This window comes from Hyla sarda, chromosome 4 (genome assembly GCF_029499605.1).
Source record: "Hyla sarda isolate aHylSar1 chromosome 4, aHylSar1.hap1, whole genome shotgun sequence".
NCBI classification, from domain to species: Eukaryota; Metazoa; Chordata; class Amphibia; order Anura; family Hylidae; genus Hyla; species Hyla sarda.
Genome location: NC_079192.1, coordinates 95,512,891 through 95,579,624, shown reverse-complemented (window position 1 = coordinate 95,579,624; position 66,734 = coordinate 95,512,891). Strand labels below are relative to the sequence as shown.

Sequence of the window (66,734 nt, the reverse complement as noted above, 5' to 3'; positions counted from 1 at the left end):
TTGCCCATAGCAACCAATCAGATCTCTTTTTTCATTTTTCAGAGGCGTTTTTAAAAAAATGAAAGAAGCGATCTGATTGGTTTTGATAATGGTTTTTATTTGGCTTCAGCAGGACCACCACATGTGCTTCCAGTGCCTGCCCAGGAAACGGGAAATACTATTGAAACCAGGGGCGGACTGACAGGTCGGGCACTTGGGCACTGCCTGAGGGCCTGTGTCTGCGGGGAGCCCACTGCTGCCAAGACTTTATTTTTTTTATAAAGTTTAAATTTAGCCCTTCCAGCAACACCTCCCAACACTGGCTCCTCCTCTGTACTGATGCACGGCTCCACTAATGTTCTGCAGACTAGCAGAACATCTTTAGAGGGGTGGGATTTAGTCTCTGACCCCATATGGGAGAAGTAGGGACTTATAAAGCAGTTTATTACAGTCCAGGAGAACCTATTATAATACTATCCAAAACAAAAGGGGATAGCCCTATAATAAAACCTAATACATAAATCCGAAAATTATTACACCAAAATTAGATTATTAAAATATCTGTCTATTGAAAATATTAAAACAAGAACATAGTATAAAATACATAATACATGGATGTGGCTGAAAGGTATACCAATAAAGGAAAGTAAACACTGTGAGATAGTCAGTATGGTGAATGTGCTAATATATGTAGGTGAGCTGTAAGTAATGCACACTCACATTAGGGCTATGCATGTAGAGGAGAGAGAGGACAGGGAAATATATACACACTGGCCCCAATGTAAACCCCAAAGAAGAAAACAAAAATAACAGAAGCAATATACATGCATGACCCAGAGAGCAGAGTAGAGATACACCATATAGACCACTTCACAGACCCGACACGTGTTTAGCTGACCGCTTGGATAAAGCCTTGGGGTTTACATTGGGGCCAGTGTGTACAGTGCCTTGCAAAAGTATTCACCCCCCTTGAATTTTTTCGTATTTTGGTACATTGTAGCCTTAAAGGGGTACTCCGCCCTCAGACATCTTATCCCCTAAGATGTCTGATCACAGGGATCCCACTGCTGGAAACCCCCACGATCTCTCCTGCAGAACCCCCTGTCATCTGCTGCACAGATCGAAGTTCACTCCGTGCCTGGTCATGGGAGATACAGGGGCTGGAGTATCGTTACATCACGGCCCCGCCCCCTCAACACGCCCCGCCCCTCAATACAAGTCTATGGGAAGGGGCGTGGTGCCCGCTATACCCCCTCCCATAGATGGGGCGAGACGTCAAGAGGGGGCATCATGACGTCACGATACTCCAGCCCCTGTATCACCCGTCATCAGGCTGCAGATGACATAGGGTGCTGCAGGAGAGATCACGGGGGTTCCCAGCAGCGGGACCCCCCCACCGATCAGACATATTATCCCCTATCCTTTGGAATTTTTCTGTGGATCCATACAATTAAATGGGCACTCTAATTAACCCCTTAAGGACCAATGCAAATAAACCTGTACGCCCCTGAAAGACCAGGCCTGTTTTTTCAAATCGGGGATGTCTGTCTTTATTAGAGAATAACTCTGGTAACGTTTTGCCAATCACGATAATTTTTTTGTCACAAGTTGTCCTTCATGTAAATAGTAAAAGTAAGCCGATATCATTTGTAGTTTTTTTTTACAATGCAAAAAATCATGAAATTTTTACAAAAAATTATGATTTTTTGCTATTTTAACACTAATTGGTTGCATATATTTATACTTAGTGACCAAATAGTTCATGAAACTTATACTTTCAGATGTCTACTTTATTTTGACGTCGTTTTTTAGTTTTTAATTAACATTTTAAATTAGTTAGAACCCTAACAATTTAACTTGAAATTTTGAAAATTTTGAAAATTTGAAAAGTAAATTTTTTTTATGTGCTATGCAAGGTTTGCAGAAATTAAAAGGTAGTAGAACATAGGAACACCCCCCCAAATGACCCCATTTTAAAAACTAGACCCCTCAAGGTATTCGCTAGGGGGTACAGTGAGTATTTTAACACCATAGTTTTTTGGCAGGAATTATTACAAAGTCAGTGTTAAAAATTCGAAAATTGCAATTTTTCACAAATGCATCATTTGGGGGGCATATTTTTTGTACATCACTTCTGATATTGAAATAAATGCACCCTATATTTTATTTAGCTGCTTGTCCCATGTTCGGAAATACCCCCGCTTTGGCCATATATGGTTCCTTGGCCGCGTGGTAGGACTCAGAAGGAGAGGAGCGCCACTTGGCTTTCAGGGCAGAACAGTACCCCCACCACCACAAGTGACCCCATTTATATACCGCACCCTTACAAGTTATTGGCTGGTCGGCTGGCAGTATAACGCGTCTGTCTGTGACAGTTAAGGCTCCTGATGGATATATCCGCCATGTTGTGGGAATAAGCACCCGCTCATGGCGAATATATCCATCACTGCTGCGGCTGGGTAGCTCAGTGTGTCCGCTCATGACTGCTGGCGGAAAATCCGCCGCTATGAGTGGACGCACAAAGCTACCCAGCCGCAGCAGCGAGCTCATTACCGTGACTGCTGCATAATGTGTAGGATCACGTGGCGGACATCCGCAGCATATTACATGCTGCGGATGTCCGCCAATGCGATCCTACACATTATGCTTTTTATTAGATTCATTTAATAAATGTATATTTAATATATATTTTTTTTTACACTTTTATTACATTTTTATTTATTTTTACACTTTTATTTTATTTATTTATTTTTACACTTTTTAATGCTTTGGAATACTTAGTATTCCAAAGCATTGTAGTTATATGCTGCCTGCCAGTTTTCACTAGCAGGCAGCATATTTCACTGGCAGGCAATACCCAGGGCAGACCTGGGGGTCTTTGTAGGACCCCCGGCAGCCCAGGTATGCAGCAGCACCCCGCGATTGCGATGCGGGGTGCTGCAGGAGAGACAGAGGGAGCCCCCTCCCTCTGTCAGAACTCCTTACAGCGCGCGATCACTTCTGACGACAACTGTAGGGGTTAAACTGTCGGGAGTGAAGTGAACTTCACTCCCGGCAGTGCGGCCACACACAGCACCCCGCGATCGCGCTGCGGGGTGCTGCAGAGGAGACAGAGGGAGCCCCCTCCCTCTGTCAGAACTCCTTACAGCGCGCGGTCACTTCTGACCGCGGCTGTAAGGGCTAAACTGCCGGGAGTGAAGTGAACTTCACTCCCGGCAGTGCGGCGGGCCCCGGCCAGCCGCGGCCACACACAGCACCCCGCGATCGCGATGCGGGGTGCTGCAGGAGTGACAGAGGGAGCTCCCTCCCTCTGTCATAACACTTACAGCCCGCGGTCACTTCCGACCGCGGCTGTAAGGGTTAAAACTGCCGGGACCGAAGTTTACTTCGGTCCTGGCAGTGCAGCAGGGTCCCGGCTGTGTGATACAGCCGAGTCCCTGCCGCGATCTCGTGGGTGCACTGGGCAGCACCCACGAGAAGAATGGACGAGTATAGACGTCCAGGTGCGGGAACGGCCGCCAACCTGGACGTCTATATTCGTCCTTGGTCGTTATCGGGTTAAAACAAATTTTTGCTATTGCACTCCTTATGGTAAATAAAAAATATTTCTAATATACTTTGTTTTAATTTTTTTTTAGTTTTCTATGTTTTATTTGTGCTTAAAAAAGCTCAAGAGCACATTTTCCCCCATCTTATACACAGACTTTGGACCGAAGTCCAAACACAGGAAGTGCAGCCTGGAGTGCTGAGGGGGGTGTATCTAACCAACAGCATATGGCAGTTAAGTGTGAGAGGAGCTATGATTGGATGAGGCTGGACACACACCCCCTCAGCACTCCAGGCTGCACTCCCTGTGTTTGGACTTCGGTCCAAGGTCTGTGTATAAGATGGGGGAAATGTGCTCTTGAGCTTTTATAAGCACAAATAAAACATAGAAAACTTCATTTTTTCTAAACAAAGTATATTAGAAATATTTTTTATTTACCATAAGGAGTGCAATAATCAGTTTTAATGAGAGTTACCCTTTAAAATGATACCCATGTTATATGCTTTTCTATAATTGTACCGCTTTAAAAAAAATCTTAAACTATTTTAACAAAATTAGTATGATTAAAATTCCCCTATTTTGACCACCTATAACTTTCTCATTTTTTCATATATATGGTATATGTGGCGGTATGGGGGCTAATCTTTTGCGCCATGATCTGTAGTTTTTAATGGTACCACCACTTTTGCTTATATTTACTTTTTAATCACTTTTTTTATTTTTATTTTTTGAATAAAATGTGATGAAAAAAGCTGCAATTTTGGACTTTTTTACGTCTATGCCATTTACCGTTTATTGTATTTTGCCAAACTACATCCTTGAGCGTTAATGTCATTCTGTCATAAAAAAAATTGTTGATATCTGAGGAAATAGTCGGACTCAGATGTGAATTGTATTGATTGGCTCTGTCTACAATTCACCAGGTCATAATTTTGATATTTTTTATAATTTTCCAAATTTGAACTTTTTCAGGGTGGACATAGATGACAGGAGGGTGGACATGGGTGATGGGGGGCGGGGGTGTAGAGGGGGGTGGACATGGGAGGTGGACAAGGGGGACATGGATGACAGGATGGTGGACATAAGTGACAGGGGGATGGTGGACATGGGTGACGGGGGGGTGGACATGGGTGACAGGAATGGACAGGGGGTGGACAAGTCGACATGGATGACAGGAGGGTGGACATGGGTGACAGGGATGGACAGGGAGGTGGACATGAGTGATGGGGAGGTGGACATGAGTGATGGGGGGGTGGACATGGGTGACGGGGGGAAGTGGACATGGATGACAGGGATGGGCAGGGAGGTGGACAAGGCGGACATGGATGACAGAAGGGTGGACATGAGTGACAGGGGGGGGGAGGGTGGACAGGGTTGAGAAGGGGTAACAGAGGGGTGGAAAGGGAATAGTACCATAAGAAAGCCGGCATGGGAATCCGGCGCAGCTTGCAGTTCCACGGCACAGGAATCCGGTGCCAGCATCTTATAGTTGTAGCAGGGCACCATTTTCGTCTCACTGCGCCGCAAAGGGAACGCTGGGGACACTGTGCGTGCAGTGCACACACAGGCTTTCCTTCCCCCTTGTGGCAACGTAAGTCATAGGCGCGCAGGAAGGGGTGGTACATTTAAAAGAAAATGAAAAATTTGCGGCAAAATCCTGCAGCACCCCGGGCAGTGCTGGGGCACCCCGGGTTGGGAATCATTGCTATAAAGGAACAGACTTTCAACAGCAGAGTAGAGACAGCAGGACACTTAAACAGTAAAAACAGTGTTGCTCTTAGTAACTAAATGACAACCCCCCTCCCCCGACACACTCCCTATGAAGTAGCTAATCCCGAGAGATAACCAGTATAAAATATAAAATAATATAAATAATATAAAATAACATTTTCTGCTCAGTCTCAGTCAGATTCACAGACAGACAAGCTGTGACATCATCTGAAGCTATACAGGGGAGAACTTCCTCCCTCTGTTACACGGCCCAGAGCAGTTAAGTGTGAGATGAGCTATGATTAGCTAAAGCTGCACCCCCCCCCCCCCTTGGCACTCAGAAGAGCATTTCCTGATTTTGGACTTCCACCAGGCCAGCAGGAGTCTAAAGTCTGTGAAAGAGTTGGGGAGAAATGTGCTCTGGACAAGTAGGGAGACACCTAGTGGCAGCTTTTTTTAAACATAAATAAAACATAGAAAACATCATCTTATTGAAACAAATTTTTTATTTACCATAAGGAGTGCAATAGCAAAAATTAGTTTTAATGACAGTGCCCATTTAACATAGCGCTTCTCTGCTCCAACCATCTCTTGCCACCCTCTGGGTATAAATGCCCTATAGGCCAAGCTAAAGATATAACTTATTACAATTCCCATATATAAAACACCGGTCAGCTGTCACCCCTTTGAGCTCGATGGTGCACAGGGTTTCCTTTTAGATCGGTGAGGTTTTAGGGGGTGAGACCAGTCAGGGAAAGACACTGAAGGAAGCTGCCCATTGGTGCACATGATCAAATGGAAAGGGAACCTCCAGGAATATCATGCTCCTATAGGACATCCAAAAGCAGGCAAAGAACTCTGCGCTGTCTTGCAAGAAAGTTATCTGAACTCCATCAGATTCCCCATAATCCATATTGCAGACCTCTTTGTGATCTCTTCATTCACTTTGTAGTCATGTAAGCCGCAGATGACGTCACAGGGTTTAGATTGTCGCCACTCATAGGACCCAAAGCTCTATGTGCACAGTCGACTTCAAATTCGTCCCCCACAGAAAGGTCCAGAAGAGAGCTAAAAAGTCCCTGGAGTGTCGGAATGAGGTCAGCAGGTTTTGTAGCTTTAGGGAGCCCCCCGATCTGATATTATTTTGCCAGCTCCTAATTTCCACGTCATTGTGGAGGCGATATAACTGGAAGATATGGTGATCATGCAGGGCGACTTCAGACTGGACATATTCCGTGGTAACCAGCAAAGAAGTGTGATCAGTATCCAAATCAGTCAGTTTAATGTCCATCTCCTGTCAATCCAATCTCAGAGAGCTCAACTCCTGTCTATAACAGTATTCCGGGCACTCTCCTGCCTCGTGGGCAACATCTTCAGATATTCTTTATGAAAGAGCTGTAAGGACTTCTTTAGGTTGTTAATGGCTTCATTTGTGAGAGAGGTCTTCACATATTGAAAAGCTCCTGGTTCTGGGTGGAGAATTAAAAATAGCTAACAATATTTTAACTGAGCTTTAAATGGGTACTCTGCCCCTAGACATCTTATCCCCTATAAGATGTCTGATTGCAGGGGTCCCACCATTGGGGACCACTGCAATCTCTCCTGCAGCACCCACAATGACTCACGATACAGGAGCCGGAGTATCGTGATGTCACGCCCCTCCCATAGGCTTGCATTGAGGGGCGGGACGTGACATCACGAGGGGGCGGAGCCATGACATCACAATACTCCGGCCTATGGTCGTAACGCTTCAAACTCTGAGCCTTCCGCGTTGCGGAGAGCTCACAATGGTGGGTGAGGAATGAAAGATTGCGGGGGTCCACGGTGGCGGATCCCCCGCAATCAGACATCTTATCCCATATCCTTTGGATAGGGGATAAGATTTCTAGGGGCGGAGTACCCCTTTAATGTCTACCATGAGAACAAGCCATGTGTTTATGTACCCAAAGAATCAAGCAATAAATTGATCTTATCTGCAGACCGCCCATGCTGACCCCTGTTTACTGCCAAATTGGCTACAATGGGCACAAAAGCACCAAAACTGGAGCATGGAGGAACAGAAAGTGGCCTGGTCTGATGATTCACGTTTTCCTTTAAATGGGTGCTCTGGTGGAAAACATTATTTTTTTTTAAATCAACTGGTGCCAGAAAGTTGAATAGATTTGTAAATGACTTCTATTAAAAAATCTTTACCCTTCAAGTACTTTTTAGCAGCTGTATGCTACAGAGGAAATTATTTTCTTTTTGAATTTCTTTTTTGTTTTGTCCACTGTGCTCTCTGCTGACACCTGATGCCTGTATCAGGAATTGTCCGGAGCAGGAGAAAATCCCTATTGCAAATCTATGCTGCTCTGGACAGTTCCTGACACGGACAAAGGTGTCAGCAGAGAACACTGTGGACAAGACAAAAAATAAATTCAAAAAGAAAAGAATTTCCTGTGTAGCAAACAGCTGCTAAAAAGTACTCGAAGGGTAAAGATTTTTTAATAGAAGTCATTTACAAATCTGTTTAACTTTCTGGCACCAGTTGATTTAAAAAAATATATGTTTTCCATCGGAGTACCCCTTTAATCCATGTGGAAGGCCAGGTGTATGTGTCATTTACTTGGGGAAGAGATGGCACTATCGGAAGATGGGAAGCCAACAGAGGCAGTGTAATGCTGTGGGCAATGTGCTGCTAAAAATCTTTGGGTCCTGGCATTCAAGTGGATGTTATTTTGACTTGTACCACCTACCTAAGCATTACTGAAGACCAAGTACTCTCCAGTATCACTGTTCGGCCTCCGCTGTGATCCTCCTCCTGGTGTCGGGGGTCAATGCATCAGACTGCAGCGTGGCAAATAATGGGTGCAACAGTGCCCCGCCTTGGCCTTTGATTGGCTGAGCGATATTGTGACATGTGACAAGACTGCCCCTTTGATGGCAGTGGCCACTTTCAGCATGATTGTATTCATGCCACACTGCAAAATAGTCCAGGTATGGTTTGAAGAACATGACATACTGTAGAGTACACAGTGCTTAGTCAGCCTCCAAATTTCCCAGATCTTAATTTATTAGAGCATCTGTGGGACACAAAAAAAAATGCAAAAACAAAACTGATCCATGGAGGCCAAAACTTACAGCAGTATCCCCAACCAGGGTGCCTCCAGCTGTTGCAAAACGACAATTCCCAGCATGCCCGGACAGCCAACGGCTGTCCGGGCATGCTGGGAGTTGTTGTTTTGCAACAGCTGGAGGCACCTTAGTTCGGAAATACTGACTTAGGCCCCTTTCACACAACAGGTATCATCCTGTAAAAACCTACGTAATTTTGTAAAAAAAAAAGAGTCCTGAAAACGGCCTTCAAAAAATCCCATTCATGTCAATGTTTTTTTTTGACCATCCTTTTGCATCAGGCATGTCCGTTTTTACTAATGTCCGTTATTTTTGCCGGAACAAAAGACAAATGCACAAATTTTTGGTCCGGCAAAAGTAAAGTTAACATTGAAGTCTACGGGAAACGTATGGAAAAAAAAAACATCCGTTATTGTCCGTTTTTTAACATCCGTTTTTTGTACTGAGCATGCTCAGTACAGCTTTACAAATAATAGGTTAAAACCTGAACAAAAAATACCCGGATGCAACTCGTAATAACGGATGGTAACGGATGCCAGTTATGGCATCCGTTTTTTTTTCATCCGTTATTGTGAAATAACAGCAGTAAAAAAGCTGGATGGTACCTGTAGTGTGAAAGGGGCCTTACAGTATCTGCTGCTAATGTCTTGGTGCCTGATACCAGGGGACACTTTTCAAAATCAGAGACCATGCTTCGATTGGTCAGAGCTCTTTAAACGGTGTGAGAGGTGACTACGCAAAATGAGGCAGGTGGCTTAAAGAGGTATTCCAGGAAAAAACTATTATTTTTTTTTTTTATATATCGACTGGCACCAGAAAGTTAAACAGATTTGTAAATTACTTCTATTAAAAAATCTTAATCCTTCCAATAATTATCAGCTGCTGAAGTTGAGTTGTTCTTTTCTGTCTGGCAACAGTGCTCTCTGCTGACATCTTTGCTTGTCTCGGGAACTGCACAGAGTAGAAGAGGTTTGCTATGGGGATTTGCTTCTACTTTGGACAGTTCCTGAGACAGGTGTCATCATAGAGCACTTAGAAAAGATCAACTCAACTTCAGCAGCTAAAAAGTGCTGAAAGGATTAAGAGTTTTTTTTAATAGAACAAATAATGATAACGAAGAAAATGGGTCTGGCAACTCACGGTTCAGATGCTAGCTGCTAACAGGCTTGAAGTCCGTCCATGGGGCATAGGTAAGTGCGGGAAGCTCAGGAGGCGGTTAACCTGTTGATTTCGTGCAAAACACTTTGTCCGGCCTCTCCTCTCATCTACAAATCTGTTTAACTTTCTGGAGCCAGTTTATATATATATCTATATATATATATATATATATATATATATATATATATAGTTTTTTCCAGGATAACCCATTTAATGTTATGGCTGACCAGTAAATGAGTGAGTTTGACTGCAATAACATTAATGCTCTGTAGATGGTGCTATATACATTACAAACCTCTGCACTTGGTCCAGGACAGGTTTGCCACTGCCTGCAACCAGCAGATGCTAATAAAATCATAATGATAGTATTTAAGGTAAATGCACAGAAAATGTTCACAGCAAATCCACAAAGAATTTACAGGAATATCCAAATTCACTAGTGTAGATTTGTTGCTGTGGGTTTGTTTTGAAAATTTCAGTTTTGAAACATCTCCAAGAAAATCCTCATCAATACATTTTATTAGAGATACATTAGAAATTGTGCCAAGAATTACACCTACTATTCAAAATTCTCCAGACGCACCAAGCTAGAGAACAAGATGCTGCGAAAATTTGATATAGGGAACTATAGATATCCGGTATGACAGAAGACCGAAGCATAAACCCTGCTAATCTGGGCAAGGGTGTTTGAGATTTATATCCCATATGGTTAAACAAATAAACAGAACAGCCTGTTTCTCACGCAGATGCAGGATTGTTACAATGTATTGCATCTGAACAGCTATGTACCAGCCACAATGACATTAAAGTGGAACAAACTAACGGCAGTACAACAAAATGGCGCTATACCCGCCGTCTTCATGTTACAGGAACATTCCTAATCTCTCCACTTTGTCTATTGCTTTGATTTTCTCTTTGCCATAAAACATATTATAAATGCCCATATGTAAACATACAATCTGGAACACTTCTTTCTAAACTCCATTTGAATGAAGACATTTTTCAAGAATATCCAACAGTGAGAGATAATTGTACCTCAGATAAACAGAATCTCCATCCAAGAGTAGCAGTTTATAGAACAGAGAGAGCCTTGGAGTTGTATGACGAGAGAAGACAATAAAATCAAGGTTCTGAACCCTTCTAAACTTCAAGCTGTGCTACAGAAAAGTTGCTAAACATTCCATTAGAATAAATTTGCCAAGCTTCAAGTAATTATATTGATGCTGCCTATTCTGATTTCCAGGCTACAGAGATACAGCATCTGTCAGTTGTCAACATATGTGAGATTAATTCAGCAGCATGCAGCTGTACAGTACCAGATGGTTTGGCAAACTGTAAAGCCATTGGCGTAGATGGAGCCCAGTCACTTGATCTTACATAGACTGGGTCGTGGTTGTCAAGGAGGAGTGATAAACTAGCATGGATTCATTACTATTACTTAAAGGGACCCTAATCAGAAAACAAATGCTCACATATCAACTGATAAAGAGTGCAGCAAAAGAACGGAGCACTGACCGGTACTTGTAGTAGTATATTCTTGTGGGTACATCTTGTGCGGGGGAGCGGACTGCCGGGAGCGACTTCAGGCAACGGATCGTATCACGCGTCAGCAGTTCCTCAGGCCCTAGGGCCTGAGGAAGCGCTAACGCGTGATACGCACCTACTAACGTGTGCAGCACTTGCACCTACTACCAATCGGTTTTGCATGATATGATCAATTGCCCGAAGTCGCTCCCGGCAGTCCAGTTATCAGTTGATAACCACCAGTTTGTACGTGTAGCACTTGCACCTACTACCAATTGGTTTTCCTAGGGCCTGAGGAAGCGCTAAGGCATGATACGGTCCAATACCTGAAGTCGCTCCCGGCAGTCCAGTAATCAGTTGATAATCACCAGTTTGTATGTGTAGCACTTGCACCTACTACCAATTGGTTTTCCTAGGGCCGGAGGAAGCGCTAAGGCATGATACGGTCCATTGCCCGAAGTCGCTACCGGCAGTCTAGTTATCATTTGATAACCACCAGTTTGTACGTGTAGCACTTGCACCTACTACCAATTGGTTTTCCTAGGGCCTGAGGAAGCGCTAATGCATGATACGGTCCATTGCCTGAAGTCGCTCCCTGCAGTCCAGTAATCAGTTGATAACCACCAGTTTGTATGTGTAGCACTTGCACCTACTACCAATTGGTTTCCCTAGGGCCTGAGGAAGCGCTAACACATGATATGGTCCGTTGCCCGAAGTCGCTCCCAGCAGTCCGCTCCCCCGCACAAGATCTACTCGCAAGAATAAAAGAATATTCTACTACAAGTACTGGTCAGTGCTCCGTTCTTTTGCTTTCCTCTTTATCAGTTGATAACCACCAGTTTGTATGTGTAGCACTTGCACCTACTACCATTTGGTTTCTCGGCACAGAAAGCTACACTTTGTTCTTTTCCCGAGGTCATTGATTATGTATGGCCAGTATGAACAGTATGGCCAGTATGAACAGTATGGCCAGTAGCAGTGTATATGGACTAAACTATTTATGGCTGCTTCTGCAAAGTGATCATTCAATGGTATTTCAATCATTGACCTACTTATCTACATATCTAGATGGATATATACCTATCTACCATATCCACCTTATAGGTAGGGTCACACATGCTGTATTTTCCTACTTATTGATTTCAGTAGAAAAGTTTGCAGCAACAAATACCAAAAAATCCATCCAGCTCATCTCTCGATTTTATTGGTGGCCTACCCTGGAAGCTGATGTTGTTGATTTGGTGCGGGCTGGTACAGTCTGTGCCCGGGACAAGACCCCTCGCCAGAAGCCTGCTGGTCTCCTCCATCCTCTGCCTGTTCCTGAATGACCATGGTCTCAGACTTTATTACTGACTTACCTTTATCCCATGGCAACACAGTTATTTGGGTGGTCGTTGATCGATTCTCCAAGATGGCACATTTTATCCCTCTTCCAGGTCTTCCTTCTGCGCCTCAGTTGGCGAAACAATTTTTTATACACATTTTTCGCCTTTTTTCGCGGGCTGCCCACGCATATCGTCTCGGATAGAGGCGTTCAATTTGTGTCTAAATTCTGGAGGGCCCTCTGTAATCAGCTCAAAATCAAATTAAACTTCTCGCCTTCTTATCATCCCCAATCCAATGGGCAAGTAGAAAGAATTACCATATTTATCGGCGTATAACACGCACTTTTTAGGCTAAATTTTTTAGCCTAAAGTCTGTGTGCGTGTTATACGCCGATACCCCCCCAGGAAAGGCAGGGGGAGAGAGGCCGTCGCTGCCCGCTTCTCTCCCCCTGCCTTTCCTGGGGTCTATAGCGCTGCTGTCGGCCCTTTTCACCCCCTGGTTATCGGCGCCGCTGCCAGGGGGAGAGAAGGGGCAGCGGCACCCATTGCCGGCGCCGCTGCCCCGTTGCCTCCCCCCATCCCCGGTGGCATATTTACCTGAGTCGGGTCTGCGCTTCTCCGCTGCTCCAGGCCTCCGTCGTTGCTATGCGCTGAACGGCACGGCGCATGACGTCAGAGCGCCGTGCATAGCAACAACGCTGAGGACGCACGACGGAGGCCTGAAGCAGCGCGGACCCGACTCAGGTATTTATGCCACCGGGGATGGGGGGAGGCAACGGGGCAGCGGCGCCGGCAATGGGTGCCGCTGCCCCTTCTCTTCCCCTGGCTGTCGGCGCCGCTTCTCTCCCCCTGGCTATCGGCGCCGTCACCGATAGTCAGGGGGACAGAACGGGCAGCGGCGCCGATAACCAGGGGGTGAAAAGGGCCGACAGCAGCGCTATAGACCCCAGGAAAGGCAGGAGGAGAGAAGCGGGCAGCGACGGCCTCTCTCCCCCTGCCTTTCCTGGGGGGGTATCGGGGTATACACGCGCACACACGCACCCTCATTTTATCATGGATATTTGGGTAAAAAACTTTTTTTACCCAAATATCCTTGGTAAAATGAGGGTGCGTGTTATAGGCCGGTGCGTGGTATACCCCGATAAATACGGTAATCAGGTTCTGGGTGACTATTTGCGACATTTTGCTTCCTCCCGCCAGGATGACTGGGCAGATCTTCTACCATGGGCCGAATTCTCGTACAATTTCAGAGTCTCTGAATCTTCCGCTAAATCCCCATTCTTTGTGGTGTACGGCCATCACCCTCTTCTCCCCCTTCCCACTCCCATGCCCTCTGGTTTGCCCGCTGTTGATGAGGTGACTCGGGACTTCTCCACCATATGTTAAGAGACTCAAAATTCTCTCTTACAGGCTTCATCCCGGATGAAAAAACATGCCGATAGGAAAAGAAGAATTCCCCCCATTTTTTCTCCCGGAGACAAAGTATGGCTCTCCGCCAAATATGTCCGCTTTCGTGTCCCCAGTTATAAACTGGGACCACGTTATCTTGGTCCTTTCAAAATCAAGTGCCAAATCAACCCTGTCTCTTACAAACTCCTTCTTCCTCCTTCTCTCCGTATTCCCAATGCTTTCCATGTCTCTCTCCTTAAACCACTCATCCTTAACCGCTTCTCTCCCAAAGTTGTTTCTCCCACTCCAGTTTCCGGGTCCTCTGACGTTTTTTCGGTGAAAGAAATTCTGGCATCCAAGACGGTCAGAGGTAAAAAAATGTTTTGGGTTGATTGGGAGAATTGCGGCCCAGAGGAGAGATCATGGGAACCTGAGGACAACATCCTGGACAAGAATCTTATCCTCAAATTCTCAGGTTCCAAAAAGAGGGGGAGACCCAAGGGGGGGGGGTACTGTTACGCCGAGCGCTCCGGGTCCCCGCTCCTCCCCGGAGCGCTCACAGCGTTCTCCTATTCGCAGCGCCCCGGTCAGACCTGCCGACCGGGTGCGCTGCAATAATGTTCCCAGCCGCGATGCGATTCGCAATGCGGGACGCGCCCGCTCACTATGCGCATCCCGACTCGCTTACCAGACCCGTTCCCCGTCTGTGCTGTCCCGGCGCGCGCGGCCCCGCTCCTTAGGGCGCGCGCGCGCCGGGTCTTTGCGATTTAAAGGGCCGGTGCGCCACTGATTGGCGCATGAGGTTTTAATCAGTACCTTCACCTGTGCACTTCCCTACTTATACCTCACTTCCCCTGCACTCCCTTGCCGGATCTTGTTGCCATTGTGCCAGTGAAAGCGTTTCCTTGTGTGTTCCTAGCCTGTGTTCCAGACCTCCTGCCGTTGCCCCTGACTACGATCCTTGCTGCCTGCCGTGACCTTCTGCTACTTCCGACCTTGCTCTTGTCTACTCCGTTGTACCGCGCTTATCTCAGCAGTCAGAGAGGTTGAGCCGTTGCCGGTGGATATGACTTGGTTGCTACCGCCGCTGCAAGACCATCCCGCTTTGCGGCGGGCTCTGGTAAATACCAGTAGCAACTTAGAACCGGTCCACCGGCACGGTCCACGCCAATCCCTCTCTGGCACAGAGGATCCACCTCCAGCCAGCCGAAGCGTGACATCAGTTACATCGATGGAATAAAGCAAGATACAGATTGAGCACCAAAACTGTGAGTGCACTTATACTTTCTTCTAAATGATTTACCACTCATACCTTTTGTTTGCCTATTTTTATTATACTGTGACATCTGGGATCGGATATGATATACATACAGTTATATTATGGTCAACTGTTGCCTTTTTATGTCCATATCACATCCGTTCCTAGGAATGCCTGAGATTTTAGAACCATGTTCACACAATATATTTGCACTTTCTCAAGCTGATAGAGAAGATTAGAATTTATTTTATTTCAAAGATATTTACCCTACTATCTCTTGGGTCTAGCATGCTAATGTTATATGTCTTCTATTATTGTGTGTTGCTAAATGGATACAACACAATTGTTAAAGTACTGCAGGAGTTTCGGGCTTAATTAAATGCTATGACTCTCCTGCATACAAAGACTTGGAGAGGGGGAATTACGATTGCACTGCCCTAAAGGGTGGAGATATCGTTTTACCTTCCCTGCAAGAGGAAGGCATTGATGCTATGGACTGGCCCGCCCGTTCCCTAGACCTGAATCTGATTGAGCACATCTGGGACATCATATCTCACTCCATCCAAACGCCCCAGTGTATGGTCTCACAAGGGGTCTGAGGATCTCATCTCGGTACCTAATAGCAGTCAGGCTACCTCTGGCAAGCACATGGAGGGATGTGCAGCCCCCAAAGAAATGCCACCCCACACCGTTACTGACCCACCGCCAAACCGGTCATGCTGGAGGATGTTGCAGGCAGCAGAACGTTCTCCACGACATCTCCAGACTCTGTCACATGTGCTCAGTGTGAACCTGCTTCCATCTGTGAAGAGCACAGGGCGCCAGTGGGGAATCTGCCAATCTTGGTGTTCTCTGACAAAAGGCCAAACGTCTTGCACGGTGTCGGGCTGTAAGCACAACCCCCACTTGTGGATGTTGGGCCCTCACTTTTACAATTTGTGTGACTAAGGCATATTTGTAGGGCCGAAACGCGTCACTTGTGTCTACACAGTCCATGTATAAGCATTCAGCTGTATACATCTGTCTATACATTTGTGAGACAGGTTACAGGTGATGAGGGATGAAGATGTGAGCAGGAAGGTGGAAGCTGGAACCGGGCTGTCAAGGAAGGAGGTAGTTTCAAGACTGGAGTGTCATGTACTTTTATTCATATAACATATACACGCAACGCGTTTCAAAACCAATCTGTTTTTTTCATCAGGTGAGGCCATTTCCCATGAACTTAAAACTGTCAGTTATTCATAAGTCATTGGTTTATGATCTGCACTCTACTTCTTAATATTCTTATTAGCGATATCCTTTGTGGATAATACCCGTAATAATATTTTTACAACTTTTTGGTGACATTTCAGTAAATATGGCAATAATTAAATCCACAGAATCTACACAGGCAGTGTTATTGTTCTTCACAGCTCAGAAGCAGAGATGGAAGGAATTTTGCACACGTATTACTCTTCACACATACTTTTTAAGTTTCCTAAAAGTATTAATTATTTCTTCCATTTCATTTTATTTATCATGGCAAACGTGTCAGCCAATTGATTGCAATCCCCAGGTATCTGCCAAGAGCATAGTACAATTCTATCACATGGGAAAAGCATGTGTTTTAAAAATGGCACATGATATCTCAAATAGATATATCTAGTTAGAAATATATTTGATATAGCATGTGCAATTTCTAAATCTCATGCTTTTCCCATGGTAAAGAATTGTACTACGTACTAACAAAATACTACAAAAACTGTTTTTGCTGGTCTGGTCATCCTAATATCTATGAGCTGTCTAAGTTTGTTAGGGCAGTGTATTTCTGCCAAAACATAGATGGTCATACGTAAGTATTTTGAGTGACCGTGACCATGATGCAGCTTTGCTCTGCCATGGTCTTATATTGTAAATTATGCTTAAAGGGGTACTCCGGTGGTTAAAATTTTTGGCTATATTGCATCTTCTTTTAATGTTCATGTTTTTTGCAATTGACATGTATTATATGTTTGTGTAACATGTGTCTTCTTTCTTACCTGTTTGTGGGCCAGGAAGTTCTGTAGTTCAGCGTTGGATCTCTTACTGTCGTCCACGGCATCGGCCATGTTAGGATTAGGCTGTGAACAATGCGTCAGGGCCTTTTTTTTCTCTGTTCCTTTTTTCCGTGACTGGGCGGCCTCTTTCACGCCCATCTTAGGAATATGTAAGGTTTCCGAAGTTAGAGCTGGGGGGAGCGAAGTGAGAGCCCGGAGAACACACGTCTGCATGAGAGAAATAAGCCACGCCCCCCTCATCTTCCCCTCGCGGAGGACGCAGGTCGGCATGAGAGAATGAAGCCAGAGCAGGAGGAGAGAGGACGTACAGGGCTCCTCATCTCCCCTCCCCCTTCTGAGGATGCAGGTCTGCACTAAAAGAAGACAGAGAAGATAAGAGAGAGGACGTACACTCCTCATCTCCTCCCTGAGCTCTGTGTTCACTGAACAGGAGGATGACAAAGTGCAGGGCTGGGGATGTATACACTGCAGGGGCTGAGGAATAAATCTTATACTGGGGATGATTTCTATGTGTGAAGGGGGGGGGGGGGTACTCCTGAATGACACATGCTGGGAGTTGTAGTCCCTGTTATGTGTGTGTATGCTAGTGTGTATGCTAGTGTTTCCCAGGGAATGCTGGTAGTGGTAGTTTTGCAACACCTGGAGGCACCCTGGTTGGGAAACACTGGTGTATGCCCTACAGAGGTGTGGTGAACTACAACCCCCAGGAGACTACAGAGGCAGCATGCTGGTGTTATACCACAGACTGAAGTCTCCTGAATGACACATGCTGGGAGTTGTAGTCCCTTTTGTGTGTATGCCAGTGTGTCCCAACCAGGGCTGATTATATTTGTGTGCTGTGTATAAGGGGGCCGACCCGGGAAAATAGTAGGATGGGTAAAGGGCGGAACAAAAAAAAAGGAGCAGCCCCAAACCAGCAAGGCATGTGGCATGCTGGGATTTGTAGTTTTCAGCACAGTAAGAAACAGGAAATAGAAGCAAAGATAGGAAAACAAAGTGGGGGATAAAAAGAGAACAAAGAACAGAAATAGAGTTGCCTAAACAACAAGAATAGAAATTAAACAAAACAAATAGGGTAAGTCAAAAACGGAAAAACACATTGACCATCGGAGTACCCCTTTAATGGGTGGTCTAGTTTAGAAAAGCCACTTTCACATACCCTGTTATGAAATTCTTAGTTAATAGTGGCAAAGGGTTCCTCTGTTCATGATACATATTTTATGGCCAGGGTAGAGAGTGATAACAACATTTTGATTTAAATAGACATGAAAGAAGTAATCTGGGACCAAACTTTTTTTTTTTTAAAGCTTGGCCAAAAAACAAAACAAAAAACAGGGCTTATCTCCCTCTGCTCCCCTTGTGCCTCCAGTATCCTGCTCCTATCCTCCAGTGCAGTCTTCTTCCTGCTTCTTGTGGTCAACTAGTCTCACTGCAGCTTAGCTAATCACCGGCCACAGCACCTTGGCCCTTCGAGGATTGTCTGTCTTGTTGGACTGAGACTTAAAGGGGTACTCCGGTTGAAAACTATTTTTTTTTTCAAATGGACTGGTGCCAGAAAGTTAAACAGATTTGTAAATTACTTCTATTTAAAAATCTTAACCCTTCCTGTACTTATCAGCTGCTGTATACTACAGAAGTTGTATGGTTTTTGTAATTTTCTTTGTTCTTGTATTTTATTTTTTTTGTCTGACCACAGTGCTCTCTGCTGACACCTCTGTCCATGTCAGGAACTGTCCAGAGCAGGAGAGGTTTATTATGGGGATTTTCTCCTTCTCTGGACATGTCCTAATATGGACAGAGGTGTCAGCAGAGAGCACTGTGGTCAGACAGTTAAAAGAACTATACAACTTCCTGTGGTGCATACTGCAGCTGATAAGTACTGGAAGGATTAAGATTTTTTAATAGAAGTAATTTACAAATATAACAAAACGTATTATTGAATTGGCAAGCGCTGTATCAGACACATATCTATTAAAGCTAGGTGGTGGGGACTAACCTGATGCTGCTGTAGGAGGAGGGAAGGATCCTGATGGTATGGATGAAACTGTAGGTGGTGTGAGGAAGTGCTCACCTGATGACCGAAAAATGAAAACACAGTGACTGGATTATGTAAAGATATGCATATCAATTTGATTGAGCTCTATCTATAAAACATGGTCTACCTTTAAATGATCGGTCGCGCTGGTGCGAGCGATGGTGGTTTGAATGGCTGATGTGGTAAGCTGAAGGGGTGATTTTCCTATGGTATAAAACGGATTAAACAATCTGGTTATGGTGAAAAGAATGATGAATACTTTCAGCAGAGTCGTTCTTATTAATACCTGTTCAAGAGCTGTATTACTGATTCTGTATGGGTATTGTAGAGGAAAATGCTTGATGCTGTGGGCTCTCCCTGAGGGTACTCCAGAGGTTGAAAAAAATGCGAATGAAGCCCCTTTATACCGTTCAACTCTGTATAATTTATAATAATAATATAGTCACAACAGAGTATTGTAAGCTAATGGAATGTCCACAAAGCATAGGAGTATTTTTATAAGTAGATGATTACTATTAAATCACTTAGTGGCGTACCTGATAAAGCTCCCGCAGGTACCTGTTGCGCGGTCAGCACTGTTGCGGGCCCTCAATGGAGGTATTCCTGGATTAATAAACAGGTGTAGAGTTGGAGTTCAGTCCGGGAAATCGTTGGTTTGTAATCCGGTTAGTTAAAGGGAGCGTTTGGCGGCAGTGGGAGTGCGCCCCGGCCGGTGGCGTCTCGACCTACCTGCACGCTCGCTGTTAGGTGAATCAGGTGGAGGTGATTTGGATCTGAGTGACGTCACTACGGTATCCTCTATGGTCCACAAACCTATCGACGCGTTTCGGAAGGCTGACGGCTTCCTTCGTCTGGATAGAGCTAGTGGCTTGATGGTCCAGTTCTTGTAGCGGCGTGTCTCCGATGTTAACCCCTTACTGACCGGATTATCAATGTGTTGTTGCTCGTGGTTACAGATATGCAAACAGTTCCAATTCAGCATTTAAACCGTGAGGTACTAAAGAATTGAGGTTAAATATCCATTTGGTTTCACTTCTGGATAGTTGTGCAATAAAATTACCTCCCCTCCAGTGGGGGGTGATTTTTTCTAATCCAAAAAATCGGTCCCAATTTTTTGGATTAGAAAAAATCACCCCCCACTGGAGACGCCACCGGCCGGGGCGCACTCCCACTGCCGCCAAACGCTCCCTTTAACTAACCGGATTACAAACCAACGATTTCCCGGACTGAACTCCAACTCTACACCTGTTTATTAATCCAGGAATACCTCCATTGAGGGCCCGCAACAGTGCTGACCGCGCAACAGGTACCTGCGGGAGCTTTATCAGGTACGCCACTAAGTGATTTAATAGTAATCATCTACTTATAAAAATACTCCTATGCTTTGTGGACATTCCATTAGCTTACAATACTCTGTTGTGACTATATTATTATTATAAATTATACAGAGTTGAACGGTATAAAGGGGCTTCATTCGCATTTTTTTCAACCTCTGGAGTACCCTCAGGGAGAGCCCACAGCATCAAGCATTTTCCTCTACAATACCCATACAGAATCAGTAATACAGCTCTTGAACAGGTATTAATAAGAACGACTCTGCTGAAAGTATTCATCATTCTTTTCACCATAACCAGATTGTTTAATCCGTTTTATACCATAGGAAAATCACCCCTTCAGCTTACCACATCAGCCATTCAAACCACCATCGCTCGCACCAGCGCGACCGATCATTTAAAGGTAGACCATGTTTTATAGATAGAGCTCAATCAAATTGATATGCATATCTTTACATAATCCAGTCACTGTGTTTTCATTTTTCGGTCATCAGGTGAGCACTTCCTCACACCACCTACAGTTTCATCCATACCATCAGGATCCTTCCCTCCTCCTACAGCAGCATCAGGTTAGTCCCCACCACCTAGCTTTAATAGATATGTGTCTGATACTTGCCAATTCAATAATACGTTTTGTTATATCCATTATATATCGGTGTGCATTATCAAGAGAGCACATCTATTGGCCACGCAGCAGTCCAGCCACTGATCACATCCAAATCCATTCAGCGCTAGTGAATTTTTCTAATAATTTACAAATATGTTTAACTTTTTGGCACCAGTTGATTAGATTTCCCCCCCCCACATGAAGCCAAGAGTTTGGAATGCTTTGATGTACACTGCTAAAAAAAATAAAGGGAACACTAAGATAACACCACCTAGATCTGAATGAATGAACTAATCATATGAAATACTTTCATCTTTACATAGTTGAATATGCTGACAACAAAATCACACAAAAATTATCAATGGAAATAAAATTTATCAACCCATGGAGGTCTGGATATGGAGTCACATTCAAAATCAAAGTGGAAAACCACACTACAGGCTGATCCAACTTTGATGTAATGTCCTTAAAACAAGTCAGAATGAGGCTCAGTAGCGTGTGTGTGGCCTCCACGTGCCCGTATGACCTCCCTACAATGCCTGGGCATGCTCCTGATGAGGTGGTGGATGGTCTCCTGAGGGATGTCCTCCCAGACCTGGACTAAAGCATCCGCCAACTCCTAGACAGTCTGTGGTGCAACGTGGCGTTGGTGGATGGAGCGAGACATGATGTCCCCGACGTGCTCAATTGGATTCAGGTCTGGGGAACGGGTGGGCCAGTCCATAGCATCAATGCTTTCCTCTTACAGGAACTGCTGACACACTCCGACCACATGAGGTCTAGCATTGTCTTGCATTAGGAGGAACCCAGGGACAACTGCACCAGTATATGGCCCCACAAGGGGTCTGAGGAGCTCATCTCGGTACCTAATGGCAGTCAGGATACCTCTGGTAAGCACATGGAGGGCTGTGCAGCCCCCCCCCCCAAAGAAATGCCACCCCACACCATTACTGACCCACCACCAAACCAGTGATGCTGGAGGATAATGCAGGAAGCAGAACATTCTCCACGGCATCTTCAGACTCTGTCACGTCTGTCACATGTGCTCAGTGTCAACCTGCTTTCATCTGTGAAGAGCGAAGGGCGCCAGTGGCAAATTTGCCAATCTTGGTGTTCTCTGGCAAATGCCAAACATCCTGCACGGTGTTGGGCTGTAAGGATATCCCCCATCTGTGGACGTCGGGCCCTCATACCACCCTCATGGAGTCTGTTTCTGACAATTTGAGTGGACACATGCACATTTGTGACCTGCTGGAGGTCATTTTGCAGGGCTCTGGCAGTGCTCCTCCTGCTCCTCCTTGCACAAAGGCAGAGGTAGTGGTCCTGATGCTGGGTTGTTGCCCTCCTACTGCCTCCTCCACGTCTCCTTATGTGGTGGCCTGTCTCCTGGTAGCGCCTCCATGCTCTGGACACTACGCTGACAGACACAGCAAACCTTCTTGCCACAGCTCGCATTGATGTGCTATCCTGGATGAGCTGCACTACCTGAGCCACTTGTGTGGGTTGTAGACTCCGTCTCATGCTACCACTATAGTGAAAGCACCGCTAGCATTCAAAAGTGACCAAAACATCAGCCAGAAAGCATAGGAACTGAGAAGTGGTCTGTGGTCACCACCTGCAGAATCACTTCTTTATTGGGGGTGTCTTGCTAATTGCCTATAATTTCCACCTGTTGTCTGTTCCATTTGCACAACAGCATGTGAAATTGATTGTCAATCAGTGCTGCTTCCTGAGTGGACAGTGTGATTTCACAGAAGTGTGATTGACTTGGAGTTACATTGTGTTGTTTAAGTGTTCCCTTTACTTTTTTGAGCAGTGTAAAGCCCAAGGAGATGCATGTAAGACAAAATAAGGAGTTGTGGCTTAAATGAATATAAAAAGTGCAAACTGAAAGGAAGCACATACCTATACATGTAAAATGCTAACTGTAGCATAAAGTTTTCCAAACTTAAAGGGGTCATCCACCATAAGGTGATTTTAGTACGTACCTGGCAAACAGTAATGTTCATGCTTAGGAAGGATCTGCACTTGTCTTGGGGCTAAATGGCTATGTTGTGAGATTACCATAACACTGTGGCTAGCTTTTTGTGAACTGGGATTTCCTGTTTGAGTTTTCTTCTTTTGCCTACATATCCCATAATTCCATTTTCCTCCCTCCCACACATCAGCCACCCCACCCATTGAAACATAAATGAGCTGCATCCATTCAAAAGACCTGTTGTTTTCAATCAGGGTGCCTACAGCTATTGCATTAGTTGCAGATTGATCTCTCTACCACACAGCGATCCCTCCACCCATTGAAGCAGACAGGCCCCCTGTCATCAGCTGACTAGTGAGTCAGGTCTCGGCTGCATTGCAACCTGGGAAAAATCTGAGACAACAGTCATTTTGTATGCTGTTAAAAATAAATATTGGGGTAAAAATCACAGAAGAATTGTGAGAAAGCCGTCACACACAGGTACAGACAGTATATTATGAACTACTCTAACTTTACAGCTCCTGTAGCAAAGTCAAATAAAAAAAAATTCCTGGAATACCCCTTTAACGTGTTGGTGACACTTTTTAGAAATGCATAATTTCACCACATAGTAATTCAGTCCTAGGAGTGTGTATGTAAGGACATTTTAATACATACTCCTGCCTTCTGTGATTGAAACGCTTTTACTGTTTTAACCCAATTCCATTTACTGCGCACGCACAGCACTTGGCGTGGATACAAAAATACGAATGAAGAAGCCATTAAGTTGCTGCTGATTTTTGCGTGACGCACCTACACAATGCTAGCGTTTTGTGACAAACATTTTGATAAATAAACATTTTGATAAATAACACATAACATGTTAAATTGATAAGTATTTCTAACAGCTGCACAATATACTAAACCCCCTAAATGTCTAAAAGAAACAATTTAACAATCCGGTCCCTGACATTCCAATCCTTACATCAGTAAACTCTCATTAAAAGGCACTTTGCCAAATTTGATATGTGATTTCAAATGACACAAGATATTAAGTACTTAATATCCTAGAAATTAGTGATCACAGGAGCTGGAATTAAATGACTGGATTGGATCACATATCGGAAGCAATGAGATGATTTGTGAACGGCAGACAATATGGTGTTATCTCATGATCATGTCATATTTCACTTTTTTTTCACCTATGAAGGTGTCCTGTGATTTGTTAGCAACAGATTTTTTAAATTCTGTAGATCGTGAGGTGGGGCCTCCATGGATTAGACCTGTTTTTCCAGAAAATCCCACATATGCTCCCTCGGATTGAGATCTGGGGAATTTGGAGGCCAACACCTTGAATTCTTTGTCATGTAACTCCAACCATTGTTGAACAATCGCAAATCCACCATACACATGATGTGAGAGAAAATGTGATTGATCAGAACAGGCTGCCTACTTACACTGCTCCATGGTCAATTTCGGAATTTCACGTGTTTATTGTGGGTGTTTTGGGCGATGGATAGGGGTTAACAGTTGTTCTCTAGCCAGTCTGTGGCTTTGTTGCCCCATGTGCAGGAAACGGAGATGCACTGGGTATTCTGTCATCTTTCTATCATAGTCAGAATTATTTTTTCTGCAATTTATACTACAGTAGCTCTTCTGACCAGAAAGGGTAGCCTTCACTTCCCACACATGCCTTCAGTAACCATAACCCTGCCGCCAGTTCACTAGTTGTCCTTCTTTGGACTACTGTTGGTGGGTCCAAATTAATGACTGATAGGAACACCCCACAAGATCTGTCATGAGGTGCTCTGACCCCTTCTAGCCATTACAACATGGTCCTTGTCAAAGTCGTGCATATCCTTACATTTGCCCATTTTACAGCACAACACATCAACTTCATGAACTGACTTCTTACTTGCTGCCTAATATACCCAGGCTTTGACAGGAGCCATAGTCACGATATAATCAAAGTTATTTACTTCACCTAAAAAGAGAGGGGAAGGTGCTCGATAGGGTAAATCACACTTAAAATAAGGTAAGGTTGCATGAAAGCCGCTCACCCTGGGTGGTTGTGTACCGTTATACACAACAATGATTAGCACATAATAATAGATCAAGATCCACGTCTGCAGCCCTCCGGCTCCTTGGGTAAAACCTGTGGATAAGATAGGCTTCAGTATAGACAGCCGGTTCAATGCTGCGCTGACGGAACCCAAGTATACACGTCAGGAACAGGTAAAAACAGAATTAATGACCAAGATGCAAAGCCTTTCGCTGCGCATGCGCAGCGAAAGGCGTTGCAACTTGGTCATTACAGGGGTACTCTCGTGGAAAACTTTTTTTTTTAAATCAACTGGTGCCAGAAAGTTAAACACATTTGTAAATCACTTCTATTAAAAAATCTTAATCCTTCCAGTACTTTTTAGGGGCTGTATACTAAAGAGAAATCCAAAATAGAAATGTATTTCCTCTGATATCATGACCACAGTGCTCTCTGCTGACCTCTGCTGTCCATTTTAGGAACTGTCCAGACCAGGAGAAAATCCCCATAGCAAACATATGCTGCTCTGGACAGTTCCTAAAATGAACAGAAGAGGTCAGCAGAGAGCACTGTGGTCATGACATCAGAGGAAATGCATTTCTTTTTTGGATTTCTCTTTAGTATACAGCCCCTAAAAAGTACTGGAAGGATTAAGATTTTTTTAATAGAAGTAATTTATAAATCTGTTAAACTTTCTGGCACCAGTTGATTTAAAAAAAAAAAAAAAAAGGTTTTCCACGGGAGTACCCCTTTAAAGCTGTTTTTACCTGTTCCTGCAATGTATACTTGGATTTATCCATAAGATTTACTTCAGTGGTTTTAAATGGGGTTGACCAAGCAGCTGCCGCACTGGTGCTCCTGGTCTCCACTCATCAGGGCTACTTTCTGGTAGCTAATGATGTGTCATTCCCTCAAGAAGTGTCCCATTCAGCCAATCACTGAGTGAGGCAGGACACGATTTCTGCCCATTATATAACTTGTATATGGCATTGTCCATCAAATTTCCTCTGTGCAGGCATCACCTTAAATTGTTATTTGTCCATGAGCAACGTCTCTGGGGTCTCTGCTATACACTGCACAAACATAAAAGAGGATCCTGCACTTCCATGTCTCCATCCAGACCCTAAAAAAACAGCAGCAGTATAAAAAGCATTTAGATGAGTAGTAAACCATTTAAAGGGAACCTATTATTAGATGTTAACATATATAACCCGTGTCAACATGTTATATATGGTAAAATCTTCTTTCTCACCAGGAGACTTTCCTGCCAGCAGGGATGGTGAGGATATGATGTTTGAAAGTGTTACTCTGTTGACTCCATAAGTAGTCCCCTGTGCGGGGAGCTTTACTTACCTAGTCCTGTCTGCTCTGGCTGTAATTACGCCCACTCAGCGAGATTGACAGACAGACACGGTAAGGGTCATCGCTCTGCTCGGTTTGCTTAGGGAACAGAGCGGTGATGAGGGCCCTGTCAATCTTGATGAGGACTCTGGGCAGCCTGAGCAGACCAGACCCTGGTAAGTATAGCTCCCTTGCCCAGGGGACTACTTACGGGGCTGGTGGGGGATACTTTAAAACATCACATCCTCACCATCCCTGCCGAAAGGAACGTCTCCCAGGGAGGCCACACATTAAATATGGTAAAATCTGATGACAGTTTCCCTTTAAGATGTGAATCAAGCCCTAAGGTGAGATCTGTTACTTACTGCTTCAGGCTCACCACCATGAGCCCACAACACACAACCAATACTCCCTAGCTCCAAAAAGGGAGAACAGGAAAAAAGCATTAGCATGGAGACGATAATCAACCCCCAATTTATGTCCAGTAGAATTGAAAATTATGCAAAAATGTGAGGTTGTATTGCTATCTGTTTCCATTCTGGAGATCAAGCCTAGTCAGGCCATTGCAACAAAGCGCCACTTGTGACCTCTGGCTTCTGCATGACATGTACGTATTGTATGTCTTGAACGTTTGAACCTTAGTATAGCACTTGAGGCATCTCAACTTATCTTAAAGGGGTACTCCGGTGGAAACCGTTTTTTTTTTTATGAACTGGTGCCAGAAAGTTAAAGGGGTACTCTGCCCCTAGACATCTTATCCCCGATAAGATGTCAGATTGCCACGGTCCCGCTGCTGGGGACCCCCGGGATCCCCGCTGCGGCACCCCGCTATCATTACAGCACAGAGCGAGTTCGCTCTGTGCGTAATGACGGGCGATACAGGGAACGGAGCAGCGTGACGTCATGGCTCTGCCCCTAGTTACATCACGGCCCGTCCCCTTAATGCAAGTCTATGGCAGGGGGCGTGGCAACTGCCACGCCCCCTCCCATAGACTTGTATTGAAAGGGGCGGACCGTGACATCACAAGGGGAGGAGCCGTGACTTAACAATGCTCCGGCCCATGTATTGTCCGTCATTACGTGCAGAGCTCGCTCGCTCTGTGCAGTAATGATAGAGGGGTGCCGCAGCGGGGATCCCGGGGCTCCCCAGCAGCGGGACCACGGCAATCAGACATTTTATCCCCTATCCTTTGGATAGGGGATAAGATGTCTAGGGGCGGAGTACCCCTTTAAACAGATTTGTAAATTACTCCTATTAAAAAAATCTCAATCCTTTTAGTACTTTTTAGCAGCTGTATGCTACAGAGGAAATTCTTTACTTTTTGAATTTCTTTTTTGCGTTGTCCACAGTGCTCTCTGCTGACACCTCTGTCCATGTCAGGAACTGTAAAGAGCAGCATTTTGCTATGGGAATTTTCTCCTGCTCTGGACAGTTCCTGAAACGGGCATCAGGTGTCAGCAGAGAGCCCTGTGGACAACACAAAAAATTTAAAAGAATAAAGATTTTCCTCTGGAGCAAACAGCTGCTAAAAAGTACTGAAAGGATTAAGATTTTTTAATAGAAGTAATTTACAAATCTCAACAGAAGGTATCTCAGAGAAAGAAAAGGAATCAGGCACTGCAACACTGCCAACAAGCTTGTACGGGGGGTGGATAACACAAAAGCTGTATAGGACAACCGCATATAGTCCTTATGGGGGTGCACACTTGTAATGAAACAAAGTCCAGGTAATCCAGATAGCGGAGAGAAATGTAGTAAAGCAGCACTCACCCCAGATGACTTGTGCAGACAGGAACGATTCTTTATTCCAAATAACGATAAAACAGGGAGTAGGAGAACATACAGCGGGGAGGACAAAGACCGTAGCCACGGTCAGACGCGGGGGCACACCAATGAACAGCAACTAGTTTCGCGTCACATCGATGCTTCTTCCGGCTGCAGGTGTACGCCTCCTCTAAGCAGGTAAGTCTCTTATATACACATCGTCCCACAGTACATTTTACAAAACAGTGAGGCAACAAAAATTATAAAACAATAATGTGCATATTTAAAAACACTTAGAAAAAGCATGAGCGATAATCACAAGAAAGGGGAAAAATCTGGTCTTTCATTCAGTCCAAGAGGACCAACGGCATTCAACTTCAGTATCCACAGCGTTTCTCGCTGTAATAGATACCGATGCCTATCCTCACCTACGGTGGCGAGACCTACTCGCTCAAGGTCGGCAAACCTCAAACCATCAGGGCTACCTCCATGGCTTTCAGCCATATGCGAGATAAACCTGGGTGAGCCTTTGCCCGACCTGAGCGAGTAGAGATGTTCCCTAAAACGTGTATGTAGTGCCGTTTTGTCTTTCCTATGTAGAAAAACCTACAAGGGCAAATAAGGCAATAAACTACGTAGGTGGACTTACATGTTATTAATTGGTTAACAGTGATCACAGTGCCTCCTAGGGAAAGCTGTTTAATTGCTAAATTATAACGACAGTACCTGCAATTTCTGCATGCAAAATTCCCCTTGGGTTCTGAGTCACTGAGCCAATTAGTAACAGCCTTGACCTTTATGTTGTCATTTCTTTTGACCACGTCGCCTAGAGTCTTCGACTTCCTAAAGGTAACTATAGGTTTTTCCTTTGCCACTGGTCCCAACTCTTCATCATTGTCGAAAAAGAAACAATTGTCATGTATGGCCTTACGGACTAAATGGTTAATGGGGGAATTGGCAAAGGAAAATGTGAAACGTCTGTGGTTTTTGTTTCCATTATTACTGTCAATATGTTTTTTCGGACCTAATAATTCAGCGCGTGTCTTTTTTTCTGTAAGCTCTCTCAATCACCTTTTCCGGATAGCCACGCTCCATAAGGCGCTTCTTCAAAGTGCATGCTTGGGCAAGATAAGTATCGGGGTCACTGTTGACCCTTTTTAAATGAAGGAACTGGCTATACGGAATATTGTCCTTGACATACCTGGGATGGGAACTCTCATAGTGCAACAGGGCGTTCTTTGCTATGTCCTTACGGTACCCAGACGTGACTAAAGATCCACCAATGATTTCTAGGCGGACATCCAAAAAATCCAACCTCTTGTCTCCAAACACACTGGTGAATGACATGTTCACTGTGTTTTTCTCATTCATGTATTGTAGAAAAGCATTAAAGTCTGTCTCCTCTCCGTCCCACACCATCAGGACATCGTCCACATAGCGTAGATAATATTTAATAAAATGAATAAATGGGATCTTGGTAGAAAAAATGAAATCCTGTTCAAAAACAGCCAAAAAAATGTTGGCATAAGTACATGATACAGGCGTGCCCATGGCTGTGCCATGGGCCTGCCTGTACCACTGCCCATCATGAAGAAAGATGTTATTTTGTAGGACGAAGAGGAGTGACTCACAAACAAAATCAACAAAATTTGGGGTCTGTCGCCACCTGACAAGAAGGTGCGCATAGCCTGTACACCCGCATTGTGAGGAATGCGGGTGTACAGGTTTTCAATGTCGATAGACACCAGCTTGTAGGAGTCTTGCCAACAAAAGCCATCAAAGGCCAACAACAACTCGCCTGTATCCTTTAACAGAGTGGGGATAGTTTTTAGGAGCGGGGCCAACAACCACTCAAGGTATCCCGACAAAGCTTCCGTCAGGGACCCTATTCCAGCAACTATCGGCCTCCCAGTAGGTTTAGTGAAACTTTTATGCACTTTTGGTAAAACATACCACTTGGCAGGTTTTGGTGACAAAGAAACCAATTTCTCAGCAGTCTTCTGACTAATAGTAGATTTTTCTACATAACGTCTCAATAATGATCTGAGGAGGTCAAGAATGCGTCTAGTGGGATTCTCTTTTAATTTTAAGTATGTATGTGTGTCGCCCAAATGTCGGTCAATTTCTTTTTTATAAGCTTCCACACTCCAAACTACAGTAGCCCCTCCTTTATCTGCTTTAGTTATATGTAACTCATCTCTTGTCCTCAACCATTGTAGGGCTTTCCTTTCATTAGGGGGGAGATTATCTAGAGGGGCAGGATATATAAGGGCCTGTATATCTCTCATGACCGCCTGCTGGAACAGGTCGAGATTGCTGCCCGGAGTGATGGAGGGACTGAAGGTGGATTTATTACCACCTGAGAAATAACTATTGTTTATATGGCCGAGGCCATTGACAAACCCACTGGGGATGTCACTTTCAACTTCAGTCTCATCCATCAAACCGGCCAGCAACTCGACATTGGTTTTATCAATTGTATTAAATTCCTTGGACACATAAAAACCCAAACTGGAAATACTGCAAGGTTTTTCACCTTCTAACACAGGTGTAGATTTTTTATTTTGGCCCCCTTTTTGAATACGTGCAAAACATTTTTTTAGATTGACTTTTCTTAATGCTTTTTGTAAATCAATAGTGAAATAGTCCCGATCGAAGGCCTCATGCAAACCGAAATTGAGCCCTCTAGACAAAACTGCAAGGCTGAATTGAGCTCAACATCAGTTAGGTTAATGACATTGTCCGGATTACTCGTTATGTCCGCCAGGAAATATTTTTCCTCTTCACAGAGGCTCGCCGACCGTCTCTTTTTCCTGCCTCTGCCTCTTCTTGTTCGTCTGGTCTTGCAGGCCTTTCCCCCAAAGGGACCACTGTATTACCTTTAGTGGAGGTGGTAATAGGCGGGTTTCCCTCATCACCAGTGTTGTCAGACGGGCTGGAGTCTGACTCTGTTGTCAGAAAATCAGTGGCCTTTTTATGAGCCTTTTTCTCAGCTGGCCGTTTATGGCTGGTAGTACGTCTTCTGTTGTTCCTATTCACACCAGGTGGATTTTTCCATATGAAGATTTGATTAGATTCAAAATCATTTTTATCACGGACATACTTGTCACGTTTCTGTTCCTTGATATCGACTTGGTGAGCAGCTAACTTTTTTTCTAGGTTTTTCATTGAGATGGCAAACTTATTTTCTAGTAGACGCGTTTTTAATGCGTTTTTGGCTCGGCACAATTCTTCCGTGACGCGTGCATATTCGGCTTCATTCTTTCGTAGCACCAATAGTTGTAGCTTATGGAAGTGCTCCAAATAGGCTTGTTGCCAAGCCGCAACGAAAGCCGCATCATCTGTGAAAAGTGTTTTTAAATATGCACATTATTGTTTTATAATTTTTTTTGCCTCACTGTTTTGTAAAATGTACTGTGGGACGATGTGTATATAAGAGACTTACCTGCTTAGAGGAGGTGTACACCTGCAGCCGGAAGAAGCGTCGGTGTGACGCGAAACTAGTTGCTGTTCATTGGTGTGCCCCCGCGTCTGACCGTGGCTACGGTCTTTGTCCTCCCCGCTGTATGTTCTCCTACTCCCTGTTTTACCGTTATTTGGAATAAAGAATCGTTCCTGTCTGCACAAGTCATCTGGGGTGAGTGCTGCTTTACTACATTTCTCTCCGCTATCCTAATTTACAAATCTGTTTAACTTTCTTGCACCAGTTCATTTAAAAAAAAAAAAAGTTTTCCACCGGAGTACCCCTTTAATTAGTCTCTGGAGAGAAAAAAAAGGGAAAAAGGGCTTTGTAGCAATAATCCTAGGACCCATATGGAGGCTTCCGGCCAGGCCTACATAATCTGCAACTGAAATTTCTTTGCCGTTTCTCTCTCCCTCTGTCTCTCTGCAGATTCAGGTCCTCCTCCCATCTCCCTTCTCATCTTCCCCCTATATATAGACTTGTAATATCTCAGAATAAGCTGCAGGTCCATCTTGTAAACACAGGACATAACTGATCTGCTTTTTCCAGAGAAAATGACAGTTTAGCAGTGTTACATAATCATATATAATACATGACCAGTTCTACAACATTGCAATATTTTTAGGTATCACCTCCTCATCCTTTTTAACATTTTATTTGGATGTATGTGGTAAAAACTTGCTGCATGTGATGCAGATTGTTGTCAGACATACTCTTAGGCTGGAATTCCACAAGTTTTTTTTTGGGGGGGGGGGGGGGGAGACGAAAAACGCCAAATGTTAATGCTGCGGCCAGATGTTAACTGTAAATCAAGGAGAAATCGCAAAATTCTTTTTCTACTTGGCGTTTTTCAGTTTGGCATTTTTTTTTATCCTTTTGGTGTTTTTTCACATTTTTTTGCGTTTTTCAGCTCCTTGGCGGTTTTACAAATTCGCAGCATGTTGAGCCTATACCTGAAATTGTGGCATTTTTCTCCCATAGAAGTCTATGGGAGTAAAAAAATGCCAAGAAAAATGCCAGGTGGGTTTTAACTTAGGTTTTTGCAGGTGGTTTTTATTCTCTTTTGGACTTTAGCGATCCCAAAAAAATTATGGAGATACCTTTTTCAATAAAATTTCATAGGGTACCATTAAAAAAAATAAAAAAGATACAGTAGTGATGGAAAAAATTGTATTTAACGAAGTGAATCTTTTTTTTATAACAACATTTTTATTCATTTTTAAACAGGGATCAATTTATGTGGGCGGGCAGGGCACAAGAAATATAGCCGACAATAATAAAAATGTAGTGTGTGTGCGTGTTTTTCACTTTTTTTTCTTTTTTTTTTAGATGGTACTACTACTCCCAGCATGGAACACACTGTTTCATCACGGGAGTAGCAGTACCTGTACTAATTGACAGATCGCCCGGGTTCTGTAGAGAACCTTCTGTATAATGTATAGATGCGGCCGGCCGCTCTTCTATGGTCCCCTGCACTGCCGTATATATACATCTATTCATATTTCCCGCAGAGAGCTGTGATTGGCCAGATGGTTCCAGCCTATCACAACTCTCTGTGGTAAATATGAATAGGTGTATATATACGTCAGTGCAGGGGACCATAGAAGAGCATCTATACATTATACAGGAGGATCACAGCGGGTGTCAGGAGTGACATCCGCTGTGATCTTTCCTTAATTGCAGGTACTACAGCTCCCAACATTGAGCAGAGTGTGCTACATGTTGGGAGTAGTAGTTCCTGAAGTTTAGGACAGATCCCAGCAAGTGTCACTCCTCACACCCGCTGTGATTGTGACTTTGTCTGGCGGAGGCCTCTACTGAGTTCCGGGACTTTGTCTGGCGGGTAGCGGGCAATTACATGAATTTCCATAAGTAGTGCAAAGCACGGTGGGTAATAGAATACATATTGTGGTAATGTAATGTCCTAGTACAGGTACATGGTCCTATACTACCTGTATGGCCCTGTCAGGTTGAGTCCCTCAGTGACCCTGTTGTCTCCCTGTTGGTTTAATAAATGTGTTCCTTTAAAAGCATAGACAGGAACCTTTTGTCTAGGTCTCAATAACCTGTTAGTAAGCCTGTCACATGTTATGTTATGCAGTTTTATGATTGGTTGTAAAATGTGCTCAACCTATGACCCACAGATTGACCAATGGGCTTTAGTTCAGCCCCCCCACTATATAAAGGGGTGGCCATATTTATTCACTCTCTTTGAGTTATGTGCTCATAGCTGTAACATCTAAGTCTTTGGTGAAGCAGCTACCAGAGATCTCAGAACAAGTGTTCAGCATCTGGAGGCCACAACGCTACAAGTCTATGTCTGCTGTCACTACATCTAGTCAAGTCCTGCAGATAGTCAAGTCAAGCCTAATTACAAGTCAAAGTCAAGTATATTACAAGTATTGGTCCAACAAGCTGCGAGGTCCTCTGGGTACTGGCCACCTCTCTGGGAATTCTGGCCTTAGCTGTGAAGATAATTACACCTGTCTTCCACTCAGTAAAGCCTCTGTTTACCCATAACTGGTTGTGGACTCTTTATTCACTACTAGCCCGTGGCATAGTGGAGAATCCGGGCGTGTGGTGTTCCGGAACCCAAAAACCACACTGGTGTCACGAACACAAAGGGGTTAATACCATCCGACCCCCGGGGTTAATAACATCTGATCCCACCACTCTTACCGCAACACTCGTGGTCCTGCCATATACACTGGTGGTTTCCACAGTAAAACCTGAAATGCCTGGTGAATAATTGAATTTTAAGGTAAGACATTCTGTGTGGTCTGGTGGATATTCAGTTATTGAAAGTAAGGTTTGGGACAAGTTTGGTTAATATATATATGTTTATAATAGGAACCTGATCAACTCCTACATTTTGAAAGCCATGAGTGTGCATGGCTTCATGAGTGTCTGTGGAGGCAGAAAAGCCCACTCGATTGTAAAATTATTTTTATTTTTTTTTAAACTTAATTTTTAGTAAAATTATTGACTGGTCTGTAGGAAAGCTTGCAAGAATGCTAAGGTAAGGATGTGTAAGTTTACAAATATGGGAACCATATAGAGATGGTAATGAGAGCTGGATAAACTGAAAAAGTATGTGAAAGAGAAAGCTGAGGCATGGATACATGTGGATGTGTGTGTGTAAAGGGATGAAAGGTATGATGGGAGTTGTAGTACCCTTAGAAATTTCAAAACTGTGTCTGTGTTGTAAACTAAGTTGTTGAGTAGGATTGCCCAATTATCTCCCATAGAATGTTCCTTAGTGGTTTTGGATATAGTAGTTTGAGTAGACAAATAACTCTATGCATTGTACTGTTCAGAAAGCTGGTAAGTTAGTCCAAAAGTTAATGATATATACAAGTGATAAGACAAGTAAAAGAGGAGCAGATTGTTGTTAGCAGCTTGATAGGGTTAGAGAGAGAAACAAAATGGAGACTCAAGGTTTTGATGGAAAAGCATGTGGGGAGTGAAGAATGGACTATGGATATTAAGGCAGTTGAAAGTTTGAAATATACTGATGGGGATGGACACAAATATTAAGTGTTATATATAGTCATATATAGCAGTGTGATTCTTGAGAGCAAATTATGATTTGATTTAGTTATATTGTAGTCATCTAAACTGTTAAAGCTAAGTCAAAGATAAAGGGGACTGTTTTTGGCTAAAATTATAATCAAAATGATTAGGTAATGAAATTAACACTGATGTACAGACATACATTTTGGTAGCCTGTTGATAGGACATTGAATGAAGAGAGCCTTTGTTTCAGGGTGTGGATGATAATTTCTGTGTTTTCTCCACAGGCACATCTTGGCAGCATTGACTGCGTGTGAGTAAAGGCTGTGGGGGACACATGATGTGATGACCAAATGGATATTATCATTGAGGAATATTGTCTCCCCCCCATTCTATATTTTGCCTTTCTCTTTTTTAGGTACCTGATGTCCTGCGGCCTCAAATTTCTCAACAGCAATTTGGTCAAATGTATGGGTATACTCGACATTATGAATATTGGACCTTTATCTAGCTGACTGGGATGCTTATGTTATTTATTTTGCTCCTACACTATACTTATGATTTTTTCATGCAATACTCACTGTATATAAATAAATACAGGTTTCCCCTGCGGACGCCAGTATATCTCGGCAGAAACGCGTTGAGGAACCCATGAGTTGAGTCACGACTTCTTCTGTGACATAATTTAATAATATTTTTAATAATTTTGTATAGTGATTTCGCACTTGAGACCCTTTTGGATATATACGATCCATGTATCCATCTGGGCCCCTAATTGATTTTTGACTATTTTGTCTGGCATTATACATAATTGTCTCTGAGAATTGACATCTTTTTATAGAGACTTAGTAAAAGTTACGTTTTAACTCAATCACTCCCCACTCATTTTGGTTGCTCACCTAGAGTTTCTTGTTGTTTCACTATTTGTATTGACTGGGAGATTGGGTCATCTGCTAGACCCGGATATCTGAGCAGTTTATTTTGACAATTGTGGATAGTAACTTCCAGATGTGTTAGTAGTTGCAATGGTGGGGGCAAAAGTGAAGATGATGAGAAGTGCTTAGTGCTAAGGAATGCAAAGGGCGTGATAGGTCTTTAGGAAAGCTGGGTGATATATGGTTGTTACTTTGATTTTGTGTAAGTACTTATATGATGATGTTCATAGGATGGTTCTTATGATATAAAATATGTGTTATATGTGTGATAACCAGTGAATGTTTCTTTGTGAAACAGATCCATTTAAGATTGATAAAGAACAAAAGAAAATTCACGTGGTATTAATTTATTCTATTTGATGAGATTTCATTATTTTCCTAATAAGTTCTGTTTTCACAGTTGCGCAGGATGGATGCCAAAAATGAAGTGCATCGGGAAATGTGATTAATTGTCTGATTATTTTATGGGAGTAACAAGAGAAGTTTGGCCAAGAAAAATAAAATAAAAAGATATATATATATATATATATATATATATATATATATATATATAAGTGATCACTATTTAATCGATAAGTACTACCCAATAATTTAAAGCCAGCTAATGAGTATTTCATTATAAACAATGCGCATTGAAGGTGATTTTTCCAATTTTTGAAAGAGCTCTGTATATTTTTTAATCCTTTAACATTTTTGGTGAGAATGTGTGTTGGGCCCTGTGTGTTGTACGTTGAGTATTTGTACATGTTGTTATGTTTGTATTGTATGTCTTCATGTAAAGTGACACAGGAATGCAGTCAGTTACTAGACATTCAAGTGTTATTGATGACTGATCTAAATTGAGGTAAAGCTAAAACCCAGACTCAAAGGGGCGGTGACCAGTAATGTAGAGGCATGGGAGGAGAAAGGTGGGGCTTATAGGGAGAATGACAGCCTCCTCTCCTGAAACACAAAGTCATATTAGACTTGAAGGAAATATATATCTACTGTTTGAAATTGAGTATGTTTATAGTATCGGCATACACAATGTAATATATCTATACACTCCACATTGCATTTATTTGAATAACATCAATTTTGAGTTGATATTGCAACAGTATAATGATAAAATATTTGTAATATGAAGATGCTGAAAAAGAAGACTGTTCTTTGGTAGGTTTGCTACCCTCAGATTATGATTGATTGCCTGAACTTGTGAGGTTAAAAATTCAAGAGCCATGATAGGATATCAGAGAATCCATGGTCAATTGTAAGTTGTGAATGTAAGCTTGCTCCAAGTGATGCAAAGATGTAATACACCAGACAGGATCTATGGTGACCACATGCAGAATGAAGTTCTACTTCAATAAACCACTCTATCTGAGCTGTTGGTTCAGAAAGTAGAGTTGAAGATATTCACTGAGATGTGTGAGCTGGCTGAAGGTGAGACATAATTACTATCGGTAAACTTTTATTACAGCCCACTAACATGCGCCTACTGGAGTAGAGGTTTTCTTAAATCCTTGGGCAAACCAATCAAATGTAGAATCTGTAGTTTGTAATTCAAGTGTTCAAAGTCCTAGAGCAGCCAGTGAAGGTGGCCATCACAAAAGATCAGACCCACATAAAGGAAACAACCTCAGAAGCAAAGGGGACTGGATGGTGGAGAAGGCTGCCAAGGCTTCAGTGCTCCTGTCCTCCCACAGTTATGGTACAGAGTGTACAGGGGGATGGGGAAGTGTGGATCTGTCTTCTTAGGTCTTTTATAGGAACCAGCAATGCATGCTGAGAGAGACCAATGGAAGGACCAATGGAAGAAGAAAGAGGTGGTACAGGGCAAAGACGGCAGCTGGAGAGTTGGTAAGAAACTGTGTGTGCCAACAGTCTTGTACCCCATGGTAACATATATGGCCCCATACAGTAAGCAGAGGGGAGCTATGTGTGATGTAGTATCCGTACATTGGGTGAACTCAGGATTCAACAATGCAAAAGGGAGGTTTGTACAGACTTGCATTATTTGTATCTGTTATGACTTAGGTAAAACATTAAAGGTACCTGACCAACACACTCCATAATCATCTTACCTGTTTTAGAGACTGAGTGGACTTCATCTAACTGCCTAAGGTTGACCAATATAAGTATGTCCTTGTCTGACTGTACTGATCCCCTAACCATAGATAAAGTAAAAAAAATATAACTGAGAATCCTATGTAAAGTTGTGCCTACTGTAGTTCAGATCCTGTAATTGTTACTCATTTCCTTCAACTCATGATTGAGTGTGTGTCAATAAAAAAGTGAGAAAAAAGAGACACTTACATATGATTATCCCATAAAGATCTATCTAACCACTGTAGAAATGAAGCTAGAAGAATATGCACCAGATGTTGTAAAAGACAAACAAATGGACTTGATGAACTGAAAGAACACTGAGCAAAACGTTTATAAACATCATGACCTGATATCTATATATTCTCTGATAATTGTTAAATCTATGTCTTACATAACCATGGTTGTTCAAGAGAAGATAATCACACTGGCTTGTTAGGGTGTGACATTGTATGGGGAGAATCAGTAGGTGAACATTGGTGTCTTGTACAAATAGCAGGGTGGAATAAGCCTCTTGGTGGGTGATAAGGTTATAAGGAAAAGGAATACTTGGTGTAAAAATATAAAAAGGGTAGGCCTGGCCAGTGGGGTGAGGAAATGTTAACTACCGTAAGGTATAGGATACTTGGGGATTAAGTGTGAACATTAGTTTCTAGAAGGTACCGGATAATAGAGGTTGTAGTTTATTTTCCTTAGGATATAGACTGCATAGCTTAGTTGGTTGAATTCAGTAAGTTAAGGGTGTTGAAAATGTGTTTTGGGAATAATATATAGTATTATTTATCTGATATTAGTAGAATTAGTTTTTGTTTAATGTATGTATCCACTCCAATGAGGTGGATTACGTATGATTTGAAAAATTACAAGTAGCAGATAAATAAATGGGTATACATATTGTCAGTATGTATAAACAGAGACTTAGTAGATAGGTCCCTCCCTAAACATCAGTAATTGTTTTAATTTTGACCTTATTAATGTATGTATATACAGTGGTCCCTCAACATACGATGGTAATTTGTTCTAAATGAACCATCGTTTGTTGAAACCATCGTATGTTGAGGGATCCGTGCAATGAAAAGAATAGGAAGTTATACTCACCTGTCCCCGCCGCTCCAGACCGTCACCGCTGCCCTGGATGTCGCCCTCCATCGCTGTCGCAGTGTCCCCGCTGCTCCAGACCATCTCTGCTGGCCGGGAACGTCATTCTCCATTGATGTCATCCCGTCGCTGCGCATGCCGCTCCTATTGGATGACGGGACAGCTTGCGCAGCAACATGATGACGACGGAGAGCAACGGCGATGCAGGGAATCCCGAAGAGGACGGTCCAGAGCGCTGGGGACAGGTGAGTGAGACTCACCGGACCACACGGGGCACCTTAAACGGCTATCCGGCAGCAGCTGAAATAGTCTGTGCTGCCGGATAGCCGTTTATGCGATGGTCCCGACATTCAAAAGCATCATATGTTGATGCTGCCTTCAACATGCGATGGCCTCTGAGAGGCCATCGTATGTGGAAATTATGGTATGTCTGGGCCATCGTAGGTCAGGGGGGTAACTGTACACTGAAACAGTTGGTATGATGTAGGAAAGGTGAACCTTGAGGTCTAAAGTGAAATTATGATTAAATGAGGGGAAATGATATGGTAATTTTTATACATATGTGTTATGCCGAGCGCTCCGGGTCCCCGCTCCTCCCCGGAGCGCTCGCAGCATCCTCTCATTCGCAGCGCCCCGGTCAGACCTGCTGACCGGGTGCGCTGCAATATCACTCCCAGCCGGGATGCGATTCGCGATGCGGGAGGCGCCCGCTCGCGATGCGCATCCCGGCTCCCGTACCTGACCCGGTCCCCGTCTGTCTTGTCCCGGCGCGCGCGGCCCCGCTCCTTAGGGTGCGCGCGCGCGCTGGGTCTCTGCAATTTAAAGGGCCACTGCGCCACTGATTGGCGCAGCAGGCTTAATCAGTATGTTCACCTGTGCACTCCCTACTTATACCTCACTTCCCCTGCACTCCCTCGCCGGATCTTGTTGCCATCGTGCCAGTGAAAGCGTTTCCTTGTGTGTTCCTAGCCTGTGTTCCAGACTTCCTGCCGTTGCCCCTGACTACGATCCTTGCTGCCTGCCCTGACCTTCTGCTACGTTCGACCTTGCTCTTGTCTACTCCCTTGTACCGCGCTTATCTTCAGCAGTCAGAGAGGTTGAGCCGTTGCTGGTGGATACGACCTGGTTGCTACCGCCGCTGCAAGACCATCCCGCTTTGCGGCGGGCTCTGGTGAATACCAGTAGCAACTTAGAACCGGTCCGCCAACACGGTCCACGCCAATCCCTCTCTGGCACAGAGGATCCACCTCCAGCCAGCCGAATCGTGACAGTAGATCCGGCATTGATCCCGCTGAAGTCCCGCTGCCAGTTGTCGCCGACCTCACCACGGTGGTCGCCCAGCAGTCGCAACAGATAGCGCAACAAGGCCACCAGCTGTCTCAACTGACCGTGATGCTGCAGCAGCTTTTACCACAGCTTCAGCAACAATCTCCTCCGCCAGCTCCTGCACCTCCTCCGCAGCGAGTGGCCGCTTCCGACCTACGATTATCCTTGCCGGATAAATTTGATGGGGACTCTAAGTTTTGCCGTGGCTTTCTTTCGCAATGTTCCCTGCACTTGGAGATGATGTCGGACCAGTTTCCTACTGAAAGGTCTAAGGTGGCTTTCGTAGTCAGCCTTCTGTCTGGGAAAGCTCTGTCATGGGCCACACCGCTCTGGGACCGCAATGACCCTGTCACTGCCTCTGTACACTCCTTCTTCACAGAGATTCGAAGTGTCTTTGAGGAACCTGCCCGAGCCTCTTCTGCTGAGACTGCCCTGCTGAACCTGGTCCAGGGTAATTCCGCTGTTGGCAAGTACGCCATCCAATTCCGTACTCTCGCCTCCGAATTATCCTGGATTAATGAGGCCCTCTGCGCGACCTTTAAAAAAGGCCTATCCAGCAACATTAAAGATGTGCTGGCCGCACGAGAAATTCCTGCTAACCTGCATGAACTTATTCATCTTGCCACCCGCATTGACTTGCGTTTTTCCGAAAGGCGTCAGGAGCTCCGCCAGGATATGGACTTTGTTCGCACGAGGCGGTTTCTCTCCCCGGCTCCTCTCTCCTCTGGTCCTCTGCAATCCGTTCTTGTGCCTCCCGCCGTGGAGGCTATGCAAGTTGACCGGTCCCGCTTGACATCTCAAGAGAGGACACGACGCCGCATGGAGAATCTTTGCCTGTACTGTGCCGGTACCGAACACTTCTTGAAGGATTGTCCTATCCGTCCTCCCTGCCTGGAAAGACGTACGCTGACTCCGCACAAAGGTGAGACAGTTCTTGATGTGAACTCTGCTTCTCCACACCTTACTGTGCCTGTGCGGATATCTTCTTCTACCTTCTCCTTCTCTGCTATGGCCTTCTTGGATTCCGGATCTGCATGAAATTTTATTTTGGCCTCTCTCATCAACAGGTTCAACATCCCGGTGACCAGTCTCGCCAGACCCCTCTACATCAATTCTGTTAACAATGAAAGATTGGACTGTACCGTGCGTTACCGCACGGAACCTCTCCTAATGTGCATCGGACCCCATCACGAAAAAATAGAATTTTTGGTCCTCTCCAACTGCACTTCAGAAATTCTTCTTGGATTACCGTGGCTTCAACGCCATTCCCCAACCCTTGATTGGTCCACAGGAGAGATCAAGAACTGGGGTACTTCTTGTCTCAGGGACTGTCTTAAACCGGTTCCCAGTACTCCCTGCCGTGACCCTGTGGTTCCCCCTATGCTGATGTTTTTTTGCAAAAAGCAAGCAGAGACTTTACCTCCTCACAGGCCTTATGACTGTCCTATTGACCTCCTCCCGGGTACTACTCCACCCCGGGGCAGAATCTATCCTCTGTCTGCTCCAGAGACTCTAGCCATGTCGGAGTACATCCAGGAGAATTTAAAAAAGGGGTTTATCCGCAAGTCCTCCTCTCCTGCCGGAGCTGGATTTTTTTTTGTGTCCAAAAAAGATGGCTCCCTATGCCCTTGCATTGATTACCGCAGACTTAATAAAATCACGGTAAAAAAACGCTACCCCTTACCTCTTATCTCGGAACTCTTTGATCGCCTACAAGGCGCCCACATCTGTACCAAACTGGACTTAAGAGGTGCTTATAATCTCATCCGCATCAGGGAGGGGGACGAATGGAAGACTGCATTTAACACCAGAGATGGACACTTTGAGTATCTGGTCATGCCCTTTGGCCTGTGCAACGCCCCTGCCGTCTTCCAAGACTTTGTTAATGAAATTTTTCGTGATCTCCTATATTCCTGTGTTGTGGTTTATCTGGACGATATTCTGATTTTTTTCTGCCAACTTAGAAGAACACTGCCAGCATGTCCGCATGGTTCTTCAGAGACTTCGGGACAATCAACTTTATGCCAAAATGGAGAAATGTCTCTTTGAATGTCAATCTCTTCCTTTCCTAGGATACTTGGTCTCTGGCCAGGGACTACAAATGGACCCAGATAAACTTTCTGCCGTCTTAGATTGGCCACGCCCCACCGGACTCCGTGCTATCCAACGTTTTTTGGGGTTCGCCAATTATTACAGACAATTCATTCCACACTTCTCCACTATTGTGGCCCCTATCGTGGCTTTAACCAAGAAAAATGCCAATCCTAAGTCCTGGTCTCCCCAAGCGGAAGACGCATTTAAACATCTCAAGTCTGCCTTTTCTTCTGCTCCCGTGCTCTCCAGACCTGACCCATCTAAACCCTTTCTATTGGAGGTAGATGCCTCCTCTGTGGGAGCTGGAGCTGTCCTTCTACAAAAAAATTCTTCCGGGCATGCTGTTACTTGTGGTTTTTTTTCTAGGACCTTCTCTCCGGCGGAGAGAAACTACTCCATTGGTGATCGAGAACTACTGGCCATTAAATTGGCGCTTGAGGAATGGAGGCACCTGCTGGAGGGATCAAAATTTCCAGTTATCATATACACTGATCACAAGAATCTCTCCTATCTCCAGTCTGCCCAACGACTGAACCCTCGCCAGGCTAGGTGGTCGTTGTTCTTTGCCCGTTTTAACTTTGAAATCCATTTTCGCCCTGCTGACAAAAACATTAGGGCCGATGCCCTCTCTCGTTCTTCTGATGCCTCTGAAGTAGAGGTCTCTCCGCAACACATCATTTCTCCGGACTGTCTGATCTCCACTTCTCCAGCCTCCATCAGGCAAACTCCTCCAGGGAAGACCTTCGTTTCTCCACGCCAGCGTCTCGGGATTCTCAAATGGGGACACTCCTCCCACCTCGCAGGCCATGCGGGCATCAAAAAATCCTTGCAACTCATCTCTCGATTTTATTGGTGGCCGACTCTGGAGACTGATGTTGTTGATTTCGTGCGGGCCTGTACTGTCTGTGCCCGGGATAAGATTCCTCGCCAGAAGCCTGCTGGTCTCCTTCATCCTCTGCTTGTTCCTGAACAGCCTTGATCACAGATTGGTATGGACTTTATTACGGACTTGCCCTCATCCCGTGGCAACACAGTTGTTTGGGTGGTCGTTGATCGATTTTCCAAGATGGCACATTTTATTCCTCTTCCTGGTCTTCCTTCAGCGCCTCAGTTGGCAAAGCAATTTTTTGTACACATTTATCGCCTTCACGGTTTGCCCACGCATATCGTCTCGGATAGAGGCGTCCAATTCATGTCTAAATTCTGGAGGGCCCTCTGTAAACAGCTCAAGATCAAATTAAACTTCTCTTCTTCTTATCATCCCCAATCCAATGGGCAAGTAGAAAGAATTAATCAGGTCCTGGGTGACTATTTACGGCATTTTGTTTCCTCCCGCCAGGATGACTGGGCAGATCTTCTACCATGGGCCGAATTCTCATACAACTTCAGAGTCTCCGAATCTTCTGCTAAATCCCCATTTTTCGTGGTGTACGGCCGTCACCCTCTTCCTCCCCTCCCTTCTCCCTTGCCCTCTGGTTTGCCCGCTGTGGATGAAGTGACTCGTGATCTTTCCACCATATGGAAAGAGACCCAAAATTCTCTTTTACAGGCTTCATCCCGGATGAAAAGATTTGCTGATAAGAAAAGAAGAATTCCCCCCATTTTTGCTCCCGGAGACAAGGTATGGCTCTCCGCTAAATATGTCCGCTTTCGTGTCCCCAGTTACAAACTGGGACCACGCTATCTTGGCCCTTTCAAGGTCTTGTGCCAGATTAACCCTGTCTCTTACAAACTCCTTCTTCCTCCTTCTCTTCGTATTCCCAATGCCTTCCATGTCTCTCTTCTTAAACCACTCATCATTAACCGCTTCTCTCCCGAAGTTGTTTCTCCCATTCCTGTTTCCGGTTCATCTGATGTCTTCTCTGTGAAGGAGATTCTGGCCTCCAAGACTGTCAGAGGGAAAAGATTTTTTTTGGTGGATTGGGAAAACTGTGGCCCAGAGGAGAGATCCTGGGAACCTGAGGACAACATCCTAGACAAAAGTCTTATCCTCAGGTTCTCAGGCTCCAAGAAGAGGGGGAGACACAAGGGGGGGGGTACTGTTACGCCGAGCGCTCCGGGTCCCCGCTCCTCCCCGGAGCGCTCGCAGCAACCTCTCATTCGCAGCGCCCCGGTCAGACCTGCTGACCGGGTGCGCTGCAATATCACTCCTAGCCGGGATGCGATTCGCGATGCGGGAGGAGCCCGCTCGCGATGCGCATCCCGGCTCCCGTACCTGACCCGTTCCCCGTCTGTCTTGTCCCGGCGCGCGCGCCCCGGGTCTCTGCAATTTAAAGGGCCACTGCGCCACTGATTGGCGCAGCAGGCTTAATCAGTATGTTCACCTGTGCACTCCCTACTTATACCTCACTTCCCCTGCACTCCCTCGCCGGATCTTGTTGCCATCGTGCCAGTGAAAGCGTTTCCTTGTGTGTTCCTAGCCTGTGTTCCAGACTTCCTGCCGTTGCCCCTGACTACGATCCTTGCTGCCTGCCCTGACCTTCTGCTACGTCCGACCTTGCTCTTGTCTACTCCCTTGTACCGCGCTTATCTTCAGCAGTCAGAGAGGTTGAGCCGTTGCTGGTGGATATGACCTGGTTGCTACCGCCGTTGCAAGACCATCCCGCTTTGCGGTGGGCTCTGGTGAATACCAGTAGCAACTTAGAACCGGTCCACCAACACGGTCCACGCCAATCCCTCTCTGGCACAGAGGATCCACCTCCAGCCAGCCGAATCGTGACAATATGTGTATATAATGTAATCATAACTCACTTTTGTGTATTACATTTATATCTTTGCCTCGTGTCCCATCTCTTCCCTCCCCATTTCTCTTTGTATGGTTTCTTTCAAAGGCATTCTACTCTTTGAATTATGCACCTTAATACTAATAAAGTCCAGATGTCTTTAGAATGTGTGGCAGACTATATGGAAGCTTTTGGTGTCAAGTGACTTTTAATGCATGCCTAAATATATCCTACCATTGGTTAAAATCAAACCTTGGAATGTATGGGGCGTTTTCCTGGTGCTATGTTACTATGGGGAATAAAAGTTTTTGGCTCAGAGAGAAAGAGAATGAGCATCCCTACCAAGATGTAGCTTTTGTCTTTTTGTTTTATATGATTGCCTTTGGTGAATGCATGACAGCTCACAGACAAAAATGAGGATGCTGGGAATTTTACTATAACACAAGTGATTCTCTGATCATATGATATGGGGATTCTATTGAAGGATGCAAGAGGGAAAAAAAATGCCAGAAAAAAAAAATGGGTAATTCCCTCAGTACACAAAAGAGCCTTGTTTACATATTCCTATTAATGACACAGGAACATTAGAAAGGGAGCATAGTGATCAGAGTCACTAGCACTATTAACAGACACCAGCAGGTTAGTATAGTTTACCCTGCTGACATATACCCTTGAGGGTCTATTCACTTGTACAGTATTACGCAGCATTTGAAGCTGTAAATTTAAAGCTGTGATAAGTCTTTTAGTTTACATTGAAATCTGCAGCATAAAATCTACAGCTTCAAATCCTGCCCATCAAATATGCGCATAATACTGTACGTGTGAATACAGTACACGTGACCTATTTTACTTCGTATTTGCCAAATTTGGAAGCAAAATTAGTTGCAGAAAATATATGAAGCAAAATATACAGCAAAATACGCACGTGTGACCCTGACCTTTGGGTATGTTCACACTTACAGGATCTGCTCCATATGTTGCTGCATATTTTCTGCAGCTGATTTTGCTACCTATTTAAGTCAATGGGTAGTAAAATCAGCAGCAGAATATATGCAGCAAAATATGCAGCAGGTCCTGTACATGTGAACGTACCCGGAATATAATTTTTGTATTTGCTCCATTATCTTTGTCTTTCTGCTAGCCTCCATTCTTTAAAACCCCATTTTGGAATTTCATATTGTCTCCAGTCAATAACTTATGAAATATTTCATATTGAGACATATGGGTTTAATTCTCCCTCTTCTTTGTGCTTTACTCTGCTCCTGGCATCTGCTAGAGAGGATTGGCCGCCTGCTACTGTAAACACAGGAGCGTGAGGTGCAACAGAGGGAAGTGAAGGCGATTCTCACTTCTCTCCTTTGGAACCAATCACTTTGGAACCATCACTAATGTTTGCATAACCCTTTCTCACACACTTTAATTGGAAACATGTCCTCCTTGGATTATTTGTTACAGTTTTACATTTTACTACTGAAGATATAATAGAGATAGATAGAAAATACAGAAAAAATGTTTTTTTGAACTATGTATGTAGAGTATTTACACCCTGTTCCAAGATATTATGCAAATTATATTTTTCTCATTTACCTAAATAATTTATGTAAATAACATTCAGCATAATTCTCATGTTATCAACTATTAAGAGTACAATTCAAATTTTATTGAACAAACCTCCTAATGATAACAGTATTTTTTTAAACATAAAAAACTTACAATGGACTGTTCCAAATTATTACACACAGTAAGTTTCAAAACACTTTATACATTGTAAAAAACTGAAAATTGGCATTTGTTGTATTTGCAGCATATTTACTGCAATCAAAAGCTATTTCAATCAAACTTAACAACATTTTAACTTTTTAAACATTTTTAACAGGTCACATTACATAACATTGGACCCCTTATTTGATAGCAGCTTTATCCATTGAACTTGTGAGTTTTTGGACAGTTTCTGCTTAAAATTGTTTGCAAGATGTCAGAATAGCCTCCCAGAGCTGTTGTTTGGATGTAAACTGCCTCCCGCCCTCATAGATCTTTTGCTTCAGGGTGCTAGAAAGGTTCTCAATAGGATTGAGGTCAGGGAAGGATGGAGGCCACACCACGACTTTCTCTCCTTTTATCCCCATAGCAGCCATTGATGCAGAGGTATTCTTTACCTCTTGAGATGGTGCATTGTCATGCATGAAGATGATTTTATTACGGAAAGCATAGTTCTTCCTTCTGTACCAGGGAAAAAAGTGGTCAGTCAGAAACTCTGCATATCCAAGGAATAAGAGAAAGGGTACACGTTTGCACCACTCCAACCTTTTGTGATGGGATATATCAGGGATTATAGAGTCTTCCTTATCAGTGATCTGGTGCTCACCACATTAAAAAGTCCATGTATAATGAATGGTCTCAAAGGTCTTGAGAAAGCGTTCTTGGAGATGTGAAACAGTTGGTGTTTGTGCTCCTCTCTGAGACCTGCTATGAGGCAATAAAAAAGGTGACTTTATTTGCAAGATTCTTGAGTGATGCCTGCTATTTCTCTCACCATTCAAGAAACTCCACATACTTTGCAGAGGTCATCTTTACACCTTCGGGAACCCTAAAGAGGTCGACCAGCTCTCTTCCCATGATTCCGACCCAAAACATGACTCCACCACCGCCTTGCTGACGTCGCAGCCTTGTTGGAACAGGGTGGCCATCCACTACTCCATCCATCTGGACCATCCAGGGTTGCACGACACTCATCAGTGAACAGGACGGTTTGAAAATGAGTCTTCATGTATTTTTCTGCCCAAAGCAGCCATTTCTGCTTGTGAACATTGGTTTGTGGTGGCCGAATAGAAGGTTTATGCACAGTTGCAAGACTCTGGAGGACTCTCCACCTTGATGTCTGTGGGACTCCAGAGACACCAGCAGCTTCAAATATCTGTTTGCTGCTATGTAATGGTATTTTAGCAGCTGCTCTCTTGATCTGATGAATGAATCTGGCAGAAATCTTCCTCAATGTGCCTTCATCTGCACAAACCCATCTGTGTTCTGAATCAGCCACAAATCTCTTAATAGTGCAAAGTTTTTCGTGAAATAACTAATGTTTTCATACCTCGTCCAAGGCATTGAACTATTTCTCTCTTTTCAGCAGCAGAGAGATCCTTTTTCTTCCCCATTTTGCTTGAAAATAGTGCTCTGCTTAATAATGTGGAACACCCACCTTTAGTAATTTTTCCTTAAATTGGGCTCACCTGGCAATCTAATTATCACAAGTGTCTGAGATTGTTTTCAGTGATCAAAAGAGCCATGAGACACAATGCCATCCATGAGAAACTGAAAAACAAAATATTTAATTTTTATTCCACTTAAATAGAATTAGCATAATAATTTGGAACAGGGTGTATTATGAAAGTGCACTTAGAACTAGAGATGAGCAAATCAAAGCTGATGAACCGAATTCCATACGAATTTCATGAAATATTCTATTCGCAACGAATGCGAATATCACCACGATTATATCACACAAATCGCTTCATTAAACTCCATTTGCATCGGTCAAGGCTCCAGGGCATCTAAAATGGAGGACCCACATGTCAGTACATGGGGCAAGGAATGCTGGGAAGGCAAGGCGGGAAGGGAAGTAGGCGGGATGACCCTGAATCACATGCAGGATGCAGCCGATCAGCGTTTCACCTCAACCTTCACAGTGTTTTGGCACAGAAATTAATTCCTACTTACAGCGATTAACCCCTCAGTCACTGTGACCAGCATTGTATTACAGAGAGGGGCAGAGAGCTGTGTGTTGCCTCAGCTGCAGAAAAGTTTCCACAGGAGGGAGAAATATTTTTTTTAGGGTAAATCTGTGTCTTTGTTCCACAACAACTGGTCTGCTGGTTATACTAATCTGAAGACGGTACAATCCATGCCCAGCAGTCCATTCCTAATAGTATTTGAGAGAAAGTCTTTTTGCAATGTTGGGTTTAGTACACAGTGACTGTGTGCTCCAGCATTGTTGTGTACTGCTGGTGGTGTGGGCACATTTTTTAAATCTTTTTTAGCGTACTGTAGCGCATTTTTTTGCCCTCATAAGTGCATACCACATACCTACATCTAAGTAGTGTACAATTTTGTGCCTGTTAATCTGTCAAGGGCCTATATACTGTGAAAGGACAGCCAAAAGTAATCACCGGTTGGTGTTTTACTGCAATACGTTTTTTAAGCGTACTGTAGCGCATTTTCCTGCCCTGTTTGTTCCACCACAAATGGTCTGCTGGTTATACTAATCCGTAGACGGTATAATAAATACCCAGCAGTCCATTCCTAATAGTCTGTGAAAGAGTGCAATTTTGTGTTTGGTACACAGTGACTTTGTGCTGCAGCACTGTTGTGTATTGCTGGTGTTGTGCAAAAATAAGTTTTTTTTGCATAGTGTAGCACATTTTTCTGCCCTCATAAGTGCATACCACATACCTACATCTAAGTAGTGTACTATTTTGTACCTGTTAATCTGTCAAGGGCCGACATACTAAGAGAGGACAGCCAAAAGTAATCACCGGCTGGTGTTTTACTCCCATACGTTTATTAAGCGTACTGTAGCGCATTTTTCTGGCCTCATAAGTGCATAGCACATACCTACATCTAAGTAGTGTACTATTTTAAACCTGTTAATCTGTCAAGGGTCTAGATATTGTGAAAGTGCAGGCAAAAGTACTCACCGGCTGGTGTTTTTACTCAGATGCTTTTTTAAGTGTACTGTAGCGCATTTTTCTGCCCTCATAAGTGCATACCACATATGTACATCTAAGTTGTGTACTATTTTTGTACCGGTTAATCTGTCAAGGGCCTAGATATTGTGAAAGTCCAGGCAAAAAAAATACTGTTACAGAGCAGTATGTGAATCCTCTAACCTGTGTGGCTGATGACATGTACTGTATCGGGGAGCAGAGTCTAAGGTGCCGTTGGTCTTCACCAGAGCCCGCCACAAGGCAGGATGGGCTTGCTGCAGCAGTCGACACCCTGGTCGCTACCTCTGACACGGCTTGACGACACAGGTAGCTGCGCAAGGTGAGGTACCAAAAGGATGAGGCAGTAGCGTAGTCAAACGTAGCAGAAGGTCTAGGCAGGTGGCAAAGTTGCTAAGTCAAATAACGTAGCGGGAAGGTCTGGATACACGGGTAAGGCAAACAGGCAATATGGAACGCTTAATCTCAGGCTAGGGGCAATGAAGATCCGGCAGGTAAGTGTGGGAGGTGCAGGAACTTTATAATGTAGTAGCAGGTGTAGCAACAAATTACGGGCGTACTGGCCCTTTAAATTTCAGAGTTCCGGCACGTGCACGCCCTAGAAGACGGGGACATGGAGCGGAGAAACAGAGGAGTAGGTGGCAGCGGAGCGTGGTGAAAGACGGGCTGAGATTCGCATGCGGGCAGTCGGGGACACAGGGACAATGTGCTCACGGCCAGTGCTTGTGGCCATACATTTTTTGAGAAGGTCCTGGTCCAAGAGATTATCCTGCACTTCCCAAGACCTCTCCTCCAAACCGAATCCTTCCCAGTCCACAAGAAAGAAGCATTTTCCTCTGACCAGCTTGGAGTCGAAGATTTCCTTAACAACAAAAATATCAGAGGTACCAGAGATAGGGGAAGGCGAGACGTCCTTTTGAGAAAAACGATTGTGGATGGCAGGGTTCAAGAGGGAAGACATGGAAGGAATTTGGGATCCAGAGAGAGGAGGACAGATGGAAGGAGTAAGCCACGGGATTAAGTCATTTTTTGACTTTATAGGGACCCAAATAGCGTGGACCGAGTTTATGAGAGGGTACCTTAAAGCGGATATATCTGGAAGACAACCACATTCTGTCCCCAGGAGAGAATTTTTGGAGGAGGGCATCTTTTCTTGTCTGCTTGTGACTTCATACGGGCCGTGGCATATAAAAGGGAGTGACGAGTCTTCTGCCAGATGGAGGCGAAATTCCGCACTAACTCGTCAGCCATAGAAACTCCGGAAGAAGACAAGGGAGGAGGAGGATGAGGATGAAGCCCATAGACCACAAAGAAGGGTGAAGTCCCAGTGGATTCAGAATTCCTATGGTTGTAGGAAAACTTGGCCCAGGGTAGTATATCAGCCCAGTTGTCTTGGTGAGCAGAGACAAAAATGGCGAAGATAGTCCCCCAGGATCTGGTTCACCCTTTCGACCTGACCATTGGATTGAGGGTGGTAAGCAGAGAAGTCCAATTTAACTTTGAAACGTGAGCAGAAGGCCATCCAGAATTTAGAAACAAACTGGACTCCCTGGTCGGAGAAGATATGAGTAGGCAATCCATGTAGACGGAAGATATGACAAAGGAATAGCTTTGCAAGCTGCGGTGCAGATGTTAAACCTGGCAAGGGCACAAAATTAGCCATTTTAGAAAATTGGTCCACGACAACACAGATGACCGTATCGCCGCCAGAAGTAGGAAGGTCAGTAATAAAATCCATTGCTATGTCGGTCCAGGGCAGCTCAGGAACTGGAAAAGGATGTAGCAAACCAGCAGGCTTGGCACAAGGGGTCTTGTCCCAGGCACCGACCGAGCAGGAAGGAACAAAGTCGGGAGAGGAGTTACAAGGACTTATGAATACCGGCATGACCGGCCAACAAAGAAGAATTATCCTTAGTCGGGGAGTTATGCAAGTCTTCCCAGGAGGCAGGTGCTGAAGACTTGCTGGTGCTGCGGAAATGAGACGATCAGGAGGAACAATATGTTGAAGGTGAGATTCTTGGTCTTGTATTTCAGAAGATCTAGATAGAGAGTAGATAGAGATAGAGTAGATAGAGCCCGTAGATTCTTCTCTGCTGGACAGAAATGAATAAAAGTCAAACCTGGACAGAGACCAGGGAGCCTGTTGAGGGTTGAGACAATGGGCAGTCTGTAGATAGAGCAAGTTCTTGTTGTCAGTATAAATAGTAAATGGATGTACAGAGCCCTCCAAGAGATGATGCCATTCTACCAAAGGCCAACTTAATAGCCAAGAGCTCAAGATCTCCAATGGTATAATTTCTCTCTGCAGGAGAGGAGGTCTTAGAGAAAAATCCACAAGTTACAGTTCTTCCTTTGGTGGATTTTTGTGTCAAAACTGCACCTGCACCAACTGAAGAAGCATCCACTTCCAAAATAAATGGCTTGCCTGGATCGGGTCTTGACAACACAAGAGCAGAAGCGAAGGCAGACTTTAATTGTGTGAACGCTTCTTCGGCCTCAGGAGTCCAGACCTTTGGATTAGCAGTTTTCTTGGTAAGAGAAACGATAGGAGCAAGCAAGGTGGAGTAGTGAGGAATAAATTGCCGATAATTGGCAAAGCCGAGGAAGTGTTTAATTGCTTTCAAGCCAGAAGGTTGAGGCCACTTCAGTACAGCAGATAACTTGTTAGGATCAATTTGTAGACCTTGACTGGTAACATCATACCCCAGAAACGGAAGGCTGGTCTTTTCAAAAGTACACTTCTCAAATTTTGCATAAAGATGGTTGTCTTGGAGATGCTGTAAAACTTGGCGGAGGTGTGAACGATGAGTGTGGAGATTGGGGGAGTAGATGAGAATGTCATCCAAATAGAAAACGACACAGGAGTATAGGAGGTCACGAAAAATGTCATTGACAAACTCCTGGAAGACTGCTGGAGGATTACAGAGTCTGAATGGCATCACAAGATACTCGAAATGCCCGTCACGGTATTAAGCGCAGTCTTCCACATGTTCCCTTCTCGTATACATATCAAATTATAGGCCCCTCGAAGGTCAAATTTAGAGAAGATCCTGACACCCTGCAGATGATCAAATAATTCTGAGAATAAAGGAAGTGGGTAGTGGTTCTTTACTGTAATTTTATTCAAGCCTCACTAGTCGATGCAAGGTCGCAAAGACCCGTCTTTCTTTTCCACGAAAAAGAACCTGGCTCCGGCAGGGGAAGAAGACTTCCTGATAAATCCCTTCTGAAGATTCTCCTGGATGTAATTAGACATAGCCTGAGTTTCAGGGACAGCCAGAGGGTAGATTCTGCCCCGGGGAGGTGTAGAGTCAGGCAGTAAGTCAATAGGACAATCATAGGGACGATGTGGTGGTGGTAAAACTTCAGCTTGTTTTTCACTAGCAAAGACATCAGCAAAGTCTTGAAGGAACAAAGGCAAACCAGGCAGAGGACAAGAAGATTGTTCCAACTTAGACAAACGTATTTGAATACAGTGGTTTTTGCAATACAGTCCCCAACGAAGAACTTCTCCAGTTTTCCAATCCAGCTGCGGGGCATGGAGTTGCAACCACGGTAGGCCAAGCAGACGAGGAGAAGTACATAGAAAAACAAGTTCTCCTTATGCAAGGCTCTGACCTGCATAGACAACAGTTCAGTGCGGTATAGCACGGTACAGTACAGTCTTTCTCCATTGACCGTAGAGATGTACAAGGGCTTTAACAAGCGAGATACTGAAAGATGATACCTATGTACTAGGGAGGCATCAATAAAAATTTCCCGCGGAACCAGAGTCCAAGAAGGCAAGAACAGAGACACTCTCTTTGGAGGGTAGAAAAAGCTGGACTGTCAAATTTAACCCCTTAAGGACTCAGCCCATTTGGACAATTTTATTTTTACGGTTTCATTTTTTCCTCCTCGCCTTCAAAAAAAATCATCACTTTTATATTTTCATCCACAGACTAGTATGAGGGCTTGTTATTTGCGCGAGCAGTTGTCCGTTGTAATGCCATCACTCACTTTACCATAAAATGTATGACGCAAGCAAAAAAATACTATTTGTCTGGGGAAATTAAAAAGAAAACCGCAATTTTGCTAATTATGGAAGGTTTTTTTTTCACGCCGCACAATTTACGGTAAAAATTGTGTTCTTTATTCTTTGGGTCAATACGATTAAAATGATACCCATGATAACATATTTTTCTCTTACTGTTGCACTTAAAAAAAAAATCACAAACTGTTTACCCAAATTAGTACGTTTAAAATCCCCCTATTTTGAAGACCTATAACTTTTTAATTTTTCCGTATAAGCGGCGGTATGAGGGCTCATTTTTTGCACCGTGATCTGTACTTTTTATTGATACCATGTTTCCTTATATGAATAAAATGTTCTAAAAACGCAGCTATTTTGTAAATTTTTTGTTTACATTCACGCCGTTCACTGTATGGTATCAGTAACATTTTATTTTTATAGTTCGGATATTTACACACGCGGTGATACCAAATATGTATATAAAATTTTATTTTTTATTTTTTATTTATTTTTTTACACTTTTTGGGGGTGAAATAGGGAAAGTGGGACAATTTACGTTTTTATTGAGGGAGGGGGTTTTTCACTTTCATTTTTTACTTTTACACTTTAACAGTCCCCATAGAGGACTATTTATAGCAATCATTCGATTGCTAATACTGTTCAGTGCTATGCATAGGACATAGCACTGATCAGTATTAGTCATCTTCTGCTCTGATCTTCTCGATCGCAGACCAGAGCAGAAGACCCGTGGAAGGCGGCGGAGGCAGGCAGGTGAGGGGACCTCCTGCTGCCATGCTGGATGATCGGATCACTGCGGCAGCGCTGTGGGCAATCCGATCATCCATGCAAAGTACCGCAATGCTGCAGATGCCGTGATCTGTATTGATCATGGCATCTGAGGGGTTAATGGCAGACATGTGCGCAATCGCCGGGACCTGCTGCGCATGACGCGAGCATCCGATGCTCGCGGTTATGCATAGGACGTAAATGTACGTCCTGGTGCGTTAAGTACCAGCTCACCAGGACGTACATTTACGTCCTGTGTCGTTAAGCGGTTAAGCAAGGAGAGATGGTATTCACACCTAGGGAGGCCTCTCAAACACAAACCCTAGGTGTGAGCGTTTCCCTATGACTGTGGATGTAGAGGACAATCTTTTAGGAAATGATCCGCACTGGTGCAGTATAGGCATAGATTCTCAGTTCGTCAGCGGGTTCTTTCCTGCAGGGTCAGGCAAGACCGATCCACCTGCTTAGTCTCCACTGCGGGAGGCAACGTAGAATGTTGCGATGGTTGCTGGAAGACAGGTGCCAGACGAGGAAAGCGCAGAGATCGTGCAGACTCCCTTTCTTAGCGAAGTTCCTCATGTCGCTCGGAGAAACTGATATCAATCCAGGATGCCAACTGTATAAGTTCATTCAAGTTAGATGGCAATTCCCGGGCAGCAAGGGCATCCTTGATGTGACTAGATAGTCCTCTCTTGAAGGTGGCATAAAGAGATTCATTGTTCCATGATAACTCTGATGCCAGGGTGCGAAACTGAAATGGCATATTTGCCCACAGAGGAGTTGCCCTGCAAATGACTAAGTAACGCCATCTCTGCAGAGGAGGCTCGGGCAGGTTCTTCATAGATACCCAGAAATTCTATCAGGAAAGCCTGGAGATTGGTTGTGAGAGCATCACTGCAATCCCAAAGCGGAGGTGCCCAGGCCAAAGCCCTTCCAGTTAAGAGACTGATGACGAAGGCCACCTTTGCTCGTTCCGTAGGGAACTGTGCCACCATGAGTTCTATGTGCATGTAGCACTGAGTCACAAAACCATGACAGGACTTGGGATCCCCCTCAAATTTCTCTGGAAGAGACAAGCGGAGTTTCATTCTGGAGGAGACTGCAGCAGCGGAGGCAGCACTGGAGCAGGAGGAGGTTGTGGTTATTGCTGAGCAGTTAGCAACTGCTGCATCATGGCAGATAACTGGCTCAACTGCCGTGCCTGCTGGGTCAACTGCTGTGACTGGAGCGCCACGATTGAAGGAAGATCCGGATTATCTGGCAGAGGAACCCTAGTGGGATCCATGGCCGGTTCTTGCTGTTACGGAGCAGGATGTGGATCCTCTAACCTGCGTGGCTGATGACACGGACCATATCAGGGAGTGGAGTCTAAGGTGCCGCTGGTCTTCACCATAGCCCGCCGCAAGGCAGGATGGGTTTGCTGCAGCAGGCGACACCCAGGTCGCTACCCCCAACACGGCTCAACCACACAGGTAGCTGGGCAAGGCGAGGTACCAAAGGATGAGGCAATAGCGTAGTCAAACCTAGCAGAAGGTCTACGCAAGCGGTAAAGGTGCAAAGTCAAATAACGTAGTGGGAAGGTCTGGATACATGGTCAAGGCAAACAGTCAATATGGAACGCTTAATCTCAGGCTAGGGGCAATGAAGATCCAGCAGGGAAGTGTGGAAGGTGCAGGGACTTTATAATGTAGTGTCAGGTGTAACAGCTAATACTGGCCCTTTAAATTTCAGAATTCCGGCACATGCGCACCCTAGGAGATGGGGACACACGCACTGGAGCTGAGACACAGAGGAGGAGGTGGCAGCAGAGCGTGGCGAGTAACTGTCTGGGATTCGTATGCGGGCACGTCCCGCGATGCGAATCCCAGCACCGCCGGCAGTTGGGGACACAGCCGGTGCTTGCAGCCGGAGCGCTGAGTGTGACACACTGGCTGGTGTTTTACTAAAATAAGTTTTTTAAGCATACTGTACAGCATTTTTCTGCCCTCATAAGTGCATACCACATACGTACATCTAAGTAGTGTACTATTTTGTACCTGGTAATCTGTCAAGGGCCAAGATACTGTGAAAGGCCAGGCAAAATAAATCACTGGCTGGTGTTTTACTCCAATAAGTTTTTTAAGCTACAGTAGCGCATTTTTCTGCCCTCTTTGTTCCACTGGTTATACTAGTCTGTAGATGGTATAATACATACCCAGCAGTCTATTCCTAATAGTCTGTGAGAGTGTGCAATTTTGGGTTTATTACACAGCGACTGTGTCCTGCAGCACTATTGTGTCCTGCTGGTGTTGTGCAAAAATACATATTTTTTTCCCCTTTGTTGGGGAACACCAAACCCTTAAACTTTTTTAAAGGGCGTGTTTTCTTAAACTATTTCACTTTTTAATCGCTGCTGACTTCAATTTTCACTTAAGAGGTGAAAGGTGTCAATTCAGTTTTTTAAAACATGACAGCAAACACAATTATTTAAATCACTAAATCTTTTAAATATAAATAACAATTACTACTACTAATAATAATCCCTCCCCCTACAACCTCCCATCCTACAGTTTCTCCATTCCACTATATCATATGATTAAGATTATTTTGGTCGGACAGAGAACCTCCACTTACAGGGGGAGGAGTTAATATTAGTTCCTTTCCGTACATATATGTGTATAGTGCTCTTCTCATTTTTTTTTCCAATGATTAGGGGTAAAATATGGGAGGGGGAGGAGAGAGGAGGCATTATTGATATCAGTAATAAGAATAGATGTGGGTGATGTGGGTCGTACAGGGCACTGGAACCAGACTTGAAATGTGTATGGGGGGGGGAGGCTTATAATTTTTGGGGAATTTTGATATTATGTGAAGAAAATGAAAGTGTAATTTTATGACGAGTGTATAACTATTGTTATTAAAATGGAGTGATAAAAGATAATAAAAAAAAAATAAAACCAATTACAAAACAATACAATCATATGTTGTGACTCCTAAAAAATATACAAAATAGTTAGACACTTTAAGCAACTGCCCTGAGGAAAAGTCTTGTATAAAAAAATGGAAAAAATATATAAAAATAAGTATTTTGCTTATAAAAATGAAATACTGGCGAGACATCTTAACTTTAGATAATATAATGCAAAAACATACAAAAAATTTAGCACAGTTAAGAAATGTGCCAAAAACTACAAATGTCATTGGCATAAATTTTATTACTGCAAGTAGTTGACTGCAAATTTTTTGCATTTCAAAATTCAGATATTGAATCCAGAGATTATTATCTTATCTTGTTTCATCTTTCATCGTGTTTTCTTCATTATTTCCAAGAACTCCATGGCCAGCCTGTATTTCCAGTAGAACTATAAGAGTACGGATTTGTCACTGGATCCTGATTTGAAGAAGAGGATGGATCTGCATAATTGTATGGCAAATTGGAACCAAAGGGGCTAGAAACTGAATAAATCTGTGCTTGAATCTGTCCATTGAAATCAGAGTAAGGCTGGTTTGTAATATAGGAATTTGACACTGCATATGCAGATGACTGATTATTAGGATTGGTTGACTGTGTATTGTAGGAAACATGTGGGTATCCTTGAGTTAGTCTCCCAGCATTATTGCCATGTTGATACCAGTAATAAAAGGAATATTACCAAGGACTAGCAGAAAGAGGGAACTGTGGATACTGACCACCGGCTGTTGGAATTGACGGACTATCCCAGGTGGTAGATTTACCATTTTAAAGTTCTTCAGTTCCAGTAGGCTTCAAATCGTTCATTCTTTGTTGTGGTTCTTTAAGTTGTGGTTACAGAATTAGGTTGTATCATGTTTTCCTGTTCCTCCGATGAGCTAATGTCACTGGAACACACAATACTCATATCGTCATCTAATGAAGGATCCTTTTCTTCAGAGAACGTATGTATAATTTTCTTATTTTGAATGTCAGGTGGTATTCTGACATTTTCTGATTCTAAAGGAATTTTGGAATCTGGGACACAGGTAAAGATACGTATTTTTAAGCATACTGTAGCACATTTTTCTACCCTCATAAGTGCATACCACATACCTACATCCAAGTAGTGTACTATTTTGTACTGTGAAAGGACAGCCAATAGTACACACCTGCTGCTGTTCTAGACAAATACAGTTTTAAGCATCGTGAAGCGTATTGTACTCCCCTCATATACGCAATAAGTATGTCAGGCAGAATAGTGAAATTTCAATTTCAAAATCCTCAATTTTAATTTAAAAATCTTAAATTTCAGTGGTCTCCTCATGCTTCAGCCAACTCTAGGCTGTGTCATTCAGCCACTATATGATCTCCTCATGCTTCAGCCACCTCCAGGCTGTGTCATTCATCCAATGTACGGTTTACTGATGCTGCTGGGCCTGGGCCTTAAAATTATTATGGTATCACTAGATACCATAAATCTTCAATTGAAATGTCAAAATTCATCTTTTAATCTTAGGGATTGTGAACCCCTAGTGCATACTCATGCTGCTGCTGCCAACTCCAGGCTGTGCCATTTAGACACTGTATGGACTCCTCGTGCTTCAGCCACCTCCAGGGTGTGTCATTCAGCCAATATATGGTTTACTGATGCTGCTGGGCCTGGGCCTTAAAATTATTATGGTATCTCTAGCTACCATAAATCTTCAATTGAAATGTCAAAATTCATCTTTTAATCTTCGGGATTATGAAGCCCTAGTGTCTACTGCCAACTTCAGGCTGTGTCATTCAGACACTATATGTTCTCCTCATGCTTCAGCCAACTCCAGGCTGTGTCATTCAGACACTATAGGGTCTCCTCATGCTTCGGCCACCTTCAGGCTGTGCCATTCAGCCACTATATGGTCTCCTCATGTTGCCACAAACTCCAGGCTGTGCCATTCAGCAACTATAGTCTCCTCATGCTTCAGCCACCTCCAGGCTGTGTCATTCAGCCAATATATGGTTTACTGATGCTGCTGGGCCTAGGCCTAAAATTTACCATAAGCTACCATAAATCTTCAATTTAAATTTCAAAATTCATCTTTTAATCTTAGGGATTGTGAAGCCCTAGTGTCTACTCATTCTGCTGCTAGCTCCAGGCTGTCATTCAACAACTATATGGTCTCTTCATGCTGCCAACACCTTCACGCTGTGTCATTTTGCCACTTCATGGTCTCCTCATGTCAGCCACCTCCAGGCTGTGCCATTCAGACACTATATGGTCTCCTTGTGCTTCAGCCAACTCCAGGATGTGCTATTCAGACACTATGGGGTAGATTTATCAAAACGTGTGCAGAGGAAAACTTTCCCAGTTGCCCATAGCAACCAATCAGCTTGCTTCTTTAATTTTTATGAAGGCCTGTGAAAAATGAAAGAAGCGATCTAATTGGTTGCTATGGGCAACTGGGCAAGTTTTCCTCTGTACAGGTTTTGATAAATCTCCCCCTATATGGTCTCCTCATGCTTCAGCCAACTCCAGGCTGTGCCATTCAGACACTATATGGTCTCACCATGCAGCCACAAACTCCAGGCAGTCATTCAGCCACTAAATGGTCTCCTCATACTGATGCCACCTCCAGGCTCTGTCATTGTGCCGCCATGTGACATCTTGTTATATTTGGTCCTTTGTACCAACATGCCGGGGCCCGGGACACTGAAACTTGGGAGTTAAAATTTCATTTAAAAAATCCTCAATTTCAATAGTCTCCTGATGCTTCTGCCAACTCCAGGCTGTGCCATTCAGACACTATATGATCTCCTCATGCTTCACCCACCTCTAGGCTGCTGGGCCTAAAAAAATGTATGGTAGCACTAGCTACCATAAATATTCAATTTAAATTTCAAAATTCATATTTTAATCTTAGGGATTGTGAAGCCCCAGTGTCTACTCATGCTGCTGCCAGCTCAAGGCTGTGTCATTCAGCCACTATATGGACTCCTCATGCTGCCAACACCTCCACACTGTCATTTAGCCACTATTTGGTATCCTCATGCTGCCAACATCTCCATGCTGTGTCATTCAGCCACTATGTGGTCTCCTCATGCTGCCAACACCTCCACGCTGTGTAATTCAGCCACTATATGGTCTCCTCATATTGATGCCACCTCAAGGCTCTGTCTTTGTGCCGCTCTGCAGCAGTGATTCCAAAAGCGATGCCTGTTATCTGCATGTCATACTGAATAACAGTATTATTTCACTACCCCAGCACAATCCATATGCGTGTTAGAACAAAGCAAAGTGTTCTACACCCCTATTGAGGCTCTCTGTAGGCCAGAAATAGCTGTTTTTAATATAGATTTCCTATGAATAAATTCGGATCAAACCAAATTTTTTCGCAAAATTCGGCAAATCGGCCGAATCGAATTTTCAAAAGTTCACTCATCTCTACTTAGAACCTTAAAGGGGTACTCCGGTGGTTAAGATTTTTGGCTATATTGCATCTTCTTTTAAATGTTGATGTTTTTTTGCAATTGACATGTATTATGTTTGTGTAGCATGTGTCTTTTTTTTCTTACCCGTTTGTGGGCCAGGAAGTTCTGTAGTTCTGTGTTGGATCTCTTACTGTTGTCCACAACGTCGGCCATGTTAGTATTAGGCTGTGGACAACACGTCATGGCTTTTTTTTCTCTGTTCCTTCAGAACTGCATGAGGGAAATAAGCCACGCCCCCTCATCTCCCCCTCCCGAAGGACGGAGATCTGCATGAGAGAAAGAAGCCAGAGCAGGAGGAGAGAGGACATACACAGCTTCTCATCTCCCCCTCCCCCTGCTCTGTCTTCTGAGGACACAGGTCTGCACTGAAAGAAGACAGAGAAGATAAGAGTGTTATCTGAAGGGGAGGATAACAAGGTCCACGGGCTTGGGATGTATAGACTGCAGGGGAATAAATCTCGGAGTGGGGATGATTTCCGTGCATGAAAGGGGGGGGGGGGGGGGACTACTGAATCACAAATGCTGGGAGTTGTAGTCCCTGTTATGTGTGTATGCTAGTGTTTACAAACCAGTGTGTCTCCAGCTGTTGCAAAACTACAGCTCCCAGCATGCCTGGACAGACTTTGGGCATGCTGGGAGTTGTAGTTTTGCAACAGCTGGAGGCACACTTATTGGGAAACACTGGCCTAGCCTATTCAGTATACTACAAACAAAGTGCATTGTTTCCCAACCAGGGTGTCTTCAGCTGTATCAAAACTACAACTCCCAGCATTCCCGGACAGCTTTTGGCTTTCCGGGCATGCTTGTAGTAGTTTTGCAACACCTGGAGTCACCCTGGTTGGGAAACACTGGTGTATGCCCTACAGGGGTGTGGTGAACTACAACCCGCAGGAGACTGCAGAGGCAGCATGTTGGTGTTATACCACAGACTAAAGACTCCTGAATGACACATGCTGGGAGTTGTAGTCCATTTTGTGTGTGTATGCCAGTGTATCTCAACCAGGGCTGATTATATTAGTGTGCTGTGTATAAGGGGGCCGACCCGGGAAAATAGTAGGGTGGAACAAAAAAATAAATAAATAAAAAAAATAAAAAAAAATAAAAGGAGCCGCTCCAAACCAGCAAGGTATGTGGCATGCTTGGATTTGTAGTTTTCAGCACAGCAAGAAACAGGAAATAGAAGCAAAGATAGGAAAACAAAGACAAAGTGGGGGATAAAAAGACAACAAAGAATGGAAATAGAGTAGAGTAGCCTAAACAACAAGAATAGAAATGAACAAACAAAATAGGGCAAGGCAAAAACAAAAAAACACGTTGACCACCGGAGTACCCCTTTAACCCCCTTAAGGACCTAGGGTGTATGGATACGCCCTGGCTTTCTGGTACTTAAGGACCCAGGCCGGGCAGGGACCGGGGTGACTGCTTATATCGATCAGCAGGCACCCCTCGCAAACGCCCAGGGGGGCGAGCGGCGCAAATCGCAAGTGAATTCACACTTGCGATTTGCGGCTATTCCGGGTCATACGGGTCTGTGGTGACCCAGAATATAAGGGGGATGGCGGTTGTCTAAGACACCTACGATCCCCCTGAATGGATAGGAGTGAGGTGGCAGGGGTGCGACCCCTCCTATTGGTCGTCAGAATCGACGACCAATAGTAGATCGGGGACGGGGACGGGGGGGGGGGGGGGGGGGGGGGTTAACTTTCGTTTTCCCCGTCCTGCCCACCCACAATAGGTGGGGCAGAACAGGGAAACCGAAGAGGACTGACGACAGAAGACCCACTTACCCATCTGGAGGCAGCGGGCGACGGTGATCGGCGGGAGGCGATGTCGTGCGGCAGAAGAGGACGGCTCCCTGGATCCAACGGAAGCCGGTAAGTTGCCTAGCAACATCTGGAGGGCTACAGTTTGAGACCACTATACAGTGGTCTCTAAACTGTATCCCTCCATATCTTGCAAAACTACTACTCCTAGCATGGCCAAACAGCTGTTTGCTGTCTGGGCATGCTGGGATTTGTAGTTTTGCAACATCTGGAGGGCCACAGTTTGGCAATCACTGTGCAGTGGTCTATAAACTGTAGCCCTCCAGATGTTGCAAAACTGCAAATCCCAGCATGCCCAAACAGCAAACAGCTGTCTCAGCATGCTGGGAGTTGTAGTTGCGTACCTTCAGCTGTTGCATAACTACATCTCCCAGCATGCCCTTCGGTGATCAGTACATGCTGGGAGTTGTAGGTTAGGTACCAGAATCTAACTGAAGGTTTTCCAACCAGTGTGCCTCCAGCTGTTGCAAAAGTACAACTCCCAGCATGCACGGTCTGTCAGTTATGCTGGGAGTTGTAGTTTTGAAACAGCTGGAGGTTTGCCCCTCCCCCCATGTGAATGTACAGGGTACATTCACACAGGCAGGTTTACAGTAAGTTTCCTGCTGCAAGTTTGGGCTGCGGCAAGGTTTCCAAAACGGAGCCTCCAGCTGTTTCAAAACAACAACTCCCAGCATTTCTGCACAGCCACTGACTGTCTAGGCATGCTGGGAGTTTAGCAACAGCTGGAGGCACAATGTTTGGGAATCACTGGCGTAGAATGTCCACCCCTATGCAATCCCTAATTTAGTCCTCAAATGTGCATGGCGCTCTCACTTCGAAACCCTGTCGTATTTCAAGGAAACAGTTTAGGGCCACATATGGAGTATTTCTGTACTCGGGAGAAATTGCACTACAAATTTTGGGGGGCTTTTTCTCCTTTTACCCCTTATGAAAAGGAAAAGTTGGGGGCTACACCAGTCTGTTTAGTGTAAAAAAATAAAAATTTTGATGTTGCCCCATACTTTTTATTTTCACAAGCGGTAAAAGGAAAAATTTGTAACACAATTTCTCCTGAGTACGGAAATACCCCATATGTGGGCATAAAATGCTCTGCGGGCACACAACAAGGCTCAGGAGTGAGAGCGCACCATGAACATTTGAGGCCTAAATTAGAGATTTGCACAGGGGTGGCTGATTTTACAGCGGTTCTGACATAAACGCAAAAAAATACGCACATGTGACCCCATTTTGGAAACTACACCCCTCACGAAATGTGACAAGGGGTATATTGAGCCTTAACACCCCACAGGTGTTTATTTTTTTTCATTTTCCCATCCAACTTTAATGAAAATTCGTCAGTTTTTCACTAAAATGCTGGTGTTACCCTAAATTTTTCATTTTCACAAGGGAAAATAGGAAAAAAGCCCCCCAAAATTTTTAACCACATTTCTTCTGAGTATGGAAATACCCCATATGTGGACGCAAAGTGCTTTGCGGGCGAACTACAATGCTCAGAAGAGAAGGAGCGCCATTGGGACTTTGAAGAGAAAATTTGTCCGGAATTGAAGGCCACGTGTTTACAAAGCCCCCATAGTGCCAGAACAATGGACCACCCCCCACATGTGACCCCATTTTGGAAACTACACCCCTCATGTAATGTAATAAGGGGTACAGTGAGCATTTACGCCCCACAGGTGTCTGACAGAGTTTTGGAACAGTGGTCCTTGCAAATTAAAAATTAAATTTCTCATTTGCACAGCCCACTGTTCCAAAAATCTTTCAAACGCCAGTGGGGTTTAAATACTCACTGCACCCCTTATTAAATTCTGTGAGGGGTGTAGTTTCCAAAATGGGGTCACATGTGGGGGGGGGGGGTGTCCGCTGTTCTGGCATCACAGAGGGCTTTGTAAACGCACATGGCCCCTGACTACTATTCCAAACGAATTCTCTTTCCAAAAGCTCAATGGTGCTCTTCCTCTTCTGAGCATTGTAGTTCGCCAGCAGAGCACTTGACATCCACACAAAGGGTATTTCCATACTCAGAAGAAATGTGGTTACAAATTTTGGGGGTCATTTTCTCCTATTACCCCTTGTAAAAATGTAAAATTTAGGGGGGAAAATGCATTTTTGTAAAAATTTTTTTTATCATTTACACATCCAACTTTAACAAAAAGTCCTCAAACACCTGTGATGTACAAACAAGGAGAGCGCTCCTAGTGTGATACCGTAATGCAAAGAGAAGATGAATAAACAAGAAAACTTGCTCACCAAGTATAGTTGTACTGCAACCAAGTACAACTATGGTGAAGGCGTGAAGTAACCCTGCAACGGGCGAAGAACGGCAGCTGCTCCTGGACACACAGGTGAAGCACTCAGACGGATCCTTCCAAGGAACAGCCCAGAATAAAGGCAGCGCACAAGAGTTCAAAGGTAAAAATGGTTTATTTACCCGGCATGCAACGCGTTTCGCTGGATAACCAGCTTCATCAGACATCAACCATTTTTACCTTTGAAGTCTTGTGCACTGCCTTTATCCTGGGCTGTTGCTTGGAGGGATCCGTCTGAGTCAAACACCTGTGGGTAGTTAAGGCTCACTGTACCCCTTGTTACGTACCTTAAGGGGTGTAGTTTCCAAAATAGTGTGCCATGTGGGTATTTTTTCCTGTTCTGGCACCACAGGGGCTTCCTAAATGTGACATGCCCCCCAAAAACCATTTCAGCTAAATTTACTTTCAAAAAGCCAAAGGTGACTCCTCTTCTGAGCATTTTTTGTTGCCCGCAGAGCATTTAACGTCCTAACATGGGGTATTTCCATACTCCGAAGAGATGGGGTTAGGGGCATTTTCTCCCATTACCCTTTGTAGAAATGGTAAATTTGGGGAAAAACTGCACTTTAGTGAAAATTATTTTTTTTCATTTACACATCCGATTTTAACAATAAATAAATAAAACACACCTGTGGGGTGTTAAGGCTAACTGGACCCCTTGTTACGTGCCTTAAGGGGTGTAGTTTCCAAAATGGTATGCCATGTGGGGTTTTCTACTGTTCTGGCACCATAGGGGGTTTCTAAATGTGACATTCCCCCCAAAAACCATTTCAGCAAAATTCACTCTCCAAAATCCCATTGTTGCTCCTTCCCTTCTGAGCCTTCTACTGTGCCCGGAGAAAACTTCACATACACATATGAGGTATTTCCTTACTCGAGAGAAATTGGGTTACAAATTTTGGGGAGCTTTTTCTCCTATTACCACTTGCAAAAATTCAAAAACTTGGTCTTCAAGAACATGCGTGTGTAAAAAATTTTGAATTTTCTCCTTCACTTTGCTGCTATTCCTGTGAAACACCTAAAGGGTTAACACACTTACTGAATGTCATTTTGGATACTTTGAGGGGTGCATTTTTTATAATTGGGTAATTTGTGGGGTATTTCTAATAGGAAGGCCCCTCAAATCCACTTCAAAACTGAACTGGTCCCTGAAAAATTCAGATTTTGAAAATTGTGTGAAAAATTGGAAAATTGCTGCTGAACTTTTAAGCCCTCTGATGTCTTCCAAAAGTAAAAACTTGTCAACTTTATGATGCAAACATAAAAGTAAACATATTGTATATGTGAATCAATATATAATTTATTTGGAATATCCATTTTCCTTAT

General features: G+C 44.1%; 1 protein-coding gene and 1 long non-coding RNA gene across 2 annotated transcripts; one reads left to right on the top strand and one right to left on the bottom strand.

Annotated features, from left to right (window-relative positions):
* Positions 1 to 6,234: 6,234 nt before the first annotated feature.
* LOC130367386 (uncharacterized) lies at positions 6,235 to 20,057 on the bottom strand. The gene is made up of 6 exons (XM_056569802.1): positions 19,805 to 20,057; positions 19,362 to 19,491; positions 19,203 to 19,279; positions 19,037 to 19,111; positions 17,023 to 17,393; positions 6,235 to 6,705 (listed from the first exon to the last, which is right to left on the bottom strand). Exons 1-6 carry the CDS (start codon positions 20,055 to 20,057, stop codon positions 6,682 to 6,684), a joined length of 930 nt encoding a protein of 309 aa, XP_056425777.1. The 3' UTR covers positions 6,235 to 6,681.
* A 195-nt stretch (positions 20,058 to 20,252) lies between these two features.
* On the top strand, positions 20,253 to 20,797 carry LOC130367528 (uncharacterized). Its single transcript, XR_008892097.1, has 3 exons — positions 20,253 to 20,403; positions 20,524 to 20,653; positions 20,736 to 20,797. It is a non-coding gene; the product is annotated as an uncharacterized LOC130367528 (long non-coding RNA).
* Positions 20,798 to 66,734: the final 45,937 nt, after the last annotated feature.

Excerpts from the sequence above, each read along its gene's own strand:
- LOC130367386 (XM_056569802.1), bottom strand. The coding sequence starts at position 20,057 with ATGCTGAATTGGAACTGTTTGCATATCTGTAACCACGAGCAACAACAC. Across the intron at positions 17,394-19,036 it reads TCCTCCTACAGCAGCATCAG|TGCAGACCTGCATCCTCAGA; the intron begins GTTAGTCCCCAC and ends GTCTTCTTTTAG. Across the intron at positions 6,706-17,022 it reads ACTTCCTGGCCCACAAACAG|AACCAGGAGCTTTTCAATAT; the intron begins GTAAGAAAGAAG and ends TTCTCCACCCAG.